The 69,528-nt window shown below is 49.9% G+C and overlaps 3 protein-coding genes and 1 pseudogene across 3 annotated transcripts in view; 3 read left to right on the top strand and 1 right to left on the bottom strand.

Moving 5' to 3' along the window:
* The window catches only part of DISP2 (dispatched RND transporter family member 2), a 12,206-nt gene extending 408 nt beyond the window's left edge, over nt 1-11,798 (top strand). The window contains exons 2-8 of the mRNA XM_047861095.1: nt 4,964-5,293; nt 5,563-5,592; nt 5,741-5,864; nt 6,128-6,243; nt 6,422-6,549; nt 6,909-7,006; nt 8,538-11,798. Coding sequence (XP_047717051.1) covers nt 4,964-5,293; nt 5,563-5,592; nt 5,741-5,864; nt 6,128-6,243; nt 6,422-6,549; nt 6,909-7,006; nt 8,538-11,798 — 4,087 coding nt within the window. The remainder of the gene's footprint in view (nt 1-4,963; nt 5,294-5,562; nt 5,593-5,740; nt 5,865-6,127; nt 6,244-6,421; nt 6,550-6,908; nt 7,007-8,537) is intronic.
* A 9,518-nt stretch (nt 11,799-21,316) lies between these two features.
* KNSTRN (kinetochore localized astrin (SPAG5) binding protein) lies at nt 21,317-33,956 on the top strand. Its single transcript, XM_047862941.1, has 9 exons — nt 21,317-21,681; nt 21,897-21,991; nt 25,119-25,248; nt 25,991-26,038; nt 27,439-27,544; nt 27,762-27,855; nt 31,111-31,172; nt 31,952-32,026; nt 33,234-33,956. Exons 1-9 carry the CDS (start codon nt 21,317-21,319, stop codon nt 33,363-33,365), a joined length of 1,107 nt encoding a protein of 368 aa, XP_047718897.1. The 3' UTR covers nt 33,366-33,956.
* On the bottom strand, nt 29,772-30,720 carry LOC125167984 (heterogeneous nuclear ribonucleoprotein A1-like; annotated as a pseudogene).
* Nucleotides 33,957-41,001: 7,045 nt separating the features above from the next.
* On the top strand, nt 41,002-53,122 carry IVD (isovaleryl-CoA dehydrogenase). Its single transcript, XM_047862939.1, has 12 exons — nt 41,002-41,188; nt 42,591-42,680; nt 42,932-42,983; nt 45,041-45,210; nt 45,661-45,754; nt 45,949-46,085; nt 47,332-47,428; nt 49,052-49,145; nt 49,667-49,748; nt 50,295-50,399; nt 50,475-50,547; nt 51,251-53,122. The coding sequence occupies exons 1-12, from the start codon at nt 41,036-41,038 to the stop codon at nt 51,382-51,384; spliced, it is 1,281 nt and encodes a 426-aa protein (XP_047718895.1). The 5' UTR covers nt 41,002-41,035; the 3' UTR covers nt 51,385-53,122.
* Nucleotides 53,123-69,528: the final 16,406 nt, after the last annotated feature.

Below are 69,528 nucleotides of genomic sequence, written 5' to 3'. Positions count from 1 at the left end.
GAGCCCCTCCGTCTAGGCCCTGCCCCCGCATCTTCTCAGTAAGCTCCAAGCCCGCAGCCCGCAGTCTGGGTTCCAGCATGTCACTGTACTCGAAGGTGCGCGTGCAGGGTAGACAGGAGGATCCCCAAGGTGTGTGTCCTGGGGAGAGCAGACACTCGCCGCCACGCCAAGGACTGTCTTTGTACATCACCGTCAGTCTCCAGTCTGCCCTGCATGGCCGGCTGCGCACATGTGGGCTTGAGTGCCCGCGTGTGGCAGCCGCCGACAGGCCCTGGAGGCGCTAGGGTGGGCAGGCTCTAAGGCTCAGGCCGCGGTCAGTACTATCCCTGAAGGAGCCCTAGGCCGGTGGGACAAGAGGAACACCTTCTCTCTGAGGACCCAGATCTTGGTGCCTCTCCTCCACCTTCCTCCACCATATGTGTGAGGGAACAGCCCAGCCAGGTAGCAATATGGCGCAATTTCTGTGCCCTGCCTGGTCTGCCACCCTCAGAATTCCTCCCCTGACATGATACTGCCTGTCTCTCTCTTGCCTGGACTGAAATAAGAGGTATTATTTGGGGGCAAAAAACAGAGATGGACATATGTCTACACTGCACCAGTTAAAATGTACATTCTGTACCTCAGAGCAAAGAGGAGGCCCCACAAGTGGAGAAAAATGTTCTCTTCCCTCTATTGTCAACACATCAGCCTGGATAGATTTAGCCACTTTTCACGCCGAAAGGCACAGAGCTTTCTTCAAGGAGGTGAAATAAGATGGATGTGTTCCCTGGACCAGGGGGGTACCTGGGACTATGGCCTGACCAAGGAGCTAGGGACGGACATGACAGGAGCAGGACACAGCAGGGCAGGGGCCTGGGACCAGGAGCATTCCTAGAAGGGGCTGGAGAGTCATTTGCTGCCTTGGATATTTCTTTTACCAAGGATAAACCCTATCTAGTCTAATCACTTTCCCTGCACATGAGGATCATTCTTGGGCACAGGAACCACTTGCTCTCCTTCAGCAACTCCCTGGGACCTCTGGCCTCTCTCTGTACTTCCCCAGAGACCCTGGGCACCAAGCAGGTGAAGGGACACAGTTCAATTCAAGAAACACAAATATGTTCCTGCTGAGCTAAGGACTACTCTAGGGTTAGATACACAGTGAATAAAACTGCACGTGTGTAAGCACACACAGTCCTTTACTAATGCATTAACTACAGAGCAATTTGAAATAGTTCATTCTCTGTTTCTTTTTTTAATTACCTTTTTATTTTCCTAGTGGCATGAATTGCTCCCTCATCTGTCTAGGCCTGTCTGCGGGATCACATGGATGTCCATATGGCTATGTGTCTGTGGACCTGGGGGTGCTGTTGATGCACATGTACATTTATCTCCTATGAGTCTTCCGTGTGGGGGCTCTGTGTCTGGGGCCCTGTCAGCCAGGCCATGGCTGCTTTAGCCTTGGCCTCTTGATGAAGCCTGTGTCACCACTTTCCATCCCCCTGCCTGCCTGCCCCAGTCACTTGGGTTGCAGGCCAGCCTAGGAAGTTTCTCACCCTCATCAGAGCGATGGAACTGAGGGGGTAAGAATAAAAGCTGCCTGGGGAGGCAAGGCCTGGGATGTTTAACTTGTATTATCACTAGGTATCCTGGGAACAGAGGGCAGCAGGAGCTGGCAGGAGAAATCTTTTTTTCTCAAAAGAGTTAGGCTCTTCTTCTTGGGAGGGTTGAGTCTGGAATGTGGAGGGTTTCAAATTTTGCCACACTGACAATGATGGGCACTGTCAAGAAAGATGAGATTTAGAACCAGCTGATCTTAGGCCCTTGGATAGGGATAAGGGGGGTGTAAAAGAAGGGGCTGGGGCCAGGGAGACCCCTGTAGAAGCAAACCAATGGTAGAGGCTGGAATCCCCCCTTGAACAAAGCCAGCTAAAGAACGATATAGGCTTACGAGCTTTGGCAGACTGGTTAAGGGAGAGTGTTTCCTTTCTCCTCCAGCAGCTCCAAAGTGCTTCCCTTCTTGAAGAAAAAACAAAACAAAACAAAACCAGACACTCCAAGTGGAAGTGCCTGGCTCCTAGGGAAAGCCCAGTGCTCAGTGAGTGCTCTAAGGCCATGGGCAGCTGGAAAGGCCCCCTGGCTGCCCCCCCACCACCGACCCCTGGAAGGCAGGCTTTGATGTAAAGAGGGTGACCAGGGAGCTGGCTCAGTCAGTGGAGCATGCAACTCTTATCTTGGAATTGTGAGTTCGAGCCCCACATTGAGTATAGAGATTACTTTAAAAAATACAATCTTAAAAAAATAATAATAAATAAAGAGGGAGACCAAGACTAATGGGTCATATTCATGCCTTCAGGATTTAACCCAGACCGAAAACAGTGCCCAGCATGTGGTAGGTGCTAAAAAAAGACCTGCAGGAAAAAAAAAAAAAACACCTTAAAGAAGTACATGTCCATACTTATGCACATAAACCTGGCCATTTATCCAGCTTTATCCAGCCTCCCTTTGGCCCATGGGGAGGGGTCAATAAGGTCTTTTATCTGCCAGGACGCTGGCTGCTATATTAATTCTATGGGTCATCTGAGGTCTTCTTTTAGAACATCTTTGGTCAAATACCTATTTTTCTAAAGGTTGAGTTAGTTTAAAAATAAGTATCAGTGATTTTTTAAAGTTTATTTATTTATTTTTTGGGGGGGAGAGAGAGAGAGAGAAGGAGAGATCCAGTGGGGGAGGGCAGAGAGAGAGAGGGTGGGGGAGAGAGAGAATCCCAAGCAGGCTCCACACTGTCAGTGCAGAGCCTAATGCAGGCTCAAACCCACGAACTGCGAGATCATGACCCAAGCCGAAGTCAAGAGTCGGACACTTAATGGACTGAGCCACCCAGGTGCCCCAATAAGTATCAGTGATTTAAACCATAAGATCAAATTCTGACGTAGCTTTTAGATAACAAAAAGGAAAATATTTATAATTATATATGTAATGAGATTCTCAAGGTGCGAGAAGTTCTAAAATGGAGATACATTATCTGAGGTGCCTAAAGAGGTCAAATTGTAAATATAAACATACTTCTTAAATTATATGCTTCCTGAAGAACTGAGTGTGGGAAGGGGCAGGAAAGCAAATGTATCTTCCACATGCCAGGCTCCATGGCAGGCACCTCACGTATGTTGTATCTGTTAATTCCCACACCCAACGGAGAGGGGGCATTATCAACATACTCTCACTCAATAGGCAAGGATGCCAGCACTCCAAGAATTGTGTCTTTCCCAAGGCCCCAGAGCTAAAGGATGATGGAGCCAGGAGCCCACCTCCAGTGCTCCCCCATTTTGCTCTCAGCATGGGGCTCATCCTTTCCCAGACTGCTATGCCAGCCAGTCGTCCTTCTGGGTGGAGGAGGAAGAGCTTACCTATTCTATCCACTTCCTCTACTTGGTCTCTGGGCAGAACCCAGCATCCCTGGGCAATGTCTACTTGCCACCATGGCTGGGACTCTGGCATATAACCCTTTCAGCAGTGCAGCAGGCAGGGCCGGAAGCCAGGGTTGGCTCAGCGTAAACGACACAACTACACAAGTTCTGGCCAGCCAGGTGAGTCAGGTGAATGGGGAGAGAAGACAGAACTCTGCCAGGGCTTCCCAGTCCGAAGCCCCTCTGGAAACCCTCCATAGCCCTCAGCTACTCTGTTCTGTGGACATCTTCTCTCGTCTTAGGTCTGGCAATCCTGCCACTGGGTGGGACTCCACCTCCCCCTGCACCCAAGGAGTGGGGCTGCATCCATGCACCAAGAGCTGCTCTCATGAGTAATTTGGAAAGAAGAATCTATTGCCGATTCTTCCTTAGCAAGTTCCTTGGGGGTCCCAACTCCCTCTCCCAACTGTGCACACTCTTACAAAGCAAACCTTCTGCCCCATGGCCCAAGGCTGGTGGAAGGGCAGCACTTGCCTCTGCCAAACCTTCCCTGAGGTTTGGCATACCCTAAACCTCACACCCCTATCAAAGCTGGGCCTTCCTCTGGGCTCCTTCAGCCCTCTGACTTCCTCTCTCACAGCACCCAACATGTTGGACTGTTGTCAACATCTCCTGCCTACCATGAGTGCCTAGAGGCCAAAGGCCCTATTCATCCCAGGACCACTATTAGCAGCCTATCTAGTGCTCAGTAGTTATTCAGCAAATATTCCCTGGGCACCTTCTGAGTGCAAGTCACTCTTCAAGGCACGAGGGCTGCAGAGATGAACAAATGCACCAGACCCTGCTCTCCTGGAGCTCACATTCCATTTGCGAGTCAGGCAATAAACACGACAACACTATAAGGTCTGGTTGGGGCAAATGCTGTGAAGAAATACAAAGCAGTGTAAGGGGATAGAGAGCTGACAGGTGATTATTTAGAAAGGGTGGTCAGGGAAGGCTTCTCTAAGAGGGTAATAGTTGAACAGAGACTAAAGAGGGGCTATGAGCCATGCAGTTATCTGGGGGAGGAGCACCCCAAGCTGAAGGAGGAGAAAGTTCACAGGCTCTAAGGTGGGACCAAGATTGCAGCAGGTGCTCAATAAATGTCCGACAAGAGAATGAACAGATGACTGCAGCTGGAAGAGCACAGGACTGTAAGTCAGACCTGGATTTAAGGCCCAGTGCTTCATGGCTCACTGAACCTATTTTCAAATCTAAATTTTCAATTTCCTAAAACAAGGAAAGTATCTCCCCTGTAGGGTTTTTGTGAGGAATACAGGACACCATATACGTAAACGCACGGTGTTCAGCATGTGGCAGGCTCTGCCAATAACGTTTTTTGAGCGTGTGGACAGATGAGTGAATGAGATAGCAGACCCAAGAGGTAGGCTGGGGAGTAGCCTGCACCCTCCTCACCTCTCCCCCAGGACTAGTAATAGAACAACCCCAAGCCCCCAGCTCCTTGCCTCCCACTCCTGAACAATGATGGGGCATGGGATGACCCCCGCCCCCATCACCCTTGTCTCCTCTCTCAACAGGTCCCAAAGCAAGGCTGTGGCCCCTGAGGCAAGCCCAGAGAAGAGCTGCTCTCTCCACAGCTGCCCCCTTGAGGAACCTTCCAGTTCTTCAGGACCCCCACCAGCGACTTCCACCCTCCAGCCTGGGGGCCCGTCCAGCCCCTTGGCCCCTGCACACTTCACCTATCCCAAGGCACCACAGGAATACCGGGGGGACAGTTCCCTGCCAGGGCTTGGGGACCGGGCAGCTCTATGCTCCCATGGCTCTAGCCTCAGCCCTTCTCCAGCCCCCTCACAGCGAGATGGGGCCTGGAAGCCACCATCCGTGCAGCACCATGTGGTCAGTGTCAGGTAAGGAGGGGTTCAGCAGCCTGCAAGCTGCCACTGGAAGGTGGGGCAAGGCTTCAAAATGGAGTGAGCCCCTGGGGCTCAGGACTCCTTCATTAGGAGGCAGCCCAGGATGTCTCCTGCCTCTGATGGAGGAGGCAGCCTGGATGGAGGAGGAAGTAAGGGTTGGAGCTTGGGAGTAGAACAGCCTGTAAGGGTTAGTACCATCTTCCTCTACCTCCCACCCTGCAAGAGGGCTCTGACAAGCAAGTATCTTTTCTTCTCTTCCACAGGCAGGAACGGGCCTTCCAGATGCCAAAGAGGTAGGCCTGGGCCTTCTCTGGCCCCCTAAGGGTGACTAGGCTGGTGCCAAGTTTGGCCCCACCACCCCTTCTTGGTGACTCCTAAGCTCACCACACTCTGCTGCCTTACCCAACACCAATTCCTGTGGGTTCTCTTCCTCTTTCCCAGCTATTCCCAGCTGATTGCCGAGTGGCCGGTGGCCATGCTGCTGCTGTGTCTGGCTGTCATCCTCCTCTGCACCCTGGCTGGACTGTTGGGGGACCGACTGCCCGACTTCTCCAAGCCCTTGCTAGTAAGAAAGGGCGGGACGGGGAAGGGATAGGGGCCCCCAGGCCTGGCCACCTCGGCTCTGTCTGGGGCAGAAAGTTGGACAGCACAGCTGGAGTGGGGTGGCAGTGCACGTTGGGGAAATGGTACAGAGGCAATACTCTCATCCAACAATCCAGACAGGTGGACTGGCCCTCTCTGCTCCAGGGATGCAAAGGGGCAGAGCCAAGAAGAGCCAGACGGAGCACCCCTCCTCCTGCCTGATCTTCTCTGTCTTCCTTCCTGCAGGGTTTTGAGCCTCGAGACACAGACATTGGGCGCAAGCTAGTGGTCTGGAGAGCACTGCAAGCCCTCACAGGCCCCAGGAAGCTGCTTTCTCTTTCCCCAGACTTTGAGCTGAACAGGTAGTGGGTTCCCACCTTTCCGCTGTTGAAGCGAATGGGGGAAAGAGAGGGGGCATTGGGTGACCTCCCCAAATGCAGGTCAGAGGGACTTGCTGGGATCCCCTGGGGAGTGGTATCTGGCCTCCTCTGAGCCCCTACCCCTTGATGGTGCCTGGCATAGATTTTCTCTCTACCTCAGCTCAAACCCCCACACCACTCTGAGCCCCACACCCTGGAGCAGTACCCAGGAGGGCTTGGTCCGGCCTCGAAGGATGGTGGAACCCCTGGAAGACAGAGGGCAGGAGGACTTCTTTTGTGGTCCCCCTGGTAAGCTGCAGCCTAGCCAGTTCTTGCCTTTCATGGTGGTCCCCTTCCTACCTACTAGAACAGGAGGGCTCAGGAGAACAAATGTGGGCAGACAGAAAAGGAAGGAGTTGGCTGGCCATGTTCAAGTCAAGGAAGTTGGGTTACAGCTGGGAGGCTGAGGCAGGTCTCGGGTACTCCAGCCACACAGAGTCAAGCTGGGTGGGGGTGGAGCACCGGATCAGGCAGCCTGGCACAGGTTTCAGACTCCTGAGACTCTGAACCTCATATGGCCCTGGGTAAGCATCTTCCCTCTGGTGGGCCCAGGACCTGATGCCAAAGAGCTGAGCTCTGGAAGGGGCGGGCGGTGGGGTGTGTTGCAGAGAAGAGCTATGCACAGCTGGTGTTCATGTCGACCTCAGCGGGCAGCCTGTGGAACTTGCACGCCATCCATTCCATGTGTCGCATGGAACGGGACCAGGTGAGCAGACTGGGGAGGTGCCAGGGGTTGGGGGGTGTGGGGGTGGGGCAGGGACATCAGGGACCTGATCTCAAGGAAATACAGCTGAGCCAGGACTGCCAGGGTGGACTAGGGAAGAATATTCCCTGCTTAGAAAATTATTCCAACCCTGTTGAGAGGCTCCAGGTCGGGGTGGAGAAAGAAGAGTCGACTTTTTATAAGAGCCAAGACACAGACTATGTGGAGCCTGGGGATTTTCAAAAGGTCCCGAAGAAAAGCTTCAAGAGCTGTTGAGGAGGACCCAGCCCAAGGCCCCCAGCCTCCATCAACCCAAGCAGTGCCAATCCAACCATGCCAACTGGAAAGCCATATACCATAACATCTGAAGAAAGATTTGCTGCTAAAAATAGTGTGAACACCACTGAGTAGCCCAAGGCACTCCATACAAGTGAATTCAAAGTACCAAAAGACGCCTTAACATGCGCCCTGGAGTCAGATGCCTAAATTCAAAGCCAGTTCTAATACTCCCTAGCTGTGTGACTGCAGGCATGTTTCTTAACCTCTCAGTGCCTCAGGCTTTGCATATATAAAATGGAGATAATAATGGTACTTGTCTCATAGGGATGTTGTGACAGTTAAACAAGATAGAATTTGTCATAGTGATTGGCAATAGAAATCTCTTTTTAAAAAAATTTTTTTTTCTTTAACGTTTATTTATTTTTGAGACAGGGAGAGACAGAGCATGAATGGGGGAGGGTCAGAGAGAGGGAGACACAGAATCTGAAACAGGCTCCAGGCTCTGAGCTGTCAGCACAGAGCCCGACGCAGGGCTCGAACCCACGGACCGCGAGATCATGACCTGAGCCGAAGTCGGCCGCCCAACTGACTGAGCCACCCAGGCGCCCCAGAAATCTCTTAATAAATGTTACTGTTGTCACCATGATCTCAGGCCCAAGGCCGTACAGTACAGCCAGTTGGTGACAAAACCGGGCCTCTGATTCCCCAGGCCAGTGCCCTCCCAAACTACACCAGCTGTTGTGATGTGTTGTGTCAACAGCAGGTGGGAGAGAAAAGGAGACATGGGGTCTGTAAAAGAAACAGCCCTGGCCCTAAGAGGGTTTAAGCAGACCTGTGGACAGAGGTGGGGGGCTAAGGCTTGGCACTGACCCTGATCCTGGAATGTTTTGGCCTCACTTTTCCCATCATTTGCTTCCAGTTCCCTGGACCCTTGACCCCTCTGTGGCTGGCACTCCACTGGCACTCCTGGCTCAGGCAGTGAAGAGCTGGGGTGTGTGACCTGCAGGGGTCCTCAGGGCAGGATCTCTCAGGCTGAGGCCTCAGGCAGCATCCCTGAGGCTCCTCTTTGATGGAGTCAAGATGTAGTCTAGAGCCAAGTGCAGCTCTGAGACAAGCCACTTCTACTGGGCTGGGGAGATACCTCTCTGCCTCTGCCCTATAGCCTGAAAGGAGGTGAGGGGGCCTTGGATAGGGCTGGGGAAACCTGGGCCCCTGCGTTGCTCCTGAGCTCTCTCCCGCTGTGTGTGCTGTACAGATCCGCTCCCATACCCGCTTTGGGGCTCTGTGCCAGCGGACGGAAGCCAACAAGTGCTGTCCCAGCTGGTCCCTGGGCAACTATGTGGCCGTGCTCTCCAACCGCTCCTCCTGCCTGGACACGACCCAAGCGGATGCAGCCCGAACACTGGCCCTTCTGCGGGCCTGTGCCATCTACTACCACCGCGGTGCCCTGGTGCCCTCTTGTCTGGGCCCCGGGCAGGACAAGCCCCCGCACTGCGCCCAGGTTCCCACCAAGTGCTCTCGGAGCAGTGCCGTCTACCAACTCCTCCACTTTCTGCTGGACAGGGACTTCCTGAGCCCCCAGACTGCTGACTACCAGGTGCCCTCCCTCAAGTACAGCCTGCTCTTCCTGCCCACTCCAAAGGGTGCCTCTATGATGGGCATCTACCTGGACCGCCTAGCCACCCCCTGGGGGCTCTCTGACAACTACACATCCATCACTGGCATGGACCTGGGCCTCAAGCAGGAGCTGCTGAGGCACTACCTGGTCCAGGACACGGTGTACCCCTTGCTGGCCCTGGCTGCCATCTTCCTCAGCATCGCCCTCTACTTGCGCTCCCTCTTCCTCACACTCATGGTGCTGCTGGGGGTGCTGGGCTCCCTCCTGGTTGCCTTCTTTCTTTACCGTGTGGCCTTCCGCATGGCCTACTTTCCCTTCGTCAATCTGGCAGCCTTCGTCCTGCTCAGCAGCGTCTGCGCCAACCACACCCTCATCTTCTTCGACCTGTGGCGCCTCAGCAAGAGCCAGCTGCCCTCCGGGGGGCTGGCACAGCGCGTGGGCCGCACCATGCACCATTTCGGCTACCTGCTGCTGGTCTCGGGCCTCACCACGGCCGCGGCCTTTTATGCCAGCTACCTGAGCCGTCTGCCGGCCGTACGCTGCTTCGCCCTCTACATGGGCACGTCCGTGCTGGCGCACCTGGCGCTCACGCTGGCCTGGCTGCCCTCTGCCGCCGTGCTCCACGAGCGCTACCTGGCCCGCGGCTGTGCGTCCCGGGCGCAGGGCCCGTGGGGCGGCAGTGCGCCCCGGCGGCTGGCGCTGGCGCTGCACCGGCGGCTCCGCGGCCTTCGGAGGGCGGCGGCCAGCACCTCGCGCCTGCTCTTCCAGCGCCTGCTGCCCTGTGGGGTCATCAAGTTCCGCTACATCTGGATCTGCTGGTTCGCCGCGCTGGCGGCAGGGGGCGCCTACATCGCCGGCGTTAGCCCCCGTCTGCGGCTGCCCACTCTGCCGCCGCCCCGCGGCCAGGTCTTCCGGCCTAGCCACCCCTTCGAGCGTTTCGACGCAGAGTACCGCCAGCAGTTCCTGTTTGAGCGGCTGCCTCAGGGCGAGGGCGGCCACATGCCTGTGGTTTTGGTGTGGGGCATCCTGCCCGTGGACACTGGCGACCCGCTGGACCCTCGCAGCAACAGCTCCCTGGTGAGTGACCCTGCCTTCTCTGCCAGCGGTCCCGAGGCCCAGCGCTGGCTGCTGGCACTCTGCCACGAAGCTCGGAATCAGAGCTTCTTTGGTGTCCAGCCCGAGGGCTGGCCCACGCTGTGCTTCATGGAGGCCCTCCAGCGCTGGGTGGAGAGTCCTGCTTGTGCCCGCCTGGGGCCTGGCCTCTGCTGTGGCCACTCAGGCTTCCCTTGGGCACCCCAGCTTTTCCTGCACTGCCTCAAGATGATGGCTCTGGAGCAAGGCCCCAACAGCACCCGTGACCTAGGACCCCGCTTCAATAGCCAGGGCGGCTTGGCTGCCCTGGTTCTGCAGTTCCAGACTAACTTCCAGTACAGTACAGATTACAGCCAAGCACACCACTTCTATGCTGAAGTCAGCCACTGGCTGGCAGGGGAGCTGGGCAGAGCACCTCCCGGCCTCCACCGGGGTTGGTTTACCAGCCATCTGGAGCTGTACAGCCTGCAACACAGCCTGAGCACAGAACCTGCTGTGGTGCTGGGCCTGGCTCTGGCGCTGGCGTTTGCCACACTGCTGCTGGGCACCTGGAACGTTCCGCTTAGCCTGTTCTCCGTGGCAGCGGTGGCAGGCACCGTACTGCTCACCGTGGGGCTCCTGGTTCTACTCGAATGGCAGCTCAACACTGCCGAAGCCCTCTTTCTCTCTGCTTCCGTGGGCCTCTCAGTAGACTTCACTGTCAACTACTGCATCTCCTATCACCTGTGCCCACACCCCGACCGCCTGAGCCGCGTGGCCTTCTCGCTGCGCCAGACCAGCTGTGCCACGGCTGTGGGGGCCGCGGCCCTGTTTGCGGCCGGTGTGCTCATGCTGCCTGCCACGGTGCTGCTCTATCGCAAGCTGGGCATTGTCCTCATGATGGTCAAGTGCGTCAGCTGTGGCTTTGCCAGCTTCTTCTTCCAATCTCTGTGCTGTTTCTTTGGACCAGAGAAGAACTGTGGGCAGATCCTCTGGCCTTGTGCCCACCTGCCATGGGATGCTGGGAATGGGGAGCCTAGTGGGGAAAAGGCAGGCCGCCCAAGATCAGGGCCAGTGGGAAAGGCACCCGGATCCTGCTCGGAACAATACGAGCTACAGCCCCTGGCACGGCGCCGGAGTCCCAGCTTTGACACCAGCACAGCCACTAGCAAACTGTCCCACCGGCCCTCGGTGCTCTCTGAGGATCTACAGCTGCATGATGGCCCCTGCTGCCCCCGGCCCCCACCGGCCCCTGCCTCCCCAAGGGAGCTGTTCCTGGACCACCAGGCAGTCTTCAGCCAGTGCCCGGCCCTGCAGACCTCCTCCCCCTATAAGCAGGCTGGCCCCAGCCCCAAAACCCAAGCCAGGCAGGACTCCCAAGGGCAGAAGGCTGAGCCCGTGCAGGCCTCACCAGAAGCCTCGGCCCACCCTCCCAAGCCCAAGGCCGTGGAGCCTCCGGATTGCCTCTGCTCCTCAGCTAGCACCCTGGAGGGGCTCAGCGTCTCTGACGAGACCTGCCTAAGCACCTCTGAGCCCAGTGCCCGAGTGCCAGATTCTGTGGGTGCCTCCCCAGAGGACCTGGACGAAACAGAGCAAACGGTACCTGAGCGGGGCCAGCTGAATGAGAAGCGAGACACCCTATGGCTGGCACTGAGGGAGACCGTATATGACCCGTCGCTGCCTGCCTCCCACCAGAGCAGCTCCTCCTGGAAGGGCCGTGGGGCACCAGGGGATGGCAGCCCTGTGGTGCTGCCCAACAGCCAGCCAGATCTGCCAGATGTTTGGCTACGCAGGCCCAGCACCCACACTTCAGGCTACAGTAGCTGAGGGAGGCCCAGGAAGGCAGGACTGGGGCACAGAGCCTGTCAGAGGTGACAGGAGGGGGGCAGCCCCAGACTGGAGCCTGATAGTGTCTGCCTGCATCAGCATGGAGAGGTCTCACCCTCCAGCTGTGGATTTTAAACCCTGCCAGATGTTTCAGCCTTGGTCCAGACTGCTACTTACTCCCCACATCTGGAGGATTCAGTGGAGAGGGTCTTTGGAGAGAAATGTCAAGCTCTCCTTGTAACTTGCTGAGGTCTCATTTGTCCCCATATGCCAACCAGGACCTCTGGAAGGGGGAGGGCCAGATGTGTAGCTCCAGGTATCAGGGCGAGGCTGACCCAGCCCCCAAGCCAAGTGGGACGAAGGGACTCAGTCCGTGGAATCCTGCCAGGGCACCTCACCAACCAGAAGAGCCCTAGGGAGCCTCAGCAGCCTCCAGGGCCTCACACCTTTCAGGGGCTCTTCAGCAGGACACTTCCTTCTCTTTGGAGAGCTTCTCTTGGCCAGAATTAAGTGACTCTTTCCTGAACAGCCCTACCCCCTCACACTCCCCGGGCTGACCAGATATTTGCCAGGGCCTGGCAGAGACGGCTGCTGGGAATGAAGCAGGAGGAGGAGGGCTGGTCAGCCTCAGAGTGTCAGTTACAGGATGGTCCCTCGTGGGGAGCTGCTCTGGCACACGAAGCGTGCTCTCCCCTGTGAACGAACAATAAGAATCCTTTACATCCTGCATCTCTTAGTTTACGGAACACTTGCACACCCACTTTCTCCTTAGTCTCACCATGTCACTATGGGGAAGCCTGCGGTTAGCCACGTCCTTCTGCCCCCGATTTATAGGTAAAGTCATTGAGAGTAAGTAAGCTTAAGCGATTGACCCACAGTCACAGAACTAGTACAGGCGGAAGCAACTTCCCTGGCTCACTCCCCGCTGAAACTTCCACTCTCCTGGCTCCCTGCCCCAGGGACATTGGCTTGTAGCAAACTTGACCCTTCACCTCTGGCACCCTCTTACGAGGACGACCTGCCTTCACAGGTGTCTCTGAGTGCAACACTCCCTTCCTTCCTCTCTTTAGACCTCCGTCTCGAGAGAGAGCTATACTCTGAGCTGGCTGCAAGTTGCTCCGCATCTGCCCAGTGCTTCCCTTCAGATCCACTGAGAACCTATCGGCTATGGGGCATCCTGGCTGATCTGCTTCCCGGGTTCAGGGGCATGCTTCTTCCATGGCCACAGTGAATGGAGAGCCCCTGTCAGGAGAGGCACTGAGGGTAGTAGAGGTTGAACGGAATTCAGTTAAGGCAGGACCCCAGGCCTGCCCCTTTTGGGAGTGTGTGAGTCTAAAGCTATTCCCCGCGTCAGGGTCCCCAGCTTCCTAAGGACATGACGTTCTGGGGGTTCTCAGCAGACCAAAAGGTGACTCCTCCTCCCCAAAGCAGAGTCTCTCCGCAAGGTTTTTGAGCCCACGTGAGAGCGATGGCGCTTGGAGCACATTTACTTGAATACCTACTCTCCTACGGTACTTCGGGGAGATGGAGGCATGGAAAGAAAATGGAACATCTGCCCTCAAGGAGCCCGCCCTCTAGCTGGGGAAACAGCTCACATAGACACACAGGAGCAATGGGTCACTGACAGCACCATGCAGGGCATGCTGAGGGCCAAATGCCTGTCACCATTAGTATCGCTGGAGGTCAAGTACCCAGGACTGGGTGACCAGGAAGGCTTCCAGGAGGGAAACAACTCAAGCTGGGCTTCAGAAGTGCAAGTATCTCAGACTGGAAGGGACCTTAATGATCATTTATTCCAGCAGTTTTCTTTTCTTTTGTTTTTTTTTTTTAAGTTTATTTATTTTTGAAAGAGAGAGAACACAAGGGGGGAGGGACAGAGAGAGAGGGAGACACAGAATCTGAAACAGGCTCCAGGCTCTGAACTGTCCGCACAGCCCCACGCGGGGCTCGAATCCACGGACTGCAAGACTGTGACCTGAGCTGAAGTCGGTCGCTTAACCGACTGAGCCTCCCAGGCGCCCCAATTCCAACAGTTTTCAAGCTCTGTAGCCTCAGGACCCTTCCTTCAAAGAATCCTTGTGTGAAAACACAGCATATAAAACATAACAAGCAGTGACCCTAGTGGGTTCTGGGTGGGGTATACAGAGCCAGCTGAGCTCCCCTTTTTACTGTGCCTCTCAGACGGGCCCTGGGGAACCCCTCAAGCTCCTGGCAGCTCCACAGAATGTAGCATGAAAACCACTGATCCAGGCCGTCTTACAGATGAGTATCACAGACAGGAAGGGACTTTTCTAGGGCCAAACAGTCTGTGACCACGCTGGAGGCAAATCAAGGGGCATTTTTGGTTTTGTGTTTTCCTTATATCGTTGAGACCTACCTCCCACCCCAAGTAGCCCAGAAGGGGAGCAGGAACCCGAATGACAGCAGGAGTTGTGGAAGAGAGAGAAGACCGTGGGCAGGAATGACGGGATATGTCGGCTCCTTTGCAAAATAAGAAAATCAAATCCACTTGACCCCTGGCATCAGGAGGAGGAGGAGGCAGTGACTAGGACCTAACCTGGACCCGTCCCCCCAGGAGGTCTGCTGGGACCACTCTGTCTTCATGTCCAAGTGAAATTCCACCTGTCTGGCCTGTGGCTGTTCATCAGGGTCCTGGCTTCTCTACACCATGGACGTGTCCTCCTGTTGCCACACATCCGGGCCGAGAGAGCCCTGGTCTCATCTGGCACAATCAGCCAGGGGGAGGACGAGGTGAGCCCTTCCTCCTGAGCATAAGCAGAAGTCTGGCCTTGATTCAAAAGAGAGACCAGCATCTTAGTTGCTTCTGAGCAGCTCACCAAGGCTCTTCTGCCCTGTATTGTGGGAGGGCAGCAGGGATCCAGACCAAAAGAACCTGTTCCCCCACACCCTCTCTTGTGTCTTGCAAGAAGAGACATGGTGTCTAGGACTGGAGCTTCAAAGCTTTTTCTGGCTCCGTTAGAATACGGAGGGGTGGGTGGGGCAGGCATCGAGGATTTGGGCACACCTGAGGACCCTACTCAGGGACTTCTGGGTCCCTTTCTTGCAGACCACAGCCACAAAACCCTACAGGAAGGCAGACAAGCCAGAGTAGTTAAGGTACCAACTGGATCTGTTCTTTCTACGGCCGGGCCCAAAAGACTGGAAGAACCCAGTGGTGACCTAAAACATCACCTTACACCTAGAGGGGCCCATACCAACAGCAGGCAATCCACATTAGTGAGTAACCCAGCTTGCCTCTCCAGCCCCAACTGTGGAAAGCAAGATGTAAAGCATTTCCAATTTCCTTTGAGTTTCAGCAGACCTACTCACTTTATTAATATTATCAGTGGTTACAATGAGTATATGGCTTAGAAGCATGCTGTGAAGCAGAGGAAAACCAGTTAAAGCATTTATGTTTGCTCTGAAAAATTCAAGAAACGGTTTCTTAACACGGAGACACTCTAAAATAGAACTACGTTGATACCCATTTGGGATTTAAGGTCATTTCTCCTATTTGTGCTACAGATCCTTGAACTCACACTCAGAGTATGAGTATGCGTGCTGTATGTTTTTAAAATGTAACTTGGTATACTTTGTTACTATGGAAAAACCCATCCTTCCATGGCTCTGGTGCTTTGTTGACAATGTTAGAGATTGATTTGATCGGCAGAATCTTAGATTTTACTGGCACATGGCATAACTGATACCATGATATTTAGGCAATATCCCAGCTTGAGCCCGACTCTGAAAGAGACATCTCACAAGAGATTTATAAGCCAAACTTCCTCAGCCCCGTCTAACTCGTTCCATTCTTCTCCCAGTGCATGAAAGGGCTGGGAGGGGTCTCGGGAAAGAAGATTCATTTGGTTTACAACCTTCACCTGTTTGTCCAGAGAGTTTCTGATCTTTCCTTCCATGGTGGCCTTATCTCAGCCCTTGATAATACACGCAGGCAACAACAAGCTCTCTGACACCCATGCCATCCATCAAGATTTCATTTACTTGGGGAGAGAAAAACAGGCATTCCTCACCCTTTCCACCCACACCCTTGTTCCCAGGGAAGACTATACCTCAAGGTCTGTAGGTGTTTATGCTTAAGAGAAGAAATTGTAACTCAGTTCAGTGGAAAGATGAGAAACAAAAGAAAGCCACTATGTGCTATGTGAATGGTTGGTTGTCCTAAAGCCACTCTGTGCTGAAAAGCCCTGGAAGGACCTTAAAGTTATAATCATTATCAGGTCTCTGTGTGATTATTCACATTATACCTCAACATAGGAAAAAGATCAGGATTTTACCAGATTCACAAACATCTAATAAGAGCTTCAGTACTGCTAAAGAAAATCATGCAGCTGGGCAGATTGGTGTAGATTTGAACTCATGACCACCAGACTTCACTGGACCCTCAGCTCTGCCTACCTTGTTTCCGTTCTAGTTACTGGTTTCCATTCTTTGTAATGACCATTTAACACTTTCTCTTGCTTCCTCCCACATCTGAGACAGAGAATTCTGGAGATCTGCAAAGGACCCCCCTCGAGTATTCAGCATAGCACTACTCATTGTGTAAATACGAGGAAACTACTTGAGACTAAGGAAAGAACCATTCAAAATGATTAGAGGGAACAGCAGCCAATAGTCATAGAGGACTGGAATAGTGCATGTTCCCATCAGCCAGTCTTGAAAACATCATAATTTATGGAGCATTGGTTGGAGTTCTCAGAAGTGTCTTGCCTCAATAGTGGGGATTCAATTAGCCCTAGTTTATTTATTTTTTTATTAGCCCTAGTTTAAACACTGCTCACCCCATCTAATAATTGTTTCCCATCGAATAAATTTTAAAGCAAGACCTGAAGGGATGAAACTGTTTCTAAGTAATGTAACTGTATCCCAAAACAAACATCAAGAATATTCATATGAATACAAAAATAACCAGCCACCAAAGCCAAAATTTACAGTGTGTGAGGCCTAATAAAAAAAAATTGCTTATCATGCGAAGAAGCAGAAAAATATGACCCATAGTGAGGAGGAAAATCAATTGACACTGACCTAGAACTAACATCTATGTGAAAATCAGCAAAGACATTGTTATAGTTGTATTCCCTTTATTCATATAACTAAGTAGAGACTTGGAATATGTTTTTCAAAATATACAAATTGAACTTCCACAGCTGTCTGAGATGAAAAAAATCACTGGATGGAATTAACAATAGTTTAGACACTGCAGAAAGAAGACTGGTGAACTTGAAGACATGGCAATAGTAATTGTCCAAAATGAAACACCAAAAGGAAAGATTTGTAGAAATGAACAAAGAGCAGGGGCACCTGGGTGGCTTGGTCAGTGAAGCATCCAACTCTTGATCTCACCTCAGGTCTTGATCCCAGGGTCATGAGTTCAAGCCCTGCACTGGGCTCTGTGCTGGGCGTGAAGCCTACTATTAAAAAAAAAAGAAAAAAAATTAATAAAGAGCTACAAAGCATGTAATAGGAAGAAAGTTGGTCCTTTACAAATATCTAAAATTATGAAAAAATGTAGGCGTCAACTAAAAATGGGTGAGATGGCACATTGTTTGTTTTTTTTTTTTAATTATTTGTGGAGGTGGGTGAACAACAACAAGAAAGATTTTGAAAATGCTGCTCCAGATTCCATCTTCCTTCCCCTTTGCTGTATGACTTTTCTCCTTTGATCATCCCCTCTCCCTCTGAAGCATCCTTTTCTTCCTGTCAGCCTGCTTGTTCCCATGGGCACATGTATCCACTAGTAGCTGCATCTTTGAGAAAACCCTTCCTTGACCCCCACAACCCACCTCCAGTTATTGCCCAATTGCTCTACTCCATTCACAGATTCTTTAATGTCTACACCTGCCATCCCTGCTTCCTCATCTCTCATGTACCCCTTAACCCACCTTAATGTGGCTTCACTCAGACCTACCTCTCCACCAGAGTTCCTTTTGCTATACTTGCCAATGACTTCTTTACCAGTTATTCTCAATAGTTTACCACTCCCTCCTTTGGCAGTTTAAGACTTCCTCCTCCTGGCTTCTAAAACACCACCCTCTTTTTGTTGTCTTGTCACCTCTGTGTCACCTCTTTATCAGGTTTCTTGGTTGGCACCTTATCATTGCAACTTCTAAAGGCTGCTATCCCTATCCTTGGCCCTAAGGCTCTTTGTATACTTCTTCCCTTGGAGATCCCATTCAGCTTTTACTTTATTTTTTTTAATGTTTATTTATTTTTAAGAGACAGACAGAGTGTGAGCGAGGGAGGGGCAGGGAGAGAGGGAGACACAGAATCTGAAGCAGGTTCCAGGCTCCAAGCTGTCAGCACAGAACCTGACTCGGGGTCAAACTCATGATCCTCCAGATAGTGACCTGACTGAAGTCAGACACTCAACCAACTGAGCCACCCAAGCACCCCCCCTGGCTTCCCCCCTCCCCAAATATATCCATACACCCATGACTCCTAAGAGTCTATCTCCAAGCCAGACTCTCCTCTGGGCTGAAAGCCTGTTTCAAACTGCCTACTTGACAACTCCACTTGAGTGTCTGAGAGGCATTTCAAGTTTACCTTGTTCAAAAAAGCTCTCAATCTCCCAGCAACACAAAATAGTGACTCTATCCACAGTTATTCAAGCCTGGGAGTTATCCTTAAGATCTCCCTCTCCCCTGCCCCTCCTTCTCCCGTATCCAGTCCAACACGGAGTCCTGAAATTCTACCCTCCAAAAGCTGTCTTAAAGGTGTCTGCTTCTTTTCCATCACTGTGGTGTCTGAATGGGGTCTCTGTCTGATTGGATGGGGGCCCCCAAATGTGGGGCCAGTGGCATGAGCAGTGAAAGTGATGAAGTTTAGGGTGATGGGGGGGTTCGCGGGGTCTGGAGCCATTGGCCAAGAAAGAGTTCTGGAAGATGTCTTTGGTGCAAAAAGGTGATTTTATTAAAGCACAGGACAGGACCCGTGGGCAGGAAGAGCTGCACTGGGGTCCTGACGGGTCATTCACTATATACCCTCAGGTCAGGATTAGAGTAAGTATCTAAGGAATTTTGGAAGCAAGGTTTCCAGCACCTTGAAGGACTAGCTGTTGCTAGGGAAATGCCATTTATTACCATTTAATAAAACCTCAGTCATGAGACCCTTCTGATGTATATCAGGGGGCCATGAGCTTGGAGTATGATTGCCAGCGTATATCTTGGGGCGTTGAGATAAAGGAAGTCGATTTACAGGGTCCTCTAGTTTGGGATAATGTTAAGCTAAGGTTCTCTTTGTTCCCAGCAAAGTGTCATCCTTGAGGCAGCTGAGCTCCTAGAGGGAGGTCACTCTGCCGATTTCAAGGACTTGTCAGTGGGCTGTAGGCAGTAAGGGAATTTAATTTTTCATTTGCCTTAGTTTCCCACCTTACCATGGCAAGCACTTAAACCTCTTTCCTTTGTTCTTGGGTAGCTGGGACTGTCCAAGGAATATCACACATATTCCACCTGGGGGGCAGGTGTGCTGGCCTGTATTTTACCCTCAACCTACCTCATGCTCCCCCATCAAAAGGATTCACCTGAGGCAGAACGAAGGCGATAGAAGGTTATGGAATACACCGCAAAGGAGCAGTGGGCAGGACAGCAGAGGGGCTGTCTGAAACAAGGCAGTGGGTGGGGGCTGTTTTTAAAGGCAGAAGGTGAGGAGGTGTATGGACTATGGAATTTTCCCTGCTTTGGTAACCGTGCCTAGTTGTAAGCAGCCCATTGGGTAGTTAGGGCCTATGGATATTTTGAGGTGGGTGGCCTGTCGGGCCGGTCAGGTGGTTGCTCTGGGCCCTTTCCACATTGTGTCTCTCAAGGCTGTTTGCCTAGAAGCGGTCTCTACAATCCTCACTGCTACCACCAGCCTTGCGGCCAGGCCACCATCATCTCTCATTTGAATGATTACAGTAGCCTCCCAGCCATCTCCCTAGTTTTGCCCTTGCCCCCCTTCAATCCATTCTCCATGAAGTAGCCAGAGTGAGCTTTTTAAAATATAAATTGAATAACACTCTACTGCTCTAATATTTCAATGACTTCCCATTACTCTTAAGGATCAAATCTAATCTCTTTACCTTTGGCCTGTAAAGCTTGCTATTTGACTACTTATCTCTCCGGCCTTATCTGTACCACTTTCCTCCTCTGTGTCAGCCTTTCTTGCTCAATGCTGCTTTGGGACTTTGCATTTGTCCTCCCTTCTACCTACCCCACTCATCAGATTAACTCCCACTCATCTTTCATTAATCAAACATAAGCGTTTTCCCTCACTATTCGATTTCAATTGGGTTTCCCAAGCTTTTGCTGCCATAGCAGTGTAGAAAATGTTGAGGTTCAGAGCCAATGGCCAAGAAAGAATTCTTGAGACATCTTCAGTGCAAAAAGGTGGTTTTATTACAGTACAGGGACAGGACTTGTGGGCAGAAAGAGCTGCACTGAGATTGTGAGGTGTGGCCGATTATACACTTTCAAGTTGGGAGGGGGTTAGGAATAGCACAAGCCTCCAAGGTATTTTGAAAACCTTGAAGGTTTCCAGGATTCTGAGGCTAGGAAAAGTTAATTTATTACTGTTTAGTAAAATCTCAGCCATAAGACCCTTCAGATGTATATCAGTGGGTCATATTCTTGGAGGATGATTGCTAACATACATTTGGGGGGGGGGGGGTAGAGATAAAAGAAGTTTCCAAAGGAATTTTTATATGTTAGAGTAGACGTACAGGATCCTGGAGGTTGGGTAATGTTAAGCTAAGATTGTCTTTTGCCCTTAGCAAAGTGTCATCAAAGCAGCTGAGTTCCTAGAGAAATGTCACTCTGCCTATTTCAAGAACTTGTCAATGGGCTATCGGCAGTGAGGAAATTTAACTTTTCATTTGCCTTTGTTTCCCACATCAATTGTACATTGTGCTTTTCCTTCATAGTTTTACTACAGTTGGTAAATATGTATTTATTTGGTTTTCTTCCCCCCACTTAATTGAGGTGTAACTAGTGTTTGTGTGATTATTTATCATTTTCTATATTGTAAACTCCAGGAGGGCAGAGCCAGTCAGTCTGGGTATTTGTTGCCCCACCCCCATCTGTCCTGTTAGAAGAACAGTCTGGCACACAGCAAATGCTCAATAAATATTTATTGAGTGAAATGAATGAGTGCTTTAAGAGCTTGAGTACCCTCCCCTATTCTCTAGGAGTAGCTCTGAATCTCTTCTTAAAATCTGGGTAAGTGTTGGGGTACCTGGCTGGTCCAGTTGGTAGAGAATATGGCTCTTGATCTCAGGGTCATGAGTTCAAGCCCCAGGTTGGGGGTAGAGCTTACCTTTTTTAAAAACGGGGGGGGGGGGGGGCAATCTCCATGTGTTATTAAAGTTAGGACTGAGGGCAAGTGCCTGAGGTATTTCTGTCCACAGATCCTCTTTAAACGTCACCTACCACTCACCACTCTCTGCCTATCCAAATGCTCTGCGCTGTCGCCAATCAGCATGCAATCTCCCTAACAATCATGGACCAAATAAAGAGAAGGATTGTGACATGGACTCTAAACGTGACCGCATTTGCGTCTCAAGCCAGGAATATGACGCCCACAGCTCATTGCTCCTTCCAGGCCCGCAGAGTGCACCACTTCCCTCCCCTGCCCAGACCTGGGGGCTCCAACACCCAAAGCCTAGGAGCCCAGGCTCCGGCCATTCTTCTGACCTGCCGTACAGCATGGCAGCCCCCAAAGGCGTGGCCCAAGGCACAGATAGACGTACAACATGGCCGCCTACAGGGAAAACACTGCACGCCCTCCCGCCCGGCCACCGGAAGTTTCCATTTGAAAGCCAGGCGGCAGACCGGGTTGCTGGTGCGGCAGTTACTGCGGAGCAGCTTTTGAACCAGAGCGACGAGGGCTGCGAGTAGGAGCTACAGGCGCCTGGGTTCGGTTGTCCCGGGGCGAGAAACGGGGCTGGATGTCGGAGGCGGGCGGGATGGATGGACTGGGAATGGAGAATTTTCTTTCTCCCGACTTCTTCCCCGGGCCCGGACAGGCCAGGTCGCCCTCTCCCGGGGCCTTCCACCTGCTTGGGCCCCCTGGCCCACCGCAGGCTAACATTCGATTCGCACCTTCCAGGGCCCAGCCTTGCCGCCTCGTTACGATGACCAGCGTGGTTAAGACAGTGTACACCCTGCAGCCCCCCGCTGTGCAGAGCGGCGGCCTGCCGGCAGGTGGGTATCAACGCCGCCCTGCGGACTCGCGGAGGAGGTCTAGCCTAGGAGTATGAGGGCTTACTTAGATCGGCGGCCTGGAAAGGGGAAGGGCATTCCATTGGCTCTGACAACCTGCTAACTCCCCCGAAACCTGGCTAAATTGCTGATTGTTCCACAATATTATTTCCTCAAGCTAGGAATCTCTTGTTAAGCAATTGCTCGTTTTGTTTCCAGAGTTGGGCTATCTGGCTGGACCCGATTACCTGGGAGAAGAGAGGAGAGTCTGATTCTTAGAGAGAGGCCCTGGGGTTCACCCACGTCTAGTTCACATTTGTAACTGCACAGTGTCTCTTATGTAGTATGTTCTCAGTGTTTGTTGGGTGAAATGAGAGAGAGGGGCCAGGCCTAGCTGGAGTTTTCCACAACCTTGGGAGAAGAGATAGGATTAAAAACAATTTTTGATTCCTTTGACATCCTGCTTTGTGTTACTGGGCTTGTGGTTGGAAGTCATCTCCTACAATCTGCAGTTGTCCAGCTGCGTAATCTGGAGAGCGTAGCATATAATAGACTTCAAACATCAGAACCTGTTGTGGGAGATTTGGAAACAGCTTTATTAAGACTCCTTTCCAGGAGACTGCCACTGGTGGGTGAACAGCAACAGGATTGATCTGTGAGGTAAACAGGCTTGTCTCCAAAGGCTTAAAGGTCGTTTTTGTTTGTCTCATGTGGCCTCAGAACACCTAAATGGTAATCTGGCTTCAGCAGGACTAGGAGTCTCTGGGGGAGCTGGAGCCAGGCCCCTTTACCCTGCCTTTCCCTTGGAGAACTGTGACCACCCTTGGGTGGAAAATGACGGGCTCTCCCCAGACAAGTTGGGAGTTTTCATCTCAGTTTTCTGTCCCTGTCCCAGCTTTATGATCATATATGACTGAAACAGTTTAACGTTTTAAGGCGATCTCCTAGGTTTTTTGTTTTGATTTTGGGCATCGACTCGTTTCTAAGTTTTAGTTTTCCAACTAGGTAACATACACATGTTAAAAATCCAAAGTTAGAAAACAATCTGCGGTGGAGAACGAGTCTCCCTTCCTTGACACCAGCCACCCAGTTCTCCTCCTTAGCGCCTCTCATTTCAAGAAGACAGTCTTTGTTAAATCCTGCTAAATTTTTCCTACAATGCAGCCCTTAGGTTCTAGCAAGTACGGATTATTTGGATCTGCTTCCAGTCAACGAAGAGTGTTAATTTTGATCAGTTTACTATTAAGACCCTTTCTCATGGGATATATTTGTTACCGTGTAGAACTTCATACCTGAAATAGGATGTTCCCCCAGGATTACCTTTTACTTCAGACAAAGACCTGGGACACCTGGCTGGCTTACTTGGTAAAGCATGTGACTCTTGAGCTCAGTTCTGAGTTCAAGCCCCACATTGGGCATGGAGCCTACTTTAAAAAGTAAATAAAAATAAATAAATAAAAACATGCGTACTTCAGAGACTTCAAAAAGAACCATTTTTTTTTCAACATATGAAGTTTATCGTCAAATTGGTTTCCATACAACACCCAGTGCTCATCCCAAAAGGTGCCCTCAATACCCATCACCCACTCTCCCCTCCCTCCCACCCCTCATCAGCCCTCAGTTTGTTCTCAGTTTTTAAGAGTCTCAAAAAGAACCATTTTAATCTTTGCTTTGTGGGCACGAGAATGGAATATAGGGTATAAGTGCCCAGTGAGTGTACCTATAAATGAAATCATTTGTCAGCCTGAGAAATCATATTTATTCCAAACTGTTGTGCAGCTAAAGTCATCACAACAAAATCTGTGTCAAATACAGATACCAGTTTCCTAATGCCTGTGATCCAGTGCTTTGTACCTCGTTTCTTCAACTTGATTTGTTACAGCCCTTAATTTAGGTCAAGCCGAAGGAGCCATTTTACACTGAGCAAAGTGAAAGTTGGTTTAAATTAGAAAATCCGTGGGGGGGAGAGGTGGTGAGGCAGCGTGTAACTCCAGAACATGTTACTTGAACTTGCTGTGGTCTATAAATGGTAAAAAGACTGTGTGGTGGAGGGCTGGCATAGGGACTAGGGGGAAATGCTCCTCTCTGGGGCAGAAGCGTGTCATGGCAGGGCCACTTCTCAGGTTATCTGGCGGTACCCTAGCAAGATAAGAACAGAATGTCAACTAATGAATTCACTTAATGAATAAACAAAAGGGCTGAAGTAAAGGCAATCATCATGAAAAGGGGAAAGAAGGGGCACCTGGGTGGCTCAGTGGGTTAAGCGCCCAACTTTCAGCTCAAGACATGATCTCACGATTCATGAGTTCGAGCCCCATGTCAGGCTTTGTGCTGTGTGCTGACAGCTCGGAGCCTGGAGTCTGCTTAGGATGCTGTGTCTCCCTCTCTCTCTGCCCCCTGCCCCTCTCTTGCACATGCTTGCTCACTCCCTCCCTCCCTTCCTCTCTCTCTCAACAATAAATAAACATTAAGAAGTTAAAAAAAAAAGGGGGGGGGAGACGGCTAGAGGAAATCATTCAGAAATGGTGTGTGAAATATCGTCAAGTGTGAAGTTCTGAAGTGTTCTATATGTTCCGCAAGCGGGTACCAAACCCCTGTTAATATGCTGGATACTCTCTAGGCGCTAGGGACACAAAGACATCTCAGAGTATTTAGGGAGACTGGTCAAAACAAGTGTGTGGCAGTTCAAAGAGAACCTCATAGCAGCTTGAGGGAGAGCCTTGGGAGAGCAAACTGAATGCTTAGGAGCTTAACAAGGTGGTTCGATTCCACTGGAGATGGATGAAGGATTCAGCTGTGTTTTGCCCTGCTGACGGCCACACTGGCTCCCATTTGGCTCTTTGCTTGTTTCAGCCTCCACTTTCACATCTGTGCCCTCTGGCTGTTCACTTTGCTGCACCATCAAGCTTTTGGCTGTCCTCAAACACATTGCACTGTCACATTCGAAGAGTTTTAGTTTCCATCCCCGATTATTCTCGAACTCTTGCTCTTCTGAATTGATCTCCACGAGTTGTGGTTGGCCAGAATGAAAATCCAAGTGTCCGACGACCTGGAACAGAACTGTTTGTTATAGAGTCGCAGCTATTGGGTCATGGTGCTCGAGTCTTCACCCGCTTGCTTTCCTTTGCAGACACACAAACTCGAGCCCCTTCTAAGAGCCTCTTACCAGTGAAGTCCAAAGAAGTGGATGTTTCCAGGCTTCATTCAGGAGGTGCAGAGAACGATGTTACAAAAATCATCAAACCAAGACGAGAGAACGGGTGAGAGTCAGAGCACTGGTATCCAGTGAGAACTTCTTGCTAGAAATTACTCAGCATCAAGATTTAGAAAGTAGGGTCTTTGAGAGCACAGGGCAGCGGGAGTCAGTGACCCAAAGCAGTCGATCAGTTCTGAAGAGGCCCAGCAAGAGTTCAGATAAGAGGTACTCTTTCTTCTCTCACCACTTGCTCTGAGTGTGCAGACAGCAGTACTGTGGCCAAACAACAGCCCTAAGTGGTGGTCGGAGTGGGTGGGGCTGCTTGTTAGCCTAGGTTGCTGGTCTGAGCACAGTCCCACCCAGGGAAGTGTGTGCCCCTCCCTCTTCTCAGTTCCCATAGAAGCAAGGTTGACATGAGATAATTACACCGTTTTGAGCAGCAGCAGCTCTGTCGGGTGGTCGAGGTGGTCAGGAGAGGAGCCCATTCCCTGTTAATAGTCTGGGCTGAGACAAAAGTGCAAGGACCCTCAGAGCTTCTCAAGCGGCAGCTGTTTGCCTTCTATGGAATCTCTGGTTCTTTCCTCAGAAAAGCAAGCTCTTTGTTCTGCCTTGTTCACCACACACGTAACAATGCCACAAGTCTCTGATTTCTCTGTTGTTTCCTTTTTTAATTGAGGTATGTTATTAACACACATTATATTAGTTTCAGGTGTACAATATAATGATTAGGTATTTGTGTATGTTGCAAAATGATCACCACAATGAGACTAGTTAACATCCCGGTTTCTTTGTTTTTGCTCCTCTAGGCAGGTGAAAGCTGCAGACACTGCCTTTAGGAGGAACATCAGAAAAAGGTGAGCATCGGGGTAAATGAAAGCTGGCCACTATTTTGGGGTGGTGGATCTCAGTCGCGTACCTCAGAATCGCTCATGGGTTCTTGTAATGTGTTATAGTCTGGGTGCCATCCCAGAAAGTTGAGTGGAATTTTCAGGGATGAAGCACAGCCAAGTTTGAGAACCACTGTCAGGGCAAGGATCCGTGATGCTACCATCTTGAGAACCGGACGAGCTTTCTGGGCTCCATGCCAGGACCACTGCTAATTGGAAATCACACCCAGCTAGATAGCCCATCAATAGGAGCGTGAGCCTTCAGGATAGGAGGCACTGCATGTGGTTAGTGACTTTGAGATGGAGGTGATGGTGGTGGTGGTAGAATCCTGGGGAAGGATCCATCTCTCTGTTTGAGGCTAGCTTGGATGTTTTGCAGTCCTGAAGACGGAAATAGTGCAAGCTGGAAAGTTTGTAGAAATAGGTTCTGATTCCAAATCTAATTCCAAATAGGTTCTAATTCCAAATCTATAATAGACTTGGGCATGTCTTAAAAGTTCTGAAGATAGGAGCACATGGCCAGCTTAGTCAGTAGAACAATGTGACTCTTGATCTCAGGGTTTTGAGTTCGAGCCCCATGTTGGGTGTAGAGATTACTTAAAAATAAAATCTTTAGGGCACCTGGGTGGCTCAGTCGGCTGAGCATCCGGCTCTTGATTTTGGCTGAAGTCATGATCCCAGGGTCATGGGATCAAGCCCCACGTTGGGCTCTGTGCTGTGGAGCCTGCTCAGGATTCTCTCTGTCTCACCCTCTGCCCTTCTCCCCCACTTGTGCTCTCTCTCTCTAAAAAGTACAGGGAAGCCTGTGTGGCTCAATCGGTTGGGCATGACTCTTGATTTTGGCTTAGGTCATGATCTCATGGTTCTGAGATCAAGCCCAATGTTGGGCTCCGTGCTGATGGCATGGAGCCTGCTTGGGATTCTCTGTCTCCTTCTCTCTGCCCCTCCCCCATGCTCTCTCTCCGTCTCTCTCAAAATAAATAACCCAAAAAACAAAAGTAAGTAAATAATAAAACCTTAAAAAAATTATGAAGATAAAATACTATTCAAGAAGGACTCTGAGGGCATCGAAAAGAGAGGTTAATATTGATCATAATGGCTAATATTTATTAGGTATTTACTGTGTATCTGTAGCTGTGCTAAGAATTATTACATGTATTCTCTCTCATTTTTCACAATAATGTTATGAGATGTGGGTATTACCCTAATTCTAGAAATGAGGAAACCAAGCCTCAGAGAGGTTATGTAGCTTACTGAAGGTCATAAACTATTAGATAATGCAGCCAAGATTCGAACTCCTGTTTGTGTGACCCTATAACCCATTTTAACCCCTCCACTGCTTCATACAAGCACAATTATCATTACAGCTACAAGCCACTGAGCAAGCAGAAATCAGAGGAAGAGCTCAAGGATAAGAACCAGCTCTTAGAGGCCGTCAACAAGCAGCTGCACCAGAAGTTGACTGAAACTCAGGTGAGAGACCCACCAGACCTCTGTCATCACTGCACTGGGGAATGCATGGAATCCCGAGGGACAACCCCTTGGGTGGGAGCAAGCTTGCAATGCCCAGGTGCCCAAGGGCAGAAGGGGAAGACACCGGGCTTGGGCTGTGGCTGTCCAAGAGTAAGGGCAGCAAAACCACCCCCGCAGAGTGGAATAGGCCTCATCTGTCTGCATGGCACCCCGATAGGGAGAACTGAAGGACCTGACCCAAAAGGTGGAGCTGCTGGAGAAGTTTCAGGATAACTGTTTGGCAATTTTGGAGAGCAAGGGCCTCAACCCAGGTAAGAGACGGTACACAGTTGACTTCAGAGGAGTCAGTGCACCTGCTGCCTCCTGGGCTGATTGTGGACTGGCTGTCAGGAGTCCGGCATGGCATCAGCTGGTCCATTTAGTGCAGGGGTTGCTTAGCAAAACCCTGAAGATTTGGAGGAGTTTTTCTTTCTTTTTTCTTTCTTTTTTTAAAGATTTTTTTCTTTTTGTTTTTAAGTCATCTCTACACCCAATGTGTGGCTTGAGCTTATAACCCAGACATCAAGAGTCATATCCTCTACCGACTGAGCCAGCCAGGCACCCCTGGAGGAGCTTTCCTTTGTTCCCTTGTGATGTTGACTTAAACCAACAGAATTTCAGATAGTTGTAGAAAGAGGATTATCTCTTATCTGAACACTTTGTGCCATTCATTTGATGCTAACAAGTATGACCTTGCAAATAGATCAGAAATATTTCATTTCTTTCTTTTTTTTAATTTAAAAACTTTTTTTTTTACGTTTATTTTTGAGAGAGAAACACACACACAGCACAAGCAGGTGAGGGGCAGAGAGAGGGGGAGACCCAGAATCCAAATTAGGCTCTAGGTTCTGAGCTGTCAGCACAGAGCCCGACTTGGGCTTGAACTCACGAACATGAGAGATCATGACCTGAGCTGAAGTCGGATGCTAACCAGCTGAGCCACCCAGGTGCCCCACATTTCTTTCAAGGCAGATAGCAAACAGGGTAAATTTCCCAGATGGGAAAAGATAGAGGTGACACTATTTCAAGAGTTCCTAAACCTGGCTGATCAGCAGAATCACAATAGTTAAATGTGACTTTTTTTTTTTTTTAATATTTGTTTATTTTCGAAAGAGAGAGAGAAAGACAGGCAGACAGCACATGAGTGGGGGAGGGGCAGAGAGAGAGGGAGACACAGAACCCCAAGCAAGAGCCAGGCTCTGAGCAGTCAGCACAGAGCCTGACGTGGGGCTCGAACTCAAGAACTGTGAGATCATGACCCAAGCTGAAGTTGGACACTTAATCCACTGAACCACCCGGGTGCCCCTTAATTGTGATTTCTATTCTGACCCTGTCCCTAGAAAGCAGAGTCTATAGCAAAGAGGGGCATAGAAAAAGGAATTGCCAAAAGACTGTACTCAGACTGAGTTGAGGAGCCTGAGAATACCAGGTAAAGGGGCCCAGGCTTCTTTGAATTCAGGGACACTGGCTTTGAATGCTGCTGATTAACCTGTGCATTTTAGAATATATTCTTTATAGTCACCGTATATGTTTTTGTATAATTTTAATTTGCGATATATATGCACTACTTTTACCGAAAATAATAATTTATTAAGCCTGAAAAGATTTTTTTTTTTTTTAAAAGACACATTTGTTCAGCGTCGTGATCAGACTATTACATTTAGCAATCAACAGCTGGGTGCAAAAAAAAAAAACTACATTAAAACCCTTTGTTGGAGGGGTGCCTGGGTGGCGCAGTCGGTTGAGCATCCGACTTCAGCCAGGTCACGATCTTGTGGTCCGTGAGTTTGAGCCCCGCGTCGGGCTCTGGGCTGATGGCTCAGAGCCTGGAGCCTGCTTCCGATTCTGTGTCTCCCTCTCTCTCTGCCCCTCCCCCGTTCATGCTCTGTCTCTCTCTGTCCCAAAAAATAAATAAACGTTGAAAAAAAAAATTTTTTTTTTTTAAAAAAACCCTTTGTTGGAATGCTTTACACTTTCCACAGAACAAAAACTAAAATCACCTATGTTAAACAATTAGTCACAAATACAATCCTCGAGTTTTTGTCCATACACACGAGTATTGTGTAATAAATGTCTTCTTTGTAGCAGCTAGGCCCTGCCACCACTGTGCTTGGCTGAGTTCACAAATCTGTTGTAACCTGTAGCTTCCCTGTCACTTCTGTGGCTCTCCCCTCCTGCTAAGCTTTGCTTCCTGGCAGTAATTAAAACCTTCTGCCACTGCCATAGCTACTGCTGTTGCTGGAACCATCATAGCCACTTTGGTTTTGTGGTTTGGCAAAGTATTGGCCTCCACCACCATAGGGGCCAGAGCTTCTGCCTCCAGAATTTGAAGACTGACTGTTGTAATTGCCAAAATCATTATAGCTTCCGCCACCTCCAAAGTTGCTTCCATCGATACCAAATCCGTTATAGCCATCCCCACTGCCACCATCCACCATCACTTTGACTGCCACCAAAGCCACCTCACCCACTGAAGTTTCCTCCACGGCCAAAGTTGTCATTCGCACCAAAAACACCTCCACGACCACCACCAAAGTTTCCAGAACCACTTCGACCTCTTTGGCTGGAGGAAGCACTAGCCATCTCTTACTTAGATGAAACTTTCCTTACTTTACGGTTGTGGCCATTCACAGTATGGTATTTTTTGAATGACGATCTTGTCTACAGAGTCATGGTCATCAAACGTTACAAAAGCAAAGCCTCTCTTTTTGCCACTGCCTCGGTCACTCATGATTTCAATCACTTCAGTTTTCCCGTACTGTTCAAAATAATCTCTTAGATGATGTTCTTCAGTGTCTTCTTTAATGCCACTGACAAAAATCTTTTTCACAGTTAAGTGGGGACCAGGTGTTTGAGAAGCTTCTCTCGAGATAGCCCTCTTTGGTTCTACTACTCTTCCATCCACCTTGTGTGGCCTTGCAGTCATGGCTGCATCTGTCTCTTCCACAGTGGCCTATGTGACAAACCCAAAGCCTCTGGAGCGCTTGGTGTTTGGGTCTGTCGTTGCCACACAGTCCGTGAGCATTCCCCATTGCTCAGAATGGCTCCTCAGACTCATCCATTGTCTCAAAGCTCAAACCTCTGATGAAAACCTTCTGTGGCTTTTTAGGCTCTTTGGGATACTCTGACTTAGACATGACAGCGGTGGGAGGGGAGACTTTAAGGATGCTTAAAGGCAGCATCTACAGGCAGAAAGCCTGAAAAGCTTTTAAAAATAGTTTTTTGTATTGTCAATGAAACAGAAAAATCCAACCTTTGCATTTTCTCTAGACAGATTTTCTGCTGAGCTGAAGAGAAAGCAGATTGAACTTTTGACCATATCCAAAACTAGAACAGAGGGAGGTAAAATAAAGCTCGGAGGGTGGGTGTAAGGTGACCCTGCCAAGGTGAGAACTCAGTAGACAGTCAGCGACCAGACACTCAGAGAAGTTTCCCTCATGAGTATTCCTATACTTGTCCGTGGAGGGGTTTTTATTTCTGTTTAAGGTGCAGTTCCCTAAGCAAGCTGACTCTGTCGTTTGTATCAGTTTTAGGCAGTGAGACCCTGGCGTCACGGCAAGAAGCCACCACAGATCACACGGACTCTATGGTGAGGGCATGGGTGTGAGTGTGTGGGGGCCAAGGGACCACGGGTCTCTGCACAGCTAAGAAAGTCTCTGCCATGTGCCCAGCAAACCCCAGGAAGCAGCCTTTGTTTTCCACGATAGTGGAAGGGAGCCGTGGATATGTACTCGAAAAGCATATTTTACTTGGAAGGCAATTTTGTGCTTACAGATATGAGTGAGTCTGAGTTGAAAATATGCTCCTTTGAGACACATAATAGGATGAACCTGTAGAGAGAACTTTCTGGTTTCTCTGTTCTCCACTTTACCAAATTTCTCCCCTTAGCCATTTACTGAGAACTGTATGATGGAAAGGTGCAGCCTGAATTAAATTCGGCTTCTCTTTGGTTCTCTCCCAAAGTAGGAAGGTAGTTGTTCAGGGTTAAGTCTTTTGAGCTTCTCTGACTTCTTCACCAGGAAGATCAGTGGTCATATTAGAATAATAGAATACTCGAGATGGAAGCCTTCCTCCAGTCCCACAGGCTAGTAGTCACCTCTCCGGTGGCTACTGTGTTTTGACCACATTGGCCGTGTAACATAGAGCACCCGGAAGGGGGGTGATCTGTCCATCCTGTGGATTGAGTTCCTCCGGGGTGCCCACTAGAGAGCCTGCCACAAGTGGGGCACTCAATAGATGACTGAGCTAAGGGAAGGCTTGTTAGCAATCATCTAGCCAACTTTCATTTTATATAAAGAGATTAGTTTATATAAAGCGAGTTTTCACCTATCAATAAAGATTTGTTATCACACTGTACTTTCCTTTTAGTTGCTACTGGAAACTTTGCAAGATGAGCTGAAGCTTTTTAATGAAACAGCCAAAAAACAGATGGAGGAGTTACAGGTGAGAGACAGATGTCACCCCGAGTCAGGATTACCATTTCCTACCACAGTAGGTGGATCTGTGGAGGACTCTTTCTTATTTACCTATTTATTTATCTTTAACAAACCACTTTTTGGGGCGCCTGGGTGGCGCAGTCGGTTAAGCGTCCGACTTCAGCCAGGTCACGATCTCGCGGTCCGTGAGTTCGAGCCCCGCGTCGGGCTCTGGGCTGATGGCTCGGAGCCTGGAGCCTGTTTCCGATTCTGTGTCTCCCTCTCCCTCTGCCCCTCCCCCGTTCATGCTCTGTCTCTCTCTGTCCCAAAAATAAATAAACGTTGAAAAAAAAATTTAAAAAAAAAATGGTGAAAAAGAAAACAAACCACTTTTTAATGATAATGGATTTACCGAAGAGTTGCAAAGATAATACAGAGAATTCCATTCCCTTAATGTTAACACCATATATTATCATAGTACATTTATCAACATTAAAAAACCAACATTGATGTGTTACTCTTAACTAAATTCTGAGACTTCATTTGTTTTCACCACTTTTTTTCAACCAATTTTCTCTTCTAAAGACGCAGAAATGTTCACAGCTACAGGGCTTGAGGCGATGTGCAAACACTTGATGGCTCAAAGTAAGAGGTGGGCCTGTGCAAACTGTGCTCTGGAAACTTGGTTATCTCAAGGAAACCTGGAATAGGAAACCCAGATTCTTGGGTCTGGACTTCTTTGGATTGGTTGGAAGAATCATGGGATAGTACACTGGAACCTAGAGGATTTTATGGCTCCACTTTAAAATCTTTTTTCAACATTTTATTTTATTTTTGGGACAGAGAGAGACAGAGCATGAACGGGGGAGGGGCAGAGAGAGAGGGAGACACAGAATCGGAAACAGGCTCCAGGCTCCGAGCCATCCGCCCAGAGCCTGACGCGGGGCTCGAACTCTCAGACCGCGAGATCGCGACCTGGCTGAAGTCAGACGCTTAACCGACTGCGCCACCCAGGCGCCCCTATGGCTCCACTTTAGATATGGGAGAGAGACCATCCCTAAAATGAGCACAGATGTACAAATTTAAGGTAGAAAATACAATGTCTGTCAGTATTCTAATGGTCTTCCTCAATGGAAGAGAAGTATCATGTCCTGAGATGGTATTGTCTCCCATGTGAATCAAAGTTTTGTGGGTGTTTGTTTTGTTTGTTTCTTTTTGAATGTCTTTCCATGCAGGCCTTAAAAGTAAAGTTGAAGATGAAAGAAGAAGAGCGGGCCCGGTTCCTAGAGCAGCAGACATTATGTAACAGTCAAGTGCATGATTTTACAACAGCCCTTGAGGAAATGGAGCAGCTATTGGAAATGTGATAAAAAGCAAGTGACCAGCCGGCTCCCTCTTGGGGTTAAACTCTCAGAGGAAGCCACTTAGGACATCTGCTTCTTGGCCATGACCTTCTAGGACTCACCATCCCCAGAATGAAAACAGTTTCTGCAGTAGGATTAAGGACAGTTGATGCCGGAATGGCGGTTCCTCCTTAAACAAGTGTTCCCAGCCTTTCAGATTGGTCGGCTCTCCTGAACCTCACATGTACATAACTGAGGCCTACGAAGAGGGGGTGCCTGGAAGCTTGGATCAACCTTCTACGCAACAAAGCGGCAAGCCATTGGTATCAGACCAAATCAGTCATAGTCAGAGGATCCCAAAGGTAACATTCAGATGTGTAGGAAGAAAGCCTTAATTGTACAGCGGAGCACAGATGCTCCACAGGAGACATCACTGAGAAGCCATGCTAGACTTTCTAACTTGGAACACATTCTGTCTCATCCCGGTTGGGCTCTATACCTCATTGTAAATCAATGAACTTGAAGTTACTTAAGATGGCTTAATAAATGGGGGTGAAGGTATAGATAGCAATAACACCTACCTGAAACCGTACACCTTGGAGCTTTTAATCTAAATCACTTCCGTTTTTTGGGTTTGGTTTTGGTGATTTTTACGAAGTGCTACTTTTAAAATAAATAATTCTATAACTGTCCGGACTACACAGAAATGGAAATAGCCTTTTAACTTAAGTGTGTCCACTGAACACTCTTGAGCTAATCTAGTTAACACAGTCAAGACACTGATTTAACCCAGAATATTTTTCTTCTACTTAAGTGCCCTGTGGCTAGCCCTGCCGTCTTCCAGGAGCAGTAGCCTTCTGTGGGTGTGCCCTTTTAGAGCAGTGGGTGCCAGACTCCATCCACCAGGCATGTGTCACTAGCTGCCTGTGTCTTCCCTATATTCTTAAGCACGGTCACGGACTGCTGTTTGCACAGCCAGTCCTGGACCTGGCCCCGTGGATCCTTAGTCAGCTGAAGTCCGTGGCAGGCTTCCCTGCTGGCTTACTAAAGGCCCAGCTATTTTCATTTCTTAGTTGATCGAGGCAGACTTTGGCTTTGGCTGTCTTCCTTTTTTTTTTTTTTTTTTAATGTGTCTTTACTTTTTTTTAATGTTAATTTCATTTTTGAGATAGAGCGTGAGTAGGGGAGGGACAGACAGAGAGAGGGAGAGCAAGAATTGAAGCAGGCTCCAGGCTCTGAGCTGTTAGCACAGAGTCCTACGTGGGGCTCAAACCCATGAACCATGAGATCATGACCTGAGTGAAGCCGAACACTTAACCAACTGAGCCGCCCACGCCTCCCGGCTATCTTCCATTTTTTTCCTGCATCTCCCAATTTCTTCACCAAACTCCCATCTACTCTTGAGCATCGAGTCTGCCACCCAATCAGAGCAAGTAACACCTCCACCCTAACTTTCAGGGATGGCTAAATTTCTTTGCCTTCATACAAAAACATTCACACAGTTGGTTATGTCCCAAAAATTATGAAGGGGAAACCCAGTTACATAATTCTCACCAGTGATAAGGACTGAATATTCTACCCATTTTCAAAATATTTACAGTTTAAAAGATTGTTTATCCAAATAATTTGAAATTGGCATTTCTGGCCAAAAAAAAAAGTTCTACTTCTTGGAAGGAGAGGAGGGGAAACTCAGCTGTGGGATCCTTACCTCCTTGTCGGGCCTCCCTAGTTAACACCTAGGAATGTAACTCAGTGGCTGTTACTCATCTTTCCCAGCACAGAAACCCCATTTACTCGTAGCTTGGGCTCCCAAGGGGCCTTCACCTCACTGTTCTTTGCACTCCCAAATGGCGTTTCTGCACTCTTGCCTTTGCCCGTTCCCTCCAACTTCTGCTCCATCTGCCTTTTGTACATGTGGAGGTGTTCTGGGTGTTTAATCTGATCTGGAGCCTGGATGAATTCATATATATTATATTAACTCAGCACAATAGTGATCTGTACCCTCCACTTTACTGGATGCTATAGGAAACTTTAACACAGCATGGCATTCTTAACCTCAAAGATGCTTGTAATCTATTTGGTAAGACAACGTGCTGGTGACATGTAAGTTAAATAACAAGCAGCAATACTTTACTAACGGGGTTGTGTGATAGAGTTGTGTACTCTAATAGTTAACCCTGGGCTAATTTGGTGGAAGAAGGCTTGATGGAGGAGGTAGAACAAAGATTGAAGGAAGAGTAACATTTGGAGAGGCTAGCTAGAAAGTTAAGGACCTTCCAGGTTGGGGAACACGTGGAGGTCTGGGGAGAGTAGCAAGCTCAGGCCATGGGAGCCTCACTTCCTTTCCCCACTCTTTGCCCTATGCCCCATGCATCTCTTCTGCCTGGCTGTTCCTGAGTTCCAGCCTTGTGTGGTAACCCAGTCATCTAGCAAATAAAATGTTTCTCTGAGTCTGTGAGCTGCTCTAGCAAATTAAACCTGGGGAGGGGGTATCATTGGAACTTCAGGGGGAAAGAGTCATGACATGTCCAGATGAATCTTGGAGAAATGAGTACGGGAAACTAGGCTTGTTCAGAGGGTTCAAGATGAGAAGGGATTATGTCTGACACTTAAGTGAGCACTTGTAATATGCCATCCATGGTGTTTTTACATGTTCCTCCTTATCGTACTTCTTAGGTAGTCTTCATTACCATCACAAGGTAAACACTATTACCTCCTTTTACAGCCAGGGAAATAGGCACCGAGAAGTTAGGTTGGTTTGCCCAAGGTCAAACAACAACCAAATACTGGAGAAAGATTTGAGCCAGGGAATAGTGGGGGCAGGGACGTACATGGTGTTAGTAGAAGTCATGAAGATCCTTAAATGCCAGGCTAAGAGGCGGATTTTTGTCATCTAGGCTAGACGTTTCCAAACTTTCCCTAGTGTCTTAGTAATATTTATGACACCTGAAGAAATACCTAATGGTTCTATTTTAAGTAGTGAGATCCATCAACTTAGTAGGTATTTGAAAAAATAATGTACATAAATCTAAGAGAAAAATTTCATTGCTTTTTTTAGTTTATTTATTTACTTAAGCAATCTCTACACCCAATGTGGGGCTTGAATTCATGACCCCAGGAGCAAGAGTCACCTGCTCTTCCCACTGAGCCAGCCAGGCGCCCTGTGTTTCATTTTTAACTAACTATAACTACTCACTAATGCAATCCGTGCAAAATGAACAAACTTTTAAGAATCTCTAAAAGCAAGGAGTTTTATTAGAGCCCAAGTAAGAACAGCTGCCCAGACATCATGCTTTTCACAGGGAAGGTGCTCCAGAGAATGAACAGTTTTTACATTGAACGGTTTCTGCGTTGTTAAATTTTTTTTACATTTTGTAAAAGCTCAAAAGATAATAGCTTAACATACAGGTATGAATCATGAGTTTTATGAGTTTAATGAGTTTACTGTCAAGGACCACAGAGAGTAGGAGTATTGATTGATATCTTAAGAACAAGATATTTTTCCTTTAGGGCTTCAGATGTACAATGTATGCTTGGTTGGCCATGAATCAGGCTTATATGAAGGTTTATACGAAGTTTATGTACATGCTGATTTATAAATCTAAAATGTCTTTCCTTATGTTTCAGGCTTTTAGAAAAGCTTTTTCTCTCACCAGAACGTTAGGCACTGTTTAACTTCTCAAACCGTGGAATCAAGTTGGACACTACCGCCTTCATTCCCTGTTTGACATTGAAAGGAACCTAAATGACCTAATGTTGAAACTGAACTACTTCAAGCTAGTAGTAACTATATTTTCTAATAGATGTCAAGTATCACTGTGATTCACCCCAAAGCTTAAAATATCCATGGTATCCCTCTGAGTTTGCTGCCCATGGGCACCTTGGCTCACATTCTGGAAACCACAAATCTAGGCAATAATGAATCCCTGAGAAATTTTCAGCAGGCAGTCATTGTACTATTTTAGAAAAATGAATCCAGCATTGGTGTTAAAGATGGATGGCGGGATTGAGACGGGAGTGTCAAGGACATCAGGAAAACAGAAATGAATGTGTTAGGGCCATGACAGCAAAGGTGTAAGGGAAGATTTGAAACACAAGAAAGCTACACGAATTACAGATGACCCTTGAACAAGGCAGAGGTAAAGGACACTGACCCCTCTCCCATGGGTGCAGTTGAAAATCTATATCACTTAAAAAAATGCTAGAATTTTTATTAGGTGGGATGTATTTATTTTAAGTAATCTCTACACCCAACATGGGGCTCAAATTTACAAGCTTGAGATCAAGAGTCACATGCCCTACCACCTGAGCTAGCCAGGCACCTTGAAAATCTGCATAGAGCTTTTGACTCCCCAAAAACTTTATTAATAACCTCTTGGCCAAACCAATAACATAGTTGGTCAACACCCATTTTGTATGTTTTATGTATCAATACTGTATATTTAAGGTAAGCTTGAGAAAAGAAAATGTTATTAAGAAAGTCATAGGAGAAAATACATTTACAGTACCATACTGTGTTGAAAATCAATATATAAGTGGACCCATGCAATTTTGAACCCATGTTCTTCAGGGGCCAACTGTAATGTATGGCACAAATTGGGGGGGGGGGGAAGAAATCTACATACTTAAGAGGTTTTCAGCAGGGGTGACAGTAAGAATTCTTTATAAAATAAGGATGTGAAAACTTCAGTTTACAGCCCATCCCTAGCCAGATGGGTATGTGTTGGAATCCCAGCCCAGGCACTAAAAAGTGGTCTTTGCAAATTACTTCTCTTAGTCTCATTTCTTTTTTTTTTTTTTTTTAAGTTTAATTTTTTAAAAAATTTTTTTCAGGTTTCTTTTTTTTTTTTTCAATATAATTTATTGTCAAATTAGTTTCCATACGATACCCAGTGCTCATCCCAACAAGTGCCCTTCTCAGTGCCCATCACCCACTTTCCCCTCTTCCCCACCCCCCATCAACCCTCAGTTTGTTTTCAGTATCCAAGAGTCTCTTATGATTTGCCTCCCTTCTCTGTAACTTTTTTTTTCCCCTTCCCCTCCCCCATGGTCTGTTAAGTTTTTCAAGAGCCACATATGAGTGAAAACACATGGTATCTGTCTTTCTCTGACTGTCTTAGTCTCATCTCTTATCAGTAGTGATAATACCTGTCTTGCTGGATTGTATTTCCCACACCTAACCTAACAAAGATTATATCAAAGTTCAAAATTTATCTTCAAATGATTCCCTTAATAATCTTGCTCTCAAGTTCCACTATAGTGCTGGCTCTCAGTCTCTATCCTTGGTGCACACTTTGTAACCCTCAGATATTCAACTTCCTCTCCAATAGACACTCCCAACTTTCATCCCTTCTGGCTACTGTCCATCTTCTATTCACAGGCAAATTTCTTTTCTTTTCTTTTTTTTTTTTTAAGATTTTATATTTGGGACACCTGGCTGGCTCAGTTGGTAAAGCGCATGACTCTTGGTCTCTGGGTTATGAGGTCAAGCCCCGTGTTGGGTGTGGAGATTACTAGAAAATAATGGTTTTTTATGTTTATTTTTGAATGAGAGAGAAAGACAGTGTGAGCATGGGAGGAGCAGAGAGAGAGGGAGATGCAGAACCCAAAGCAGGCTCCAGACTCCACCTGTCACGGTATAGAGCCCAACGCGGGGCTCAAACCCACCAACCACAAGATCATGACCTGAGCCAAAGTTGGATGCTTAACTGACTGGGTCACCCAGCACCCCATTTTTGTTGTTGTTGTTGTTGTTGTTTTAAAGATTAAAAATTTTTAACATCGGCCTGGAGCCTGCTAGGGATTCTCTTTCTGCCCCTCTGAATCGTGTGCATGCACGTACACACCATTTCTCTCTCTCAAAAAAAAAAGAAAAAGGAAAAAAAGAAAGAATTCTACTCCTGGAGAAATTGAAACTGCGATTAAGTCTTGATCTGCTCTCCTGGGGCAAGTGACTCCACCTTGGGCCTATGGCTTCCTTGTCAACACTCCCAACAGCCTTGCAGTGGTGGTATTGGTGGTATTTTCATTTTCATGAAAGGTGGTATTGTTTTCATTTCATTTCATCTTCATCCCAGAACTCAGGGTGCTAAACTACTTGAAGATGAACTGTTCAGGGCATTGGTCCACCACGTTGGTGGAGGAAAACAGCAAAGGGGGGGTGGGGGATAGAGGCTGAATTCCATCAGCTCTCCTCTTCCCCTGTTAAATAACAAAAATTCAACTGAGTACATTTTAAAGATCTAATTGGCTTTATTAAATGTTTCATGACAAGGGCAGTATCCCATCTAGCAAATAGAAAGGAGCTCCATAGAGTTGTAGAAAAGGAAAAGATTTGGGGTACCTGTGTGGCTCAGTTAAAGCCTCCGACTTTTGCTCAGGTCATATCTCACAGTTCACAAGTTTGAGCTCCGCATCGGGATCCGTGCTGACCGCTCAGAGTCTGGTGGGATTCTGTGTCTCCCTCTCTCTGCTTCTCCCCTGCTTGCATTCCTTCTCTTTCAAAAATAAACAAACAGTAAATAATTAAAGAAAAGGAAAGGTTTTTTAAAGTAGCAATGGAATAGGAAAAGGAAATTATTAGCAAAGAACGATTGTTTCAGGAAAGGTCTATCCTAAGGGGAAAACAAGGGGCCTATCAATAAATTATCTAGAAAATTTCAACACTAGGATTTTCAACACTAGGAAGTTCCCATGGTTGGGTGGTTAAAGGTTACATTCTTGGGGAGGTGAAACTGCCTAGTTTAGGCAGTCATGGTTTAGTGACTTAGAGTCTTAAGTGGCTCCACTATGGCTTTGGGTTTTCTTTTTAATACTTATAATACACTACTCTTCCTTTTCTGTATCCTCACCCCCAACCCTGGTTTTAAAAAGTCCTGATTGCTGGGTTTTTTGTTTTTTGGTTTTTTTGTTGTTGTTGTTGTTTCCTTTCTTTTGAGAGAAAGAGAGTGTGCGTGTGAGCCGGGGAGGAGCACAGAGAGAGGGAAAGAGAGAAAGAATCTCAAGCAGGCTCCGCACTTCCAGCACAAAGCTCAAAGCAGGGCTCAACTCACAAACCATGAGATCATGACCTGAGCCAAAATCCAGAGTCCCACGCTTAACCGACTAAGCCACACAGGTGCCCCCAATTGCTGTTCTTAAATAATTTAGAAGACAGCAACTCTTTCCCACGAAACTCCAAAATCGAAAAACCCTGTGACGTAATAAAACAACATTTACTGATTTGTAACAGTGTGCACACTGGAGCCAACACTTCTTAGCCATCTCATGGCTTTAACGATTTGTTTCCAAGCATTGGGCATCCCAGGCTGTTTTAACACTTCCTTTCCTGCAGAGGAACTACAGACTGCTACTTCAAAGCGGAGTAGTGAGGTACTACTCCACTCAGAAAACGCCTTTCTTGCTCTTCCAAAAAAAAAAGTCCCAACCTAGGAATGACTTCATCATAGCGGGTCCGGCGCCCCCGCTACCAACCCCACCACGGTGTAGTTAGGCAGGCGGTCACGCTGATTGGCTCGTGTGGTGGCCAAGGCCAGCTTGGCGTTCCAGCCGGCAGCAGAGGGTGATAGGCTGCTGGAGACCCACCCCTCGCCGATTGGGCGGGGGCAGCGAAGCCCGGGATTGGTGGAGCCTGCGGGGCGGGCTCCGCGCCCCTTCCTCTGGCGCTCTGCCTCAGCTTCCAGTACAAGGGCGAGATGGCGACCGCAGCTTGGCTTCTGGGTCGGCGCGTCGCGAATTGGAGGCTGCGGACTCCGCTGGCGCCGCTCGCCAGCGTCGTGTCACAGCGGGCCCACTCCCTCTTGCCCGTGGACGATGCGATCAACGGGCTAAGCGAGGAGCAGAAGCAGGTAGGGAGCCCGATCCCCTTCCGGGCCCCAAGGCCTGCTGGCCCGGCCGCATCGCCCTGCTCCGTGGTCGCCTCGACGTTCCTCTGCCCGGCGCCCACCCCGCTGCGGCAGTGGGAGCGCGAGAGCGGGCGCTGGTCTCAACCTCACTTCTGTGGAGGCAGCAAAGCCTAGCTTTCGAGTTAGATAAGGAGTCAGAGACAGGAAGGCTGCTGGGAGACTGATGGTGTTTTGGCGGAGGATTGGCAGAGCCGCTCGAGTGTGACGGAAAGATCCTTAATCTGTCTAAAGTCCACTTACATCTGAACACTGCCTTAAGACTGTGGTTCTCAAGCCTCGTTAATCGTCATCACCAGGGAATCTTTGTCCAATACACACCTTAGGGGCTTTGAAATGCAGAGTGTCATCTGCTGTAATTCTTCAGCCTACCGGGTCAGACCACAACGCCGAACTGTAACTTGAAAGGTCCTTACAGAGGGAGCTGAACTAGAGCCTTCCTGGAGGAAGGTGACTTTATTTGGATGCTGGCACAGAATTCCCCAGGAACCTGATTCTCCTGTTAAGCAAATGCCTGAGCTTCCAGAAACGCCAGCATCCGTTTGGGTTTGCAGTCAGTAGACAGAGCTTTGAATCACCTCAGGCAGGAAGGGGTTCAATCCTGGCTCTCAAACGTTTCTGCCAATAGTTTCTAATCTGTTTGGGTATCCTTTTGTCAAAGGCTCAGGGGCAGAAAGCCTGGCATGTGCCAGAAACTGAAGAGGGTGGGCTGGAGCACAGTGAGTGGGGGTGAGGAAGGTACTGGAGAAGGCTGGAAGAGTCAGGAGGGGTCAGCTCATGCAGGGCCTTAATAGGCCTGAGTAAAGAGCCTTCTAGGTATAATGAAAAGGCATGGAATGATCTTATTTAGGGGAGTGACATTTTAAAAATACTCAAGCTGTCGGGGTCACCTGGGTGGCTCAGTTGGTTAAGCATCCGTCTTCTGCTCAGGTTGTGATCTCACAGTTGGTGAGTTCAAGGCCCATGTCAGGCTCTGTGTTGACAGCTCAGAGCCCACAGCCTGCTTTGGATTCTGTGTCTCCCTCTCTCTCTGCCTCTCCCCCGCTTGCTCTCTCTCTCTCTCTCTCTCTCTCTCTCTCTCTGTCTCTCAAAAATACATAAACATTAAAAAAATTATTTTTTAACTGTTTAAAAAAATACTCAAGCTGTCTAAGCTGAGGACCTTAAAAGACATAAAGATCATCTCTGGGAAAGTATAAACTAGTATGCCCTCTAAGTTTCAATCTGATGCTGTTTGGTGGGTTGTTTGTAGCCTGTTTTCCTGAATGTGTCCTCGGTAGTGAAGATGCTGTTCTTAGTGGCAATAGTGTAGTGTTTCAGTGGCATCTGTCCACCTCTTTCCCTCTAGCTTCGTCAGACCATGGCTAAGTTTCTTCAGGAGCACCTAGCCCCCCAGGCCCAGGAGATTGATCAGAGCAATGAGTTCAAGAACCTTCGAGTGAGTCATGATGCCCACGCCAGAGGATGGGGGGGGGGGGGTGCAGAGCGACAAGGGGGCAGCTTGGGGGCTGGGCTAGTCTGGGCTGGGAATCGAACTGCTACCTGGAAGAGCTCACACAGTCTTGTGGTAAATGTGCTCCCAAAGAATGCAGCCCCTTTCTGTGAAGCGTCTGGGTCTCATTCCAGATGTGCCAGACACCTGAGACTGGCTGCCTTCTCACAGCTCACTGTACTCCTTTCTGTTGGCAGGAGTTTTGGAAGCAGCTGGGAAACCTGGGGGTCTTAGGCATCACTGCCCCTGGTGAGTATAGTTTCCTTCCCTAATGAGAACTCACATGCCCTTTCGCACTGTTCCCAAAAGAAACAGGAGAGGAGGGGAAAGATCATGCTGAAAGAAACTCAGAAACTTCCTCTTGGACCTGAGAAAGCACCCACCGAAGACTATCAGCCCAGAGAAGAGTCCACTCTATTCCTTTAGGCAGTGACATCTGGAAGGCAAAGAGATGAGGCCAGTGCGGTGATGGATGAGGATCAGACTCTTGAACTCTGCATGCTTACTAAGCTCCCCCAGGTGATTTGGGGAGTTTAGAAAACTCCATTATCACGCAACTGTCTTGCATGTCTTACAGTCTCTTCTACTCCCTAAGTTCTACTCTACCAGGAGCATCTAGGCAGGACCACTCAGGACAGGGGTGTCCCTGTGGGGACTGCCTATGTCTTGTGCCCACAGCTGACCCTGGAGCTTATTTTGAGAGCCTCCCCGTGAGGTGGCCAGATGATGTCTTTAATAGGCTCTCCCTGGCCTGCCCATTGTCCCCTATGGGTCTTACTACTTGTTTCCAGGAGGAGAGGGCACAGAGCTGGCGGGCTTCGGTTTGGATGTTGGCCTCTGAAGGAGAGGCCCAGTGGGGCTTGCAGTACCCAGTGAAGAAATAAGCCTGTGGTCTTACCTGCCGAGGCCTGGACAGCCCACGCTGCTTCAGCTTGTACTCATATTGGAACAGAGGCAGAACACAGTTCTTACATCCCCCTCTTGCTGCTTGGAGACAATTCCTGGGATTTGAGCTGATTTAAGAGTAATGACAAAATGGAAGACTTAAAAATGTAGACCCATCCTAATGGAAAATGGTAGGAGTAGGGCACCTGGGTGGCTCTGTCAGTTAAGAGCAGGACTCTTGATCTCAGGGCCGTTGAGTTCAAGCCCCGCATTAGACTTTGTGCTGGGTGTGAAGCGTACTTAAAAAGTAAAATGGTAGAGGGGAAGGCCACTGGAAACTCCCAAACAAGACTTCCTTCCACTGTGTCTTGGGGGTTTAAGAGCCCCCCACCCCCCCAAAGAAAGCCAGTTCTGGTGAGCTCTGGTTTCCACGTGGTTGTCCTGCTGGCTCTTTCCAGTGTCACCCACCTGTGGTCTTTCCTTCCCAGACTGAAGAGAATTGGGCTAATCTTTCCCGAGAGCCTAGGATGAGCCTGACTCCTTGGTCAGAGTAAACGTGTGCAAACAGTCTTTTATTTTTTTCTTAAGATCTTATTTTATTATTTAAAGTCATCTCTACCCCTGTCGTGGGGCTCGAACTCATTACCCCAAGATCAAGAGCCGCATGCTCCACTGACTGAGCCAGCCGGGCACTCCTGTGTGCAAAGAGTCTTACCAAGATTTACCCAAAGAGCAAGGCTGGGGGTGGGAGGGTGGTAGCACCAGATGGTCCAAACCTGTCGATTTGGGATCAGTTGCCAAGGAAAAGCCACGTTTTTTGGTGAGGAGTTCTGAAATTCGCTAGCTGTGGCTCTCGTGCTCCCGGATACTAGTTTTGCTTTTTTGTTTTGTTTTAACTTTTTTGAGATATAATTGACCTGTAACATTGTGTGAGCTTAAGGCGTTCAATATATCGATTTGATAATCCTGCTTTGTTAAGTCTAAACACCTGTGCTATGAAATCTCACCTTCCTCGGGCCTTTTGCACATGGTATTCTTTGCTTGGGACCTATTCTTAGTGCTCTGACCCTCCCTCTCTGTGTTTCTTGGTTAACTCCAGGTCCTCTTCCATTTATTCATCTGCCCTTCCAAGTAGTGGGTGCTCAGGCTCTCTTGTCTTCATCAAGTGGTCTGTCTGGGATAATGCAGGCATTGTAATGACTATTTCCTGAACCACGCCTCAGCTGACCAGAGGCAGCAGACAAAACCAGTTCCGAGAGCTTGTAAATCAGAGCCCATGGCATAAGCCTGTCCACCTTGCTAGGGGTAACTGGGAATGGGTGCTGCAGAGTATGTTCTTTGCTGCCAGTAATCATTCCTGTGAACATCCCAATTTAATCTGGGCTACCTTTTCCACTCTACTGCATCACCTCCACGCCCAGCTCAGTATGGTGGCTCTGGCCTGGGCTACCTGGAACAAGTTCTGGTGATGGAGGAGATATCTCGAGCTTCTGGAGCAGTGGGGCTCAGTTACGGCGCTCACTCCAACCTCTGCGTCAACCAAATTGTGCGCAATGGAAATGAGGCCCAGAAGGAAAAGTACCTCCCCAAGGTGAGGAAATGGGAATGGAGAAACACGCCAGTGTCACAGCACCACCACCGACACCGAGGCACCCTCCCCTGTCGGCAAGGGCCGGTCAGACTTGCTTCCTACAGCGTGCTGCCCTCAACCGAGTGCAGTGAGGAAAGGGTCAGGGATTTGCTTTAAAATAATTCGGTAAGAGGAATGAAAACCAGGAGCAGAAGTCCTGAGTCGGTCCCTGGACAACATTTGCAGAGCATTCTAAGAAATGCAAGACCAGGACTTGCTTCCCTTGGGAAGGGAATGGGAAAGCAGAGATATTTTCAGTTTTGTAGACGGTGGGCTTCTCTTCTAGGACTTTACCAATACCTGGTCTGAGATGCGTTTGAAGGGGTGTCATGTGCACAGGTGAAAGCAGGACAAGTGAGCTCCTGTAGGGCACTTCTGAGTCATAACCAGCCCTTGTGGTTTCCCTTGCAGCTGATCAGCGGCGAGTACATAGGAGCCCTGGCCATGAGTGAGCCCAACGCTGGCTCTGATGTTGTCTCCATGAAGCTAAAAGCAGAAAAGAAAGGTGAGGCACCTCTTGGGAGCTTCTGGAGTGGGAGCTGAAATGGACAGAGAGACAGACCTCCTCAGGGTGAGGGAGCAGTAACCAGGGGTGGCCCCTGCTGGGTTTCCAGAACTGTTTCCCAGCAGCAGGTCCGTGAACTGAGTGGTGAGACAGGCCACCATGGCTTGAGCAAGTAGCCAACTTCCTGTCCTTAGGCGATCACTACGTCCTGAATGGCAACAAGTTCTGGATCACCAATGGCCCCGACGCTGACATCCTTATTGTCTATGCTAAGACTGATCTAGCTGCTGTGCCAGCCTCTCGAGGCATCACGGCCTTTATCGTGGAGAAGGTGAGTGGAGGACAGTGCATGACGGGAGGCTTTTGTCTCCTGACGGCGGTACCAGAGATAGCTCCCTTCAGCTGGTGGCAGACACAATCAGCATGTGCTCTGCCAAGGCTCCCTGAGGCGGGGGTGAGGCAGAAGAGCTGACAGAAAGGAGGGTGGCCAAAGTGGAGCCCAGGATGGGTCAAGTCAAAGAATGGTGGAGCCTTCCGTAGAGCTAGGCCACACAAAGCAGTCCAGGAAGATGAAGACTGAAAGGCAACTGGCTTTGACAACGAGGATGTCATTGGTGGCCTTGGGGAGAGCAGCTCTGGAGACCACAGCATGAATGAGAATGCAGGTGGGGGGGGTGACCGAAGACTGCAGCAAAGCAGGGGGGAGCTAGAGCTGGAGTTGGAATGAAAAGGTGGGCATTTGAGTTTGTTTTGAAGATTGGGAGAGAACTGAGCAAATTATTTGGTAGAGAGAAAGGAGAAGAGGAGAGGAGACATTGAAGTGTGTGGGAGCGGGTGAGCAAGGCCCAACTGTGAGCCAGGAGAAAGAGGTAAGGCCGGGCTACAGGTGATGGTGGAGGAGCCATCTGCCTCATGACCTCAAGGTGTGAGGGCTGGGAACCACAGGAGTGGGGGATTGGGGAGAGAATCCCATGAATGAGTATCATAAACGTTTGCAATACCCTCCACAGAGAAGGGGCTGACCAGGTTTGAAGAATAGGAAAAGTGAGGGTCCAAAGGGCTGGCTGAGGTTGGAAATCTCAAGGTCCTGTGGCACCACTCCTGTCAGCCTGCCCATCCGACACTCTCTGCTAGTCACTTGGGCAATGCACTCGGAATCTGATTAGCCAGGCCAAAGCACATAGATGGCTGAATTGATCCTGGGTGGGACTCGGGTACAGAGGCAAAGGAATTGAGTGGGCTGCAGAGAGGGTCTTGGAAGTGCTTTCCCCTGAGGAAAGGAAACAAAGGCAGCAAAGGTCAGGGAGCACCCAGGGAGTGAGTGTTTCACTGAGAAAGAACTGCTCCGGTGAGAAGTGGGGAGAATGCACCTAGCAGCAGGGGTGGGGGGGGGGTGTTAGGGCCAGAGCGTCAAGGAGTAGAGCAGTCATACAGAGTGGGGGCCCTGAGAGTAGGATGCAGTGTGTTGTACAAATTCAGGGACTGGATGGGAAGGCAGGCGTTTCCCAGGAGTCTGCATTTTACTAGCCTTCCTTGGGGACTGGTCTGTAATCAGGCCACCTTTTGTTCCTATAAAGGGTATGCCTGGCTTCAGCACCTCCAAGAAGCTGGACAAGCTGGGGATGAGGGGCTCTAACACCTGCGAGCTAATCTTTGAAGACTGCAAGGTTCCCGGTGAGTCTCGAATGGACAAACCCCTGTCCTGACCCTTTCATAAACCGAGAAAGCCCATCTCTGGGTAAGAGAAGCTCACCATTGTCAGCTTACCGATGACATGCGTCTAGGCAATGGGCCTCCCACTGCCCCACTTGCCCATTGGCCTGTCCGTGTGGGACTCGGGCTGCCGGGCAACCGTCCTTCTGGCCAGAGCTGTGTGCCTGACCATGGCTGCAATGAAGGGTGCTTCTTCCTCTATGGATAACACACTGTGCAGGGTGGGATTCCAGTGTCTGGAACAGACAGGTAAGATGTGCCCTCACTCTCTAATGTCCTTCAGACATCCTTGTTTGTGTGTGTCCCTGAACAGTTCCTGTGAGGTAGGCATGAACGATGCTAACAACCATTCAAATAAACTGATGGAAGCCAGACTCGGTGAAAACCTGGCAATTCGAGTATTTTCACCCCTGAAGTGTAACTGAAAACATGACACATCATGGGAGAGCCCGCATACCCATCATGTGCTAATGAGACCCAAGGGCATAGATTCGATGGCCAGCTAGGTGTGCTCTGTGCCTCAGCCATAGACCATCCCTTTCCCCGGTGACCCAGGACCCCAGAAAAGGATGCTTTGGTTACAAGGAGCTCTAGGGAGCGGGGGTAATCAGTACAGATCCTTCTGTGTCAGTAGGAAACAACCACCATCATCAGGCAGGTCAGTGTCCATGCTGTTCTCTCTTTCCTGTTCACACCTCCCAAGGCCATCCAGTGTCCTGGCTTCCAGGGTGGAGAGGCGTTCAGCAATTTCTGTATTGTATTGTATTGTACTGTATTGTAAGGAGGCTCCACACCCAACATGGGGCTTGAACTCATGACCCTGAGATGAAGAGCCACACATTCTACTGACTGAGCCAGCCAGGCGCCCCTAGCATTTTCTGTAACTAGCACTGAATGACCCATCTCTTGGACAAAGACTCTTCCATAGATCACTTTTGTCAGGGTGAGAGGGGATGATACTGGAGCAGAGCAGACTCAACCTGGGGGACACTAATTCTCGCCTTTATGGGCATGGATAAAAAGAACTAGGGAGACGTTCCATGGCAATTGAGGAAGAGAAGGGGAAGATCTAAGGATGGGGACTTTGTGTTTGGTCTTGTGGATGGTGTGTGTGTGTGTGCGCGCACGCGCATGTGCCTGATGGGTTGGCGGTGTGGGGGGAGAGTCCCTCTAGCAAGCTCTACTTCTGACTGAAAGTGGTAAACTTCGTTCTTTTCTCTGACTCAGAACCCTACTTGAGGTCAGGTGACATTTTAGTGCCTGTGTGAAAGCTAGGTACCAAACCTAGCAGCTTTTATAAAAGCGAGGAGTCTGGGAGCGCCTGGGTGGCTTCACTCCATTAAGCGTCCGACTTTGGCTCAGGTCATGATCTCACGGTTCGTGGGCTCAAGCCCCACATTGGGCTCTGTGCTGACAGCTCAGAGCCTGGAGCCTGCTTCAGATTCTGTGTCTCCCTCTCTCTCTGCCCCTACCCCACTCATGCTCTGTCTCTCTCTCAAGAATAAATAAACATTAAAAAAAAATTTTTTTTTAAATGAGGCTGTGAAAAGCCTTCTTCCATCTGACCAGCATTTTTCCTGGCAGCTGCCAACATCCTGGGCCATCTAGGTAAGGGCGTCTACGTGCTGATGAGTGGGCTGGACCTGGAACGGCTGGTGCTGGCTGGTGGGCCCCTTGGGTGAGTATGAGGCTTGGCAGAGCTGGGCTTTTGGCCCCCTTGGCAGGCGGTACCATCGTTGACTTCCCTTTGGGGGCCAATGGGAGCCGCCTCCTGGAAGATGCACCTTCTTTCCTGGAAACGAAATGAACAAACGTCCTCCTCCCATATGTAATTTCTTCACAATGAAGGTAAATATTATTATATGAGAGACAAAGGGCCTAAGGGACTATCCTGCTTAATTAATCAGGCTGGAACAGGATGCCCAGGCTCTACGGCCTGCCTGCACAGGGGTCCTGCCTGCACAGGGGTCCTGCCACTCTATCTGGTGTCAGGGAAAGAGGCCCAAGGCCTGGGCAGTCAGTGCAGTGACTGAGCAGGGATAAGAGTCCTCATGCTCCTTTTCTCCTCCCTGGGACTCCAGTTCCTTGTCTTACCAAGCTATATCCCCCCCAAGCCTTCCCACGTTGGCATTTTGCCACACCAGGTGGCAATGGGGATACAGCAAGGCATCTCCCCAGTGTCTTTCTCTTTTCTGGCAGGCTCATGCAGGCTGTCCTCGACCACACCATTCCCTACCTGCACATGAGGGAAGCCTTTGGCCAGAAGATTGGCCACTTCCAGGTGAATGGAAATGCTTGTGCTGAAATGTACTTTTTTCATTGGGCTCAAATTTTCTTTAATAAATGAGCAGGAGTCTCATTTATTACTGTCTCTTGCCACCAACATGAGTCTGAATGCTTGGAATGCAGACCTCGGCATGCTCCCTGGCTTTGGAACTTGCCAGGAAGGTGATCACAGGTCACCTCACTTCCTATTTGAGATCTATGAGCTAGACGTCGTAAGGCTGCAAGGTGAAGCGTGCAGATTGTAGGCAGGCAGGGGGAGAGGGAGCAGCATTTCTAGTCACACCTCCTGGTCTGAAGCCACCATGGGATGTTAATGTGGGTTGCCGTAGGTGGAGGGCCATTTCAGTGTGCAGAGTCCATAGCGATGGCAGCTCTCTGGCCATCCCTGTTGTCCTAGGCAAATGCTGTCTCTCTCTGTGCCCTGGTATCCCCGTGCCTGGCTATCAGGTCACTACTGCTGACCTGCTTGTGGCAACTAGGGGGAGCGCCTGAGAGGAATGTGGCTCCAGCATGTTGACTTGTGACCTTCCCTTGTTCCCAGCTGATGCAGGGGAAGATGGCCGACATGTACACCCGCCTCATGGCGTGTCGGCAGTACGTCTACAATGTTGCCAAGGCCTGTGATCAGGGCCACTGCACTCCCAAGGTAAGGGCCGACCGTTGGGACTCCCTCCTGTGGGGCCCTGGCAGGGCCCCGCTGACCCAGAGCCTCCTCCCACAGGACTGCGCAGGGGTGGTTCTTTACTCGGCTGAGTGCGCCACACAGGTAGCTCTGGATGGCATTCAGTGTTTTGGTGAGTGGCCCCCACTCCCTACTCCCAACCACAGAAAGAGGCTTCCTCTTCACTCACTCTGTGCTTTGGCTGGCTGCAGTGAAGCTGGTACCCTTAGGCTCCCGCCCCAGGTACTAGGAGGACATCTTAAAACAAATGGGGAAAAGTGCTAGAGGTCACAAGCTGTTCCTACCTTCAGCAATGCCCCTTCTCCTCCTTCTGGCCTGGTCCTGTGAACCGTGGGAAATGGGGAGGGAGATGAGCCTCTGGGGCTAGATGGCCTTGTTTCACTGCTGCACAGTAGTTAAGAGTACACACCTGAGCCAGAAGACTTAGGTTTGAACCCTTGCTCTACCACTGCCTGGTTTTGTGACTCATGCAAATTACTTAACTTCCCTGGCTGGACCTGGCACCCAGTAAGTACTCGCAGTAACTTTTCACCCCCCTTCCCGGGTCTGCCAGTGGCTCTCCCAACCTTTGCCTGGTATCCTCAGCACTCTGGATGCCCTTCCAGCCCCGTGCATCCATACCCACCCACCCCTTCCCCCCCCCACCCCCCACCCCGCAGCCAGATACTCCCCACATTCTCACCAATGTTAGCTGCTTCTCTTCAATCGGTCTGTCCTCCTCTGGCGTGTTTCTATAAACTTGGCTTTCTATTAGCTTTCCTCACTGCCCATCACCCTTTATTGTCCTTTCTTCTCTGCCCAAACCCTGGCTGCAGGTGCCAATGGCTACATCAATGACTTTCCCATGGGCCGCTTTCTGCGAGATGCCAAACTGTACGAGATTGGGGGTGGGACCAGTGAGGTGAGGCGACTGATCATCGGCAGAGCCTTCAACGCAGACTTCCACTAATCCCGACCCTTCACCCCTTTTCCCAGCACCTCGAGGCCTTTCTTTGGAAGCAGAGATACAGCGGCTCTCCTGCTGCTCAGCTGCCAAGTGCTCAGGCCTCAGAGCTGGGCCAGCCAGCCAGGCCAGACATGGCAAGATGTGGGCAGGCATGGGGTGGAAGGGGCATTTGTAGCCACACTTTCTGGTCTGAAGATTCTGTGGGACATTAATGAAGGCCATGGCCACTGAAGGGCCTAACTGAAAAGTGTTCAGTGGTTTAAAATGGACTCAGCAGGAAGCCTTCTGGCTCTTTCAGGGCTTGTCGGGAAGGCTTTGGTGACTCTCTAACTTCCGGGCCCTACACTCCCCTGGGTGGGCACTTGGGGGCAGGCAGGCAGCCACCCCTTTTTTCAGCTACACTTCCAGCAGGGAGCCCAGGACACAAGAAGCATTGCTCTTCTCCATGTATTTGAATCTGGTAGCCTCTTCTTTCTGGGGGGAAAAATCTGCCAAAACCTAGCCTCTGTTTCTGCTGATTTTTAGAGGCATCCACTCCCAGCAGCTCCTCTGTTCCCCCGGGGCTCCATTTGTTAGGGCTGAGATCACGCCATGTTGGGGTGGAGCTTGGGGAATAGGCATCTCAGAACACCTGTGCTACCTGGGCTCCACCATGGGTCAGAGGTCAGTGTGCTTGGGAGGGATCGGCTCAGCACGGGTCTCTGTGGCAGCACCTCTGAGCCCTTGAGCACTACTCTGTCCAGTCCTGGCCGGATGACAGCCCACAGCAGGCATGGTTGGCGGCTCAACTCCAGCCAAGGCTGCCTGTGTACATTTCTCTGGACACCCTATGGCTAGTTCTGTTACAACAGAACAGCGGCTGCTGCCATTTTGTATTAAACATACTGAGAAGCAAACCCATCTGCTTCTAAACTGGGGGGAAAAGCAATCTACTTGCTACTGCCTCCTGTCTGCCTCTAGCCCTATGTCCTTGGCGAAGGGCTAGTCCGGGTGCTACCCTCCTGCCCTTCAGCCTGCTCACTGGTGATGTGGGACAAAGAGGTGGCATCCGCCTTTAGGACAGAAGAGGTTTTAACCTCCCTTTCCCAGATGGCCCAGAGAAGTTAAGAGTCTTGGAGCTAGAAGGAAGCTTATAAGTTTCTGGACACCATCTCCATGGTATTTAAGAAGATCAAGACAATTTGATTTTCTCAAGGTCAGAACTGAAGCTAGAATCCAGATAAGCAGAAATGAGAATGCCAGCCTGCCTCCCCCCACCACCCCTGCAGTCAAGAGTGGAATGGGCTTGGGTTGTTCCACGCTATCTAAATTCCTTAAAAGAACTCGTTTTCTTGGCTTTCAGCCCAGGGGTGCCTTTCTGACTTTTGGTCCTGGCCTGTAGCCAAGTGCTGTTCCAGCCTGATGCTTGAGACAGGTGGAGTTAGCGCCTTACCAACCCCAGCCCAGTTCCATCCTAAGCAGGGGGAGACCCAGGGCTTGGGGCACTGTCCTCTTATGTCCCCACCCTGCCCCTTGTTGTGTTGGAGATGAATGTGACCAGAACACTGGTCTTGCTGGGTTTAAAGTGTAGCTCGAACAGTCTAGAGACCTTCAGAATGTGACAAAATGGAATGTTTCCTCCAGTCTGTGTGGGTTAAGGAGCCCTGCCACCAGCGTGGGGAGAATGTGATTGTTCTCCTGATGCTCTATGTGAATTAGAAAAGAAGTGTTTTAAAATAAAGGGTGCAGCCTGAGTCGTGAATGGAAGAGCAGGGGGCATTTCCACTTTGGTTCTGGTGGGAGTTTGAGGTTCACGTGCGTTCTGTAACCATAAAGCCAGCTGCCAGCACTATTCCTTCCTAGGGCTGCTGCTAATTCCACTCCGGTTTTAGGCAGGTCACACTATCAGCCCAGCTCCCCTGTTGCCTACCCTCCCATTCTTTGTTTTCCTACTGTTTGTCCTGTGGGATGGCAACAGAAACTGAGAATGGTTCTCCAAGTGTTGTCTGGAGACACTGTTCATCAGAATTTGGCAACCTGTAAAATGCAGATTCCTTGATCAACCCCAGCCTCAAGCACATCTCCAGGAGCAATTCTGAGGCTTGGGCAACCTTTTAGAATAACTGACCTGGGGCGTAGAGGACACTTCCCCAGAGGCCTGAATCCTCATTCTAATATCCTCTAGTAATAACAGTTGCTTGCCTATGTAGCACTCTTATGTCCCCTTTTGACATATCAGCTCCTTGGTCTTCGCCACAACCCAGGGCAGAAGACAATGTCGCACAGGGCCACCTTCCGGAAGACGGATAAGGTGAGTGGCCCATGGGCACCAAATACGGCGGTGAGCTAGCCACGCCCAGGCCCAGGAGCCAAGTGGCGCCAGAGCGGGTGTCAACCCCTTGTGAGACTTGGGGAGGGGAACCCTCTTTTTGATTTGGCAGCAGACGCCCAGTCTGCGCCCCGCCAGGCAGAGCCAGGAACTAGACCCCAGGTGGCCGTTGATCGCGACCCCTAGGCTAGGGCAGGTCTCGGGTCCTCCCTGTACCCACTTCGCGGAGGGACAACGTTTCGGAGAGCGAGAGCGCGCTGCCGGGACTCGCAGACTCGGGCTGGGGCGCGGCTCTGCAGGGCCCGCGTGGAACTCGCCTGACCTCTGCTGGACGGCCGCGGGATTACAGGCGCGCTGTTCTCGGGCCTTGGGCCAGGTGCTTCGGACTAGCGGCTCCCAGTCTGATTCAGGATGCAAAGGACTCAGCGACGTTTTTTGTTTTTTGGGTGTTTTTTGTTGTTTTGGCAGATGAGGACATGATGGGGAGCGGAGGAGAAGCTGGATATCTACCTTGTATAGTTGCATGCCAAAAAAACCCACTTTTAGCAACTAGAGTAGAGGGATGTAAACTCAGAACAAAAGCCAGTGCTTTATTTTACCTTTTAAAATTTTGTATATATTTTATGTTAATGAGTTTTAAAACATGATAGTTTAACAGGTTTATTATATTTTTTAATCTCGCGGCACCTAAGTGGCTCAGTCGGAGTTCAGCTGGTTAAGTCTCTGACTCTTGATTTCTGCTCAGGTCACCATCTCCCAGTTTGTGAGTCAAGCCCCTCCCTGGGCTCTGTGCTGACAGCACAGAGCCTGCTTTGAGATTCTCTTTCTCTCTCTCTCTCTCTCTCTCTCTCTCTCTCTCCCTCCCTCCCTCCCCCTCCCCAATTTGCACTTTCTCTCTCTCTGTCCCAAAATAAATAAATAAACTTAAAAAAAAAATCCTCCTCTGTTCCCTACCCCTCTTCTCAGGATGAAATCACTCTTGAATTTTTTAGATTTCTCTTGGTAATTCACTTTATGCCTCTAAGTGATATGCTTCTTTACTGATTTAATTGCAAACACTTCTAAGGATAGTTATTCAAAGTGCATACATTTAATTTATCAGAAACTCATTACAGGGGTGCTTGGGTGGCTCAGTTGGTTGAGTGTCTGACTCTTGATTTCAGCTCAGGTCTTGATCTTGGGTGTTTTGTGTTTGGTTGGTTTTAGTGAGAGCAGAGTTTATTGAAGATATAGAGAGACTAGATACAGATAGAATGTCTTGGAGACTTAGAAAGGAAAGGAGAGAGAGTCTCTGATCTCAGAGTTCAAGTCCCATGTTGGGCACCATGCTGGGTTTGAAGCTTACTTTAAAAAAAAAAAAAAAAGTTCTAAGAAGCTCATTACCTGCCATGTTTTCCTCACTTCCTTGGGCCAATCCTGTCCACAGGCCAGCATTTGGGAACCCTGGGATCAAATGGTGCACAGTCCCATTCACATTCCTCACCATCCTCTGCCCACACTTAGTGCTCCTTAGTACCCCAGGCCCAGAGCTAGTTCTGGGTTGGAGCCTTCTTTTCCCTCTGCTCCACCTGGTTGCTTGGCAGGGAGCTGGTGTCTCCTACATCCACCACCCACCTATTCTCAGACAGAGCTAGCCTACCTAGATATTTCTTGGATCCAAAACAACCTGACAACTTGCCTGTCTTCTTCCAATCCGTGCCCCTCCACCCTTCCTCTGTATTGAGCTGGAGTGAATTCTCCAGCTCCCCTGTAATCCTTCGATGGCTCTCAGCACCTATAAAATTTAAGGTTTCGCAAAGCAAATATGACTCTGATCCCCCTCGGCTGTCCCCACCAGCTGCTTCTCTCCCCATCCTTGCTGAGTGCTTGTGTTTCGGTTGCAAATAGTCCTCAGGCGCTGTTCCTTCCCCCTGTGCCTTTGCCCTAGCTGGTCCCTCTGCAAAAGATGTCCTTGCGGCCCTTCGCCTTGCTCTTGTTTTCCTCATCCCTAAAGTCTCAGTTCAGGGACTGAATGTTTAGGAAGACCTCTCTACACCAACCTTCCCCACTCCTCCATCTCTGTCTCGCCTATGCTAAGCAGGGGGGTCCTTCCTGCTTCTCCCTGGGCAGAGCTGCAACAGTGGCCTTGCCCCACTGTTGCATTTACCTCGTATGTGTGTTTCCTGTGCATTAGACTAAGAACTTAAGGGCCAGGATTATGATTTAACTGCCTTTTATATGTCCACTGTCCAGCACTGTTCCTGGTACATAATAGGTGCTCAACCAATGTTTATTGAAAGAGTAGATAAGTAATCATGTGACACTTAGCTCACATTTTTCTGGTACCATGTTATTTGTATACATGATTACCTCTGAGTATATACTATAAGGTCTTTGAGGTCAAAGACCATTTCTCACTTATCTGAACCTTCCCAACAGCACCCAGTGCTCACAGTAAGCACTCAGTGGCTATGTTCATGCCGAATGAGTGAAGTAACAGGTGGGCCAGAGCCCTGGCCTAATCCCCAGAGTTGGCAGAAAGAGCAGAGCCAGCCGGCCTTGCCTGGCCCTGCTTTCCCCAGGCCTCTCACCCCGGAGTAGCCAGGGCCCAGCTGGAAAGGGGAGGCCCTCACCCCCCATATTCCTCTGACCCACTGGGAAACAGAAAAGAACTGTGATGAGGGACCCTGGCCCCTCCTCTGGCAGCTGAGGACAAGAATGGGGATTGATGGGGAAAAGGGACAGAGTTGAGCACATACGATCCTTTTTTTTCTTTTTGTGTACAATGTATGATATATACAGAAGAGTATGTAACATGCATAACTGCAGTGTAAAGAAGAAAAATAAATTCCTGTGCACCCAGCAGCCAGGTCAACAAATATTCCAAGTACCTTAGAAGCCCGTGTGCCCCTCCCTGACACATTCTCCCCAAAGGAGCCCCCATCCTAAGCTTAGTGACAATCCTCTCCTCCCATTTTGTTCTGTTTTGTTTCGTTTTATGGTTTCCTACCTCTCTGCATCTCCCTAAATCCTATTGTTTAGATTGCCTGTTTTTGTTTTTGTTCTTAACTTTCTATAACCGGACTCATCCTAAATATATTCTGTGTCGTGCTTCCTTGGCTTATCACTGTATAGTTTTTATTTTTATTTTTTTTTTAATTTTTTTAAACGTTTATTTATTATTGAGAGACAGAATGACACAGAGCATGAGCAGGGGAGGGGCCGAGAGATGGAGAGACGTAGAATCCGAAGCAGGCTCCAGGCTCTGAGCTGTCAGCACAGAGCCCGACGCGGGGCTCAAACTCACAAACCACGAGATCGTGACCTGAGCCGAAGTCGGAGGCTTAACTTACTGAGCCACCCAGGTGCCCCTCACTGCATAGTTTGTTTTTTTTTTTAATTTTTTTTTTCAACGTTTATTTATTTTTGGGACAGAGAGAGACAGAGCATGAACGGGGGAGGGGCAGAGAGAGAGGGAGACACAGAATCCGAAACAGGCTCCAGGCTCTGAGCCATCAGCCCAGAGCCTGACGCGGGGCTCGAACTCACGGACCGCGAGATCGTGACCTGGCTGAAGTCGGACGCTTAACCGACTGCGCCACCCAGGCGCCCCTGCATAGTTTTTAAAGATTCATTCATGTTAATGAGTGGAGATGTAATTTGGTCAAGGTTTTTTCTTGTATAGCGTTCCATTGTGTGAAAATACTACAAGTTAATTATCCATTCTAGTGGTGATGGACATTTGGGTTGTTTCCAGTTTGAGGCTAGTCTAAAACATTCTGTATGTGTCTTCTGGTTCATGTGCGCGAGTCTCTCTAGGTACATTCCCAGGAATGGAATTTCTCTGTTGTAGGGTATACGTGTGATCAGCTTCATGAGGTAATTCCACACCGTCTTCCAACGTTGTTGTATGCCTATGTTTTTTAGATGGATGCCGCCAGAGGTGACCCAGGGCAGAGGTGGCATGCCAGCCAGGACCAACCCTCCATGAGCTTATTTTCCGCAAGGGAAAGAAGTCGGCAAAAGAGTGTGTAGATCCCTGCTTCCCCGCCCAGGCCCATAAACCACATGGTCCACAAACCTTTATAAACAAACTAAGAGCCATGCAGCAGCTAGGGCCTGGGAGGGACCACTGAGGTAGCGCAGGCCAGCCTCAGAGACACTTATGTTTCTGCTTACTCTACCAAGCCATCTGACACGGCTTTTCCCTGGAAGACATGGCAGAGTAAGGGCCAGACAGGCAGGTGGGAGTTTTCTTGAAGAGAGGAACTATATTCCGGGCCTGGGTATGTCTCAGGCCCTTATAGCACAGGCAGTATCTTCCCTCCTCCCCTCCTGCCAGGGGACGGCAGTGGATCAGTGGAGGAAGTACAGGGGGCTGCCCTTGCCAGCAGCAGAAGGAGGTTCGAAGAAGGAAAGATCAGGGCTATGCCTGGAGCCACAGAGATGGACGCCTCTCCATCCAGACACATCTGTGCCCTCGTGCCCATCCAGGGCCAAACATGGATGTGCGCACACACACACACACACACACACACGCATGCGGCCATACACACCAAGAGACAGGCTGTTAGACACGCCATAGGAGCAGAGGCAAGGAGCATGAGCTTGCAGCTGCCCTCGGGAGATAAGCAGAGCATGGGGGCCGCCTGCCGGGCCTGCCTTGAGAGTCCCCACGGTGCATCCGATGATGCATCCGCCAGGGCTCCCGACACGCAGATTCTGCAAAGCTGAGTGTTTTCAGGACAACCCCGGGGGCCCCACCCCAAATACTTGTCCTATTGATGGGAATGGGGTAGCAAAGTCTCTTAGTCCGTATTGGAGTCCTGTCTGACGCTGCCAGGCTGGGTAGGGTTGGCGGTAGGTCCCTTTATTTGTTGAAGTAAAATTGTTAATTAAACTTATTGTGAGGTGAATTAAGATTTAAAATAGGGGGAGGGGAGGGGCGCCTGAGTGGCTCAGTTGGTTAAGCGTCCAACTTTGGCTCAGTTCATGATCTCACAGTTCGTGGGTTCGAGCCCCACATCAGGCTCTGTGATGACAGCCCAGAGCCTGGATCCTGCTTCAGATTCTGTGTCTCCCTCCCTCCCTCTCTCTCTGTCCCTTCCCTGCTCATGCGCTCTCTCTCTCAAAAATAAATAAGACATTAAAAAAATTTTTTTTAATAGGAGAAGGGGGGCACCTGGCTGGCTTAGTCAGTAGAGCATGTGACTCTTGATCTTGGGGTTGTGAGTTTGAGCACCACGTTGGGTGTAGGGATTACTTAAAAATAAAATCTTAAAGAAAAATAAATAAAATAGGGGAAGGAGGAATCTGAAAGAACAGGCTGTATGGAGGTGAAACTTGCTGTCTTTCATCATTGGCCTACAGCCTGCCCGGTCCTTCTTGCTTTCCAGACTCCTGCTGTTGGCCCAAAGTGGAAGGGTGGGGTCGGGGCCACCGCAAGATTGCTAATTAAGGCTGAAGGCCTGTGAATTTTGTGTGACTGCAGTTCCTTCAGAGAGCAGGGATCTGCTCCTGGGCTGACACCACTTCCAACACCCAGAGCTGGCAACAGTTCAGGCCCAGCAAGGGCCAGCCACTTTCACCACCTCTCTCCCTGCTCCCACCTCCCAGGCACCCCTGCGCAGACTATACCCCATGGCTCTGCAAGGCTGAGAAGGAGGGGATGGGAAGCAGGTTGGCCTTTGGTATCTCCATCTCTCAGGGTGCCAACCCCTCCCTGGGACGCTGCCTGGCTCCAGAGTGAAGGTGAAGTCTCACTGGAAAGCAAGCGGGGCCTTCCTTAGTCTTCTGTGCTGGCTTCCCAGGGGCTTGGAACCCTGGCACACACCCCCACCTCACCCTGCCCCATGCCCCATTCCCCGACCCTTAGGGGCCTATCAGAGAGCTTCGTGCTACGGTTTTTCTGCTCTCTCTACCTGATCACCCATACCTCCCAGGGGGCTGGAGCCTCTTGTCCTGGACTCCTGAGCCCTGGAGTAAGCCATGGAACAGGGGGGCAAGAGCCCCTGGAGTGTGGAGCTTGTTGCCAGTAGTTAACAAGACGATCTGTAAGTGAGGCTGTTAGCCCTCCTCAAGAAGGGGCAGACAGAGAAACACTGGCTTCTCAGTGTTAGCTCTGGGGCATCTCCCTTACTAATGGCTACCCCACCCTTTCCCATATTCTGCATTCCATAAACTTCTATGTCCCTTCTGCTCCAAGGCTGGAAGCCCCAAGTGGCCACTTCTATGGACTCAACCATCTTATGCTTCCCCACAAGGTCCTCTGATAAGCCCCTTTCCTCCACCCGCCCCACCCCCAGCCTGCTCCTCTCACCAGAAAAAATCATGCAACTCATTTCCATGCTGCCTCCTAGAAACTTCATCTCTCTGAAGTTCACAGTATGAGGGTTACCTGGGCCCACCACCCAGCCCTCAATCAATGGATGGACCTCCTGCCCCCATGCAGCCTCCTGCCCCCTCCAAACACACCACACCAATGCCCAGCTGAGTTAAGAATAACTGTCATTTACTGAGGGGCCACTGTGTGCCAGCAGAGTAACAATTGTGGGGCGAGAGGAGCTTACAATCTAGTTGAGGAGGTAGACATAAAACAGATCATTTCTATCACCCCAATCAATTTCAATGTTTTCCATACTTTAAGACCCAGCGCTGAGCATTGCTCACCCAAACATTACCTGTCTCTGGCTTGGTGCTGTATTCCCAGCATTAAGCCTGGCTAAATAGAGGTGCCCACCCAATAAATACTTGCATAATGAATGCCAGCCCTGGGGGCTGCTGGAAGGGAGCACCTCTTTCCTATAGACCTCCACTGAGCTTATCTAAATGAAATCAGACTTTTTAAAAATGTTTATTTATTTTATTTTTGAGAGAGAGTAAGCAGGGGAGGGGCAGAGAGAGAAGGAGAGAGAATCCCAAGCAGGTTCCATGCTGTCAGCGCAGAGCACAGACTCACAAACCGTGAGATCATGACCTGAGCTCAAATCAAAAGTCGGACACTTAACCGACTGAACCAGCCAGGCGCCCCTGAATGAAATCAGATTTCACTAAAACATAAAGGGCCGATTTGCAGTGCGGAGGGACAGAAGTGGGCAGAGGAAATCCCAAGGCTTTGCCTTGAACTAAATTCTCCAATCTTTTTAGTAGCAGCTGAAAGAGCAGGGTTTTGGGGCCACAGACTCTAGCTTCTTGGAGAAGCCATCTGGACTGCCAAAGCCAGAACTGTGACTTTTATGTGTTTAGGTTTCAGAGTCTGCTCTGTGGGAAATGTAACTATTGTAATCCGGTCACTGAATTAATCAAGTCAGCAAATTTTATAGTAAAAATATACACAAATCACAAAACTCACAAACGGCGAAGACTCAGAGGCCAAGGTAACATCATAATTAGTCCTGAAAACAGCCTGGGAGGAGTGGGCTGGGAGGAGTGAGTTTAAGAGCAGCAGGCAGGGCCTGGTACACAGTGTGCTTACAGGAGGTAATTTTCTAAGCTGATACAAAATTCTAAAATACTAATTTTTTTTTAACGTTTATTTATTTTTGAGACAGAGAGAGACAGAGCATGAACGGGGGAGGGTCAGAGAGAGGGAGACACAGAATCTGAAACAGGCTCCAGGCTCTGAGCTGTCAGCACAGAGCCCGACGTGGGGCTCCAACTCACGGACTGCAAGATCATCACCTGAGCCAAAGTCGGCCGCCCCACCAACTGAGCCACCCAGGTGCCCCTAAAATACTAATTTCTAAGCTGATACAAAATTCTACCCCTGTGGCCACCTGGCAAAGCAGTCCAATGTCAGAGCCACTGTGGCACAGGCAAAGGCTTCATTTCTCTGACAGTCACTTAATCATTCGCCATTCCGTAACTGTTCCTGAGAAACCACCATGTGCAGGTACCCTAGCAGGCGGTGGGGAAGCAGCGGGACCCAATGCAGACGTGGTCCCCCCCAGCCTCGTCGAAGAGACAGATCTCACCCAGGAACTACTCACTTGCTCAGCCTGGCTTGAGAGAGAGGAAGCATCTCAGGTGCAGGAGTGTGATTTGGGGCTGGGATCATGGAGCCTCCCCACTGGGGCAGCCTCAGGTGTGAGTCCCAGATTCAGATCTTTAGCCTGACAGCCAGCAGGAGCCTCAGAAGGGCTGAAGCGGCAGAATGATATGATACAGTCTGTTTTGGAAAGATCTTCTGGTTGCTGCATGGAAAACAGACATGGTTCCGGGGCGGGGGGGGGGGGGGTGGTGGGGGGTGGGGGAGGGAGTTGATGTCCATGACAGGGTGGCAGTTCCTGGAGTGTGGAGAAGGAGGTAGTGGAAGTGGTGGTAAATGACAGTCAGGCTGTGGTGATGGATTAGCTATGGGTGGTGGCTGGCAAGGGAAAGGGAGGCGCCAAAGAAGACTAGAATATTCCAGGCTTTGGAAATTTGGTGGGAGGTGGTGCCTTTACCCCAAAATCAACCCACTAAGAGAGCACTGGGTTTGCCTGTAACTGGAAGTTGGTTGAAGTGTATCTGACGTTCCCGAAAGACCACATTGTTATTTCAGTGTCAAAATGAGTGCAGAGGGCAGAGAAAGGGTACTTTTGATGAGGCTGTGCAAAAGGAATATTCTTCTTATAAAGAAATATGACAATACGCTCACAACATTTTGCCCCCAGTCTAACAGATGAATATTACTCACAGCAACTTCATGTATAAAATCCAAATGAGTTGCTAACAGACGTTTGGAAAACAGAAGAATAGAGAATTGTTTGGGGGAAGCTCATTTAGGAACAAGTGATAGAGGGACAATTAAAAATGACAAGGCTGGGATCTGAACCCTGTCTCCATTACTTATTAACTGTGATTCTGGACAAGTTGTGGAACTTTTTCTAAGCCTCAGTTTCCTCATCAGTAAAATGGAATAATAACAGAACCTATTTCCTAAGACTGGTTGGGGTTTAAATGAGCGCAAAGAAAGAACTTAACACAATGCCTGGCTCATGAAATCTTTCTAGGAGTGTTACATATCATCACAGAACACACTCCAGCAGAGAGACACAAGCAAAAAGGGTAATTGCTGACTTCCCCCGTATACTTCTTAAGAAGGAAGAGTTGCCCATATAACTGTGAATTTCACAAACCCCCTTGTAAGATTTTTAAAAATAGAACCATATTCACGAATCAGGGAGAAATATTTGTCAGATCTCATGCCTGAGTCTTGGTGTCACCTGCCCAGCTATTTGTCGTCTGACTCAGTCTTGCTTGAGTCATAGACTCTTTGTCAAGTTCTTTAGTTCCAGAGGGTCCACTGCTGGGTGGAGGAGAAGCTTTCCAAGGTCAGAAGCAATGTTACTGGCATCACCTCCCAGGTCCCACTGGTGCCTGAACCCTGCTGAGCTTGAGTAGGGCCATAGTTGGTTAGCACAGTACTTGTGGCTCAGACTGTAGTTCAGAGACCTCTCCAGGGAGTGTCTCTGCTGGGCAGGCTGGTCCTGGCTCTTATGGGTTCACTGAGGTTGAGAGAAGATAGCAAAACAGCCATAGGTGATTCACCCTCTGCTCTTGGCCTCAGAAGACTAGAGAGGTTGGTGGCTCTGGCTGAAAGCCTAGAGGAGATGGGGCCACTTCACCTTGGGGACTGTGATTGGGGATACCAAGGGAAATCTTTCCAAATGCTGAGGAAGATGGCTGGGGTCACAGAGACAGCCCTGGTGTTGGGAGGGTGTCATGGAAAAGTCCTAGGAAGGGAGGCTGGTCCCTCTTTCAGACCCAGCAAAGGAAGGCATCCAGCCTGGCTGAAGCCACAGTCTGACATACTGCGGCTGGGTGGACAGAGCACAGCCATGGGAGCGACATAGTAGGGACTCCACATGGGACACAGGGTGCAAACAGGAGGTACAGGACCAGATTCCAATAGAGTAACAGGGCAGACTGCAGGAATGGCCCGATAGAGGTGTGATGAAGTAGGTTCATAACTGCTAGTGCTTTGGGGGCATTTGCTATGGGTCGGGAACTGTTCTGAGAGCTTTGCATGTTTTAGGAGGCTGCAGAGCCAGGACTTCCACTCAGGAAGTCTGGCTAAAGAGTTTTTATTCTTAACCACTACACTATGTGAAATGTAGAAAGAGTAAAGGTTTTAGACCCACAAAGGGTTAGACCTTTGTTTAACCTTTATGCTAACTGCTGTACTTAAAGAAGCAAAGGTTCGGAGCCACTCCAAACCCTTGTGATCTTGAGGAGTTGCTTAGATTCTCCAGGTCTCAGTTTTCTCGTTCACTGTAAATGTGAGAATAATATTTACCCGATAGGGTTGTTGAGGATTAAAGAGAGAAACGGGTGTTAAGTGCCTGCCCATGCCTTCTGTAAGACCCCTGGCTTTGCAGGCTCTCAAGTCACTGCCCGTTCCAGATCTGGGTTTCCTCCTCATCCCAGGAGTCTGCAGGTCTGGGTTCAAGGAACCAGTGGGTATACCCCTCCACTCCTAGTCCATAGCCTGTGGGGTTCCTCAAGGGAGGGGTCTCCCTTAAAATATTCCCATTTGATATCTGAGCAGACAAGTGCCATGACAGCAGTGACCCTGGGGAAGATGAGGTCCCAAGCAACCTACACCCAGACCATCTCAGACATTCATGCTTCTTGGCACGGCTTTCCCTTCTCCCTTAATGTATTTAGTCAGTTACTATTTACTAATCGTTTCCTATTCAGTTCGTCAAACATTAAGCACCTACTACTTGCAAGACATTATACCACACTCTTGTGAGTAGTCATTTAGAGAAGCCCCCAAATTCTGAGCCATGTTGAATTTAACCTTTTCATCTCCAGCCTGAGTCTATGGCTTCTGCGCCTGGGAAAATAATAAAGGTGCTATTAGAGATGGCCTGTGAGAATGTAGCAAGGCTCTCCAAGTAGGTCTAAGAGAAGTAGACACCCCTAAAGGCCTAGACCATAACACCCATCTGTGTTGCTGTGGGCACAATGAAAACCTTCAGGGGTCAGGCAAGTCTTACAAGCGCCTGAATAGGACCATGCGGGGCCGTGGCAAACTTAAGCATGCTTGTCCCAGAAAGATGGCATTTGCTATTTGGCACCAGCCTATTGTTGCAAGTGGAAATGTGGGCCAAAGGTAGCCAGATTTTCTGATTTTTCGAGAGAAACTGGAATTTTTTATTTAAATTTTTAAATTTTTTAAATTAAATTTTTTTTACTGTAAATCTCTAAAAACTTCAGCATTGGCTCCTCATTTTAATCTCTTTGAAAGCCCTGTGGGATAAGAATTTGTCAAACTGGGGCACCTGGCTGGATTAGTCGGGAGAGCACGCAACTCTTGATCTTGGGGTCGTGAGTTCGAGCCACACATTGAGTGTAGAGATTACTTAAATAAATGAATAAATTTTTAAAAAGAACTGTCAAATAGAATATGTCTTCCTGCTGAGTTCTGTTCAAAGATTGCCAGTGTGGGATTCCTGAGTGGGTCTGTGGAAGGAGAGAAGTAGAGGGTTGTGCATCCTGAGGCTAGGTAGGTTCTAAGGGACCTAAAATGCTATCCTTCCTTGGGTCCAGAGATGTGCTAGACACATAGGAAGCCATAAAGAGAAAGATGAAGCGATAGTCGTACCCTCCAGGGGTCTACAGTCTCATCACAGAGACCCAGGCAAAGCAGCAGATCGTTTGGAAGACAGTATAGAACGCTCCCCCCACCCCAGGAATTCAGCGTGGACCCCCTGGAAATTCGGGGAGCAAGGTGGACCAGAGCTTCAGGAGACCTTTACAGAAAGTCAGGCTTGAGAGTCAGAGGCAGAGTCCAGACAGCTCCAGGAACAAATATGAATGGGTCTGACCTATGCTAGAAACTCCTAAGAAAAGCCCCAGAGAGTTTGCTTCCAGATGTTGTAGAAAAAGGCTCTCTGGAAAGGGCAGGGCTATAGTATGAGATTTTGCTGACACGCCCACACCCCGTCCTATTCACTGGCAATCCCAACTGTGGTTGAAGGGAAACAGGAAAGCAAGCAGGGCAATGGTCTCCAGGCTCACAGAAGGCAGTGCTGTGCAGTGGGGCCAGGGAGTCTGACCCTGACCTGAGTCAGGCAGGCTGGGGTTTGAGTCTGCCTGTGTGACCTGGGACAGAGACACTAACTGCTCTAAGCCTCGGTTTCCAAATCTGTGAAATGGCAACAGTAATCGTGCCTGCGTTTTGGGATCCGGGTGAGGACAGGACCAGCTCTTGAAAGTCAAATGCTCAGCCTTATGCCAGCCCCAGGGCACCACTGAGGACGTCTGCCAGGGTCTCTATGTGGTTTTAATAACTTTAAAAAAATTTTTTTTTAACGTTTATTCATTTTTTGACAGAGACAGAGCACGAGTGGTGACGGGGCAGAGAGAGAGGGAGACACAGAATCTGAAGCAGGTTCCAGGCTCTGAACTGACAGCACAGAGCCTGACGCGGGGCTCAAACTCACGGACTGTGAGATCATGACCTGAGCTGAAGTTGGATGCCTAACCGACTGAGTCACCCAGGTGCCCCTCTATGTGGTTTATTATCACCAATGTCCACTACCTGAGAATTCTAGTCCCAAGTGAGGTGCAGAAAGAGCACCTGGAGGGGAAAGTTGGTCCCCATGTTTGTCGTCTTCTTTCCTGTCGCTGCTCCAGGAAACAGCATTGATTTTGGGAGGGCAGAACTCCCTAGAAGGAGTGAGGGAGGAGAAGGAGGTATCCCCCACATCCCTTCCCAGCGGGGAGAGAGAAAGTACAGCCCCTACATGGTCAGAGGAGCAGTGCTTGGAGAGGACACTTCTCCGAAGATGGACCCTTTACCGCCCAACACGCACCTGAGAGGGAGGGCACAGACCTAAGGTTAAACGTCCTTCTGGGAAGCAGGTACTGAGTGGAAACCGAGGCTCAACATTCTCCCCTCAAGAGCCACATTCCGCCGCTCCCCCAACCGGCCTCCCCAGATCCTGGTCACACACAAATCTGACCAGGACCTTCCTTCCCTTAAAATTCCCCAGTGCCCCCCAGTGCCTTTGGAATGAAGCTCCCTGACAAGGTTTACCAAGCCCGGGTGGCCCCAGCCCCTATTTCACAGCTCTGTGCCTTTGCTAAAGCCGGTACCCCACCTGGGGCTTCCTCAACTTTCACCCTACCAATGGCAGGTGGGGGTGAAGTATGCCTGCTCCTTCAAAAAGACAGTGCACAGTTTAGCTCTTTCTCGAACGTTCTCGCACTTCACCCCAGCCCCACACCAGGTGCAGACCATGGCACCCTTCCCTTTGCTTCCTCAGCAGCCATTACGTGTTGCTGTCATGAAGTTGTGTTAATCACGCTGTTCTGTCTGCTTGTCTTTCGACCCACGACACATTCCAGCCTCCGACGGGAAGCTTCTTGAGAGCAGGAACAGTCTTATTCCCCTCGGTAACCCAAGGGCTTGTCTTTTTGTCAGGGGCATTCTGGCCCCTCCGTAAGGGTGGATAGTCGGGCGGGGGGCTCGGGCCAGTGGGCGGCTGGATAGAACTAAAGCAGTGGGCCGGGGCTGCTTTTTTAGAACCCGCAGGGATAGGGGTGGGGGTAGGGTGAGGTTAGCATTTCACCCACCTCAGTAGGCTCCTGCCGAAGCCAACCCACCCGGCCCGATCCCGCCCTCGGAGCCCGTGCCCACCCAGCCAGGTGATCTCGAACCTTCTCCCTCTCACACCCCAACAACAAACAACCCTCGCGCTCTCCCTCCGGAGAAAGGAGGTGGAGCCTGACCTCAGCCGGAGGCTGCAGCAGCTGCCGGAGGGGGGGGGCGGTGGAGGGGGGGGGAGGCCTCCGAGCCCCAGCCCCGGAGCGGGGGAGCCTCTCCTCAAGGGAGTGGCAGGCGCGGGGGCCTTGGCGAGTTCCCAAGCGCCCGGGGAAGCCCTCCCTTGGCAGCCTCGACCCTCCACGGGCGAAGGGAGGAGGGGCAGAAGAGGTGGCCTCAATGAGTGCCTGCTTCCGACTCTGTCCCTCGGTCGGTCTGGAGTGCCCTCGGACCCTCCTTCCCCCATTCACACCCACCCTTCCTCGAACCCTGCAGTCCCAAGGGCTGGGTGAGACAAGGTGCCGAGTAAGCAGGAGGGAGAGGCTGCAGCTCGGCTGGGCTCCCCGCAGCCGAGGTGTGCCCATCCCCCACCCCTTGGTTGGTGGGGGGAGGGCTCAAGGGGGTGAGACGGACCCCAGGGGCAAGCGTTAGGGCAGGAAATAACCTGAAATGGGGTGTAGTCTGCAGTTGTTGGGGCTGTGGTAGAGGCAACTTGGATAAGGGGCAGAGAGGGCACCCCAAGGGTGAGACCAGGGGCCCCAAAGAGGGCAGGAGTCAGGAATTGGGAGAGAGGAAAGGAGAATGCAGCCTTTTCGGGGACAGGAAGCCTGCAAAGACTTCCCCTGCCAGCAATTTGGAGGCTTGCACTGGACAGATGGGGGTTTTGGACACAGCACCATGGACATGTGTTCCCCAAAGTTTGAGTGCATGTAGCCCCCCTTGTTCCATCTTACCAGAGACTGTGCCCACACAGGCCCCCACCTCACCTTGAACCCCCCACCCCCAACCCCACCCCAGGCTGTGGCAGTGAGTGCCATTAGAGGAGAGAGAGGTGCTGTTCTCTGCTGGGCACTCAACAGCTGGCTCCTTGTCGGCAGGAGGGGGCCTTGACCCTCCAGTTCAGAGTCACAGGGAGAGCACTTCTGCCTCCCCATCTCTAGCGAAAGGGGCCCCAGCAGGTAAAGACCAAACAGACGCCTGCACTTGGATTTGCTTGGGGGCAAATAATTTCAGGAGATCCCTTTAAGGAGAGGGTTCCGATCCCTTTAAGAGGGAGTGGGTCAGATAAAAGGACTATAAAAGTCCAGCTTTCTTTATTCCCCGACCCCCGGGGGGTTCCTATGATGGGGGAGGGGGCAAGTGCTGCAGCCAAATTTAATTGGTGCCCCGGTGTCCCTGCCCCCAGAAGCCGTGCCCTCCACCTAGTCCGTTGGGGATGAGGGGCCAGGTGGCTCAGTAAGTGTTCCTGGGACCTAGAGTTTAGGCACTTTATGGAGGAGGGGAGCAGCTGCCCCACTCCCAGGAGAGATGGGACTAGAGCGTGGAACAGAGGAAGGGGAATGTGGGTACTGCCATCACTGCAAGGACTGCACTGCCCTGCTGGGGTGCCCTGCCCGATGCCAGGTAGCTGGAGCCGAGGACAGGCAGTCTGCAGGGACTGCGGCGGGCAGTGGGGGAGGTGCCCGGCGGCTGGACTGGAGATGACGGAGCAGCCAGTCTGTCCCGGCTGTCAGTCTGGTCGTGCACAGTGGGGGAGGGGTATGCAGCGTGTTTTCTCTCAGCCCTGGATGTTTTCCTCTCTGCATCTCCCTCTCTCTGCTCTCCTGCTCTGAGGCAGTTAACCCTTCCAGATGGGTCTTGGAGGCGTCTGGGTAGAGAGAGCCCCCTGCCTGGAGGCATGGAGGGGTGGTCCAGGAGACCTGATGGATCCATTCCTGTCCCCAGGCCAAGTGGCAAGTCCTTTTCAATTGGGGGATACCTGGGTGTGCTGGGGTGAAGAAAGGTGATGGGGCCCAGGCACTGGCACCACTGCCTTGGTGGAGTGGGGTGGGAGCACTCACTCAGCAAAGGTTAGAGGAGCTGAAGGGTTAGAAGAGGAAGAGGTGGAGGCCTTTCCAGGTGTGGAAAGACTCTGGACTGGGAAGGAAAGAGGCCCAGGCAAAGAGGTCCTAGCAAGTGGGGTAAAGGAGGAGAGGAGAGGCCAAAAGCTTCCATGGGGGACAGGCAGGGTGTGCAGTCCCTGGCCTCTTTGCTGGCTCACTGAGGCGCTTTAACAAAGGGGGCAGGGAACCGGGGGAGATCAGTGGGCTGGCACAGGAGGAAC

Source organism: Prionailurus viverrinus, chromosome B3 (genome assembly GCF_022837055.1).
Source record: "Prionailurus viverrinus isolate Anna chromosome B3, UM_Priviv_1.0, whole genome shotgun sequence".
Lineage (NCBI taxonomy): Eukaryota > Metazoa > Chordata > Mammalia > Carnivora > Felidae > Prionailurus > Prionailurus viverrinus.
The sequence above is the reverse complement of the archived record's forward strand: the minus strand, read 5'-3'. Positions and strand labels throughout refer to the sequence as shown.

Coding starts and splice junctions, on each gene's coding strand:
- IVD (XM_047862939.1), top strand. CDS start 41,036: ATGGCGACCGCAGCTTGGCTTCTGGGTCGGCGCGTCGCGAATTGGAGG. Junction 41,189..42,590: donor TAAGCGAGGAGCAGAAGCAG/GTAGGGAGCCCG, acceptor CTTTCCCTCTAG/CTTCGTCAGACCATGGCTAA. Junction 50,400..50,474: donor AGGGCCACTGCACTCCCAAG/GTAAGGGCCGAC, acceptor CTCCTCCCACAG/GACTGCGCAGGGGTGGTTCT.
- KNSTRN (XM_047862941.1), top strand. CDS start 21,317: ATGGACTCTAAACGTGACCGCATTTGCGTCTCAAGCCAGGAATATGAC. Junction 25,249..25,990: donor AAACCAAGACGAGAGAACGG/GTGAGAGTCAGA, acceptor TTGCTCCTCTAG/GCAGGTGAAAGCTGCAGACA. Junction 27,545..27,761: donor AGAAGTTGACTGAAACTCAG/GTGAGAGACCCA, acceptor GCACCCCGATAG/GGAGAACTGAAGGACCTGAC.